Source organism: Adiantum capillus-veneris, chromosome 11 (genome assembly GCF_014529385.1).
Source record: "Adiantum capillus-veneris isolate H3 chromosome 11, ASM1452938v2, whole genome shotgun sequence".
NCBI lineage: Eukaryota > Viridiplantae > Streptophyta > Polypodiopsida > Polypodiales > Pteridaceae > Adiantum > Adiantum capillus-veneris.
In genome coordinates this window covers 152,571,151-152,643,239 of record NC_140941.1, presented here as the reverse complement: position 1 = coordinate 152,643,239, position 72,089 = coordinate 152,571,151, and the positions used below count along the sequence as shown (strand labels likewise).

The window sequence follows — 72,089 nt, the reverse complement described above, 5'->3', positions numbered from 1 at the left end:
AGGCGAGCTTGACAGGCCAATTAAGGCAAAGGGGAAAGCACGGTCATATTCTGTACTATTATCATCGAATTCGACATTATCATCATCAAGTTTACTGAAGTTTGATTTCTTTATTATCAACTGAATTGAGTCAGGTTAAATTGATGTGAGGAGCTTAAACTTATCAATTAGCATTCAATTAAAGCAGTGGTACTGTTAACAATCCGCTTTGAGTAATCAAGCTTCAAAATCTTGTTCAAGCTTTCCATTTTTTAACTTTGTCTACGTTAATATGTCTGCTGCAACTCTCTTTCTCACACCTCTCACAGCCAAAGGCCCCGTGCCTTCCCGGGTCACCTTTCGAACACAAATCCCCTGACACCGTGCAATAGCTTCCATGGTTGCCCAATCTATGTGTGTTATAGTCCCACCTCTTTGCAATCTTGTATCGGAGCTTGTGAGGGAGTGAATTAGGGTTTTCCCTTATCAAAATGGTGCATGGGCTTCACTTTAGAATCTCTTAAATCTCTGTAAAATCAGAAAATGGTCGCCATGAAGTGAAAGCTCGTGTATTGTTTTCAGTTGTTTGATGTTACGACTATGTAATTGGGGGCGAGGCTACATGCTACAATGAAAGAGGTTTGGATTTTGATTGAGATTTGTACTTGTATGAGCATCGAGGTTTCATGGCAGAAACTTTAGCGTTTTTAAACGGTCTTTTTAAGGGAAATTGAATGTGATTTGGTGATCTTGTCATCATAATCCCAACTACAAAAACAAGCAAATTCCAAGCACGATAGGAAAGAGGGTTTGTGGCTTTGCTGTCATGAATGCTCTTAAATTTTCAGTCACCCTTAGAAAGAGGGTTGGTGATTTTACAGAAACGCTTTTTCTTGAAGTGTTTGTGACTCTCATCACACGAACTCTCACAGCCAGAGGTCCTGCACCTTCCCAGCTTGACCGCACACATTTCGACAACGCGGCTGGCGTTTTTTTGCTCCGAGCTATGTGCGGTTTGTATTGAGATGGAAGGTCCCAAAGTTGTGTGCATAAGTAAACCAAAAGCTATTGGAAAAAAACCAATTTGTTTTTGTGATACAATGATATTTCAAATAAATAGAATTTCATTATTTTTTATACTTTAAAAAATTAAAAATTTACATAAAATATAATTTTTTTGCTTAAATTACCACTTAAATAATTAGGTTGAGATATCTTGACTTTTAATTTATTTGTATTATTGAAAAAAAATAAAAAATGACATGGCTATTGAGGTGGCTATGCATGAATGACATGGTCATCCATGTATCAAGCTGATGTGAATGATTGATGACATCAAATACATAGGTGGAAAGATGAGGTGGCAGATGGGATCCCTCATCTGCCATGTCATATGATGACGTGTCAAAATGGTGCATGTAATGATTAGGTGGCAAAAAAGGAGGCGAAGAATTGGTGAGGTGGCGATGTGGCATGCTTGGTGGCGAGTGATGTGGCAAGCCAGACAAGAAATACTTACATGTGGCATGTGAGGTGGTGGATGACATGGCACTTAATGTGAAGTGGCGTGCAAGGTGGCAGTGGAGGGTGGTGGATGAGTTGGCAATTAGAGTGAAATGGCAAGCCAAGTGTTACGGTCAAAGTGTTGACTATGGTGATGTGGAAGGTGAGATGGGGTGATGACATGGACCTTTGGTGACGTGGCAGATTTCTTGTATCAGGTGAACTAGCCAACTAGGATTGGGAGAGTAGATTTAGAAAAAAACTATATCAAGGTCCTCTAAGCAGTCTTTGTTATTTTTTAAGGTAGACCTTTAAAAAATGAACCGTTGAAGTTTAAATTTTTTTGCAGTCACATTCCTTGGGTCATAATGTATCAAATGATCATTGGATCTTGCAAAATAAGCTATACATCATTAGATATCTAGTTAAAAACTTAGGTTTTTGTAAATAGAAATTTTAACAAAGAAAAATGAATATTAATTACGCAAAGATCCAAAAAATTATCAATAAATCAAGTTAAATTTCTTGCCATGAGAATATTTGATGTGCAAAAGGGTAAGTAAAGAAGAAAATGCCATAAAAAACTATAAGTATTTCTTCATCAAGGTCACAATGTTGTGACAAGGTGTGACCGGTTGAACTAGATTATCCTTGCACAATAAAATTGTCATTTAGATGTGAGAAAATGAAGATCAGAGCTTTCCATTGTGTTTGCAACTATGTGCTTTGTGTGGCTACCAAATCTTGCCTCTTTAAAGTAACTGCAAGCAAGTCAAATGTTTGTAGGAGTGGCAAAAAAGAGGTTGTTTGTTTTATGTCTTGGTGGGGGCAATTGCTGAAAGTGGATACACCTTATCATGCATACACTCAGAGAGAGAGAGAGAGAGAGAGAGAGAGAGAGAGAGAGAGAGAGGCCTTATACTAGTCTATTGACAGGACTATCGAAGTGCTAAGAAGATCTATTTCTGCTGGAAGGGACGAGAGAAGGCAAGCTCTACAACCATGAAAGCACTCAATCGGTGTAAGCATTTTGTTTTGCTTGAGGGCATGTGAAAAAGTGACAAATGAAGGAGGGCTCACCTAAATGAGGTCAATGCATTGTACGATATGTCACGGGTCTACAAGTTCAAGGCTGGTGAAAATAAGGGAAACCTCAAAATTCTCTCGGTTTTTAGATCCAAATTGGAATCTTTTTCCAGTAATTACACTAAAACTTGTGTAAATTTTCCGATTTTCTTAATGGAATGCTCAAAATCTAACTAGGATTTTTACAATTTTAGTGGGTTAAAATACATTAGAACTCAGTTTTCTTCTAACATTGCACGTTCACGAGATTGTTTATTAGAGCATTCTTTGTTCAATTAGAACGTTACTACTCTGTTTAGTTCTCTTTAATCATTTCTTTTGACTCCATGAATTTGCACTCCTCTAAAAAAAAGAAGCATCCCACCTACAAATTTTGAAACTTACCTTCAAATTCTACAAAATTGGCAAGTTTAGTGAAAACAAAACTCCAACACATTTTCAATTTACATGATGAATTTTCCATAGGTTTCCAAGTTTCTAGAAAAAAGTTCTTTTTGTGAGGCCGGATTTTGTAATAGCTTTTACTTCCCAGGCTTGGGATCGGCACCATTCTGGTTGCTCCAAGGGGGTCAAATAGTCAAATGTCAGCTATGCTTCTTTCAAGAAGAGAGAGAGAGAGAGAGAGAGGGGGGGGGGGGGGGGGATGGGTTACACACACACACACACACACACACACACACACACACACACACACACACAAGGAAGGAAGGAAGAAAGCAGCAAGAGAGAGAAGGGAAGTGAGAGAGAGGAGATAGAGGGATGCGAGAGGGAGAGAAAAAAAAAATCTCGCTCCGAAAACTCTTTTTGGAGAAAGCTTTTTAGAGTGCGCTACTTTTTAAAGATTTGGTTAGTTGAGAAATATCTAGAACAAGGTCATTCCAAAGCTCATTCAAAAGGTTCGCTCCATTCCGGTCCCTATTATATAGGAGTATATTGAATAGTGACCGATAATCCTAGCCATGGAATTCCCTCCTACCTCTTTCCATGAGGCATTCATGCCTTTATGACCCATGAAGACTTTCTTAAAGTAAGTCAAAAGAATGCATTGAATGTGGTCCATGATCTTTATGCTTTTAGAAGTGGCTATAAAGCCACTATGTATCTTGTTCAAATTTGGTACTAATGCATTGTTGTCTACTATTGCATACACATTGAGTCTACATCTTGTTGGTAATTATTTCCATTATGGTAGTTTCCCATGAATTCCACTAGCACCTATCTGCTTGAACACTAACCCTAACATGTGATATTAGAGCCATTAGGGCTACTAGTCTCATCTCTAGACCCGCTTAGATCCATTAGGAATTATTAAACTTATGATAGATTAAATCGTTTGTTTCTTCTTTTCTTTGGGTGACTTAATTGATTCATAACCATCTTCTCATTTTTAATTAGCACAAAATTTTAGATATTATTATAGTATGTTTTTATTTTTTATTTTTTTCTCAAGTGGAGAGAGAGAGAGAGAGAGAGAGAGAGAGAGAGAGAGAGAGAATGAGCCGAATCTAATCTTGAAAGGGAATACTCAAAGGTCATTATTTAGTTTTTTGGCAAGTAATAGTTCCTCAAATCAAGGCGTGCCTCACCCTCACACCTACCCACATCTACATATACTACTTGAGTCAACGCTCAGCTTTATGGTAGTCGGTGCCAACCTGCTTCCTCTCTCGGCCCATTTTCACATTATCTGTGCACCTACCCACTTGCTATGTATCCGTTGCAAGATTCACCTCTGGAACCCCTTACAGACTTGCAACTCAGTGTGCATTTCTTGTTTGAAATCTACTCAATCATCACTGCTTCCTAATATCTTTTCCCATGGCCCGGTCCTTTTTCTACTCATTGGTAGATACCTAATCTAAGTCTAGCTCGTCAAAGGAGGAAGCACCAAGGCCCCTCTGAACTTCACCTATGCAGCTTTAGTGCCACTCGACATTGCGCCATCCTTTACCCACTGTGCTATCCTAATTCTGCTTACCTGCTGGAATAGCGTTGATCCCGATCTTATTCAACTTTCTCGATGGCGTTTCTTCACACCAGTGAAGTCTCGACCAACACACACCACTTCAATCGATTGTCCTATTGTGTGTATCACTTGATGATTAAGGTTACACCCCCTTGCACGCGACATGTGTTATCAACCTGAAGGTCACCCAAGCACAACCTCAGCCCTCGCATTCACCTAAGGAGTGCAGCTCTTCCATCACGCCATTGTCTATCGTTCTCTCGAGCCTTGGCACTATAGCCTCTTCCGTTGACAGTTATGTGTCAATGGCTCAATCTTAATCAATAAATTGATCCTTTTTTTTTCAATGGAAGCCTTCTTATTCATATCAAGAGGTTATTCACATTAAGAAGCTTAGCTATAATAATTTTTGTTCGAGCACTGTTAAAGGGGGAGCACTATTCACTTCTTCTTTCCGGTCATTTGATTTTTTTTCAGCCCAACCCTGTGATGGGTTAGACATTGCTGAGAGAATATCTCTTTGGTAAGACCTCCCGAGTATCATTGGGAAAATACACTCTCACCGTATTGGATGGGAACGGGTTACACACATGGCAAGCTAGAGTTAAGGGCTACTTAATGCGCAAAAATTTGTGGTCATTTGTTTGCCATTTGGGAGAGAATGAGAGGATAGCTTCAAAAATGCAATTGTATGGTATTAGCATGAAGGCAGGTGAAGATGCAACATCCTTGGTCAGTAGGATGAAATCCACTTGCACTCAACTGACTTACATCAAGTGACCTATTGAAGATGAAGACAAGGTTTCTATTTTACTCAAAGTTGTGCAAGAAGTCACTTTCGATCAAATCGTCACCATCCTCATGGAAAAGGATCCGACACCAAGTTAAAAAGTTTCCATAAATTCACTCCAAGACCATGAGAAGAAGAAGGACCTCAAGGAAGAATCAAGAGGCACTTATGTAGCTTCATCGAGCAAATCAAAGTGCAAGAAGTGTGGTAGGTCAAACCATGATACAAAGGATTGTTACATGAACATTCCATGCAGCATATGCCACAAGATGGGACACCCTTCATAGAGATGCTTCAAGAAGGATCATGGAGGAGAATTAAGACCAAGGAATTCTGAAGACATAAAAAAAGGAAGAGTTCATATGACCGTTGCTCAAGACGACTATGAAGAAGAACACGATGCCCATTCTACTTATATGACCTTAGGATCATGCAGCTACATTTGTCAATATCCTGATGTAGTCTACTATTTTAAAACTAGGTATGATAAGTGAGAACCTCGTGAACCATAGTGATGAATCAATTTGATCCACTATGATGTACCAGTGTATCACAAAATCCTAGATGTATCACTTCTACTAAAGACATCACCATGACTAGGTTTACGGGGGAGTTTGTAGGGATAATCCTAGCCATGGGATTTCTCTCCTACCTCTTTCCATGAGGCATTCATGCCTCCATGACCCAAGAAGACTTTGTTAAAGGAAGTCCAAAGACTGCATCAAATGCGGTCCATGATCTATGCTTTTAGCATTGGGCTATAAAAGGCACTATGTATCTTGTTCAAATTTGGTACTAATGCATTGTTGTCTACCATTTCATACACATTGAGCTTACATCTTATTCGTAATTATTTACATTATGGTAATTTTCCATGAATGTCACTAACACCTACCTGCCTTAACACTAACCCTAACACATTTTTTGGCAAAGACACAAAGGTTTTCTGCTCTCCAAATCTATTTCAAATAGCAATATTTGGTGATTTGGATGCATATCAAAATGGCTTAATTTTGCAATCTAAATCCTCTCAGGATGAGTTTGTTTGTATAAGAGATAATTTTCTTGGTGTTTTTCACCCAATTCTAGATTTTTGCAACTAGACTTTACGTGGTAGGGCAATTTTGGAGCATATATAGCCCATCCTTCGAAGGTGCTCAGCAACGTGAGCACGTTTCTGAGCCCAATCCCTTTAGCACAAATCTTGTTTGTAATTGGGATGGCTCCCCAAATCACCTTCCAAGTAAGTATCTTAATCTCCTAAGACTAGAACACTTTTACCAATGCTCTTCTAGTCGATTTTCCTTCCAAATCTTCACAAGCAGAGTAAACCAATATGTTATATATACTAGCTTCTTATAGGTATATTGGGTTTTGGGGAGTGAAAACATGCTATCCTTTGGCCAGTGCGAGGCTTTTCAATACAGCATTGACCCGACTACTGGCGTAGGATGGGAAGGTGCTTCCAAGATTCTACTAGCCAAGAGACTTTCATAGATACTATGATTATGCTGAATTTCTACTTGCTCCACTTCCTTCCAACATAGGTTTCTATCATCCCAAGGATTTGAGAGGCTTGAAATCCCTTTGGTACTCAGCTTTTGTGCAACGCCCCTCCAAAAAGGGCTCAAAGATTCACTGCCAAGTTCAAACAACTAGGGAGACTAGTGGAGAATGGTGCATCTGAAGTATCTAATAGTTTCACTCCATTCTAGGGCTGAAGATACTTTGTTACACTTTTGTGTAATTTCCCCCCCTGTGCATTCCCCAAGCTTAAGGAAAGTCCAACTAGGCACCAAAATTTTATCAATGCACCTTAGGCTCCTTCCATGGGCTACCTTGAGATACAAGCTCTAATGTGTCGATCATGTTCCAAGCCATGAGTACCCAAGGCTTGCTATTGGAAATTTAATGAGACAACGAGTTTAGCACACATGGCTTCTACATGCAATATAAAATCCAGAATCCCAATGCCTCCTCAATTCTTGGGTCTTGCCATCCATTCCCATTTCCGCCATTGCCAAGGAGTTGTGTCCTTTGTGTTATTCTTCCACAAAGAACCGTTTAATAGGTTTGAAAAATCCTTTCTCATTACATATGACCATTTTTAGAATCGGAGACACAAAAGAGATGTAAGGGATCATGAAGGTGTTAATCACAAAGACTTGATGTGGAAAGCGAGAAGCGCATATTCCCACCCTCTCATTTTACTCTGAATCTCATTGAAGACCTAGTTAAATCTTTGCTTATCCAAAATTTCCACCCGGAGTGGAGCACTGAGGTGCCTGAACACCTCACTATTTTGGGCATTTGGCTTTAGATGCTAAATCTGGTTTTTCCTTATTTTCTCTTATGTTTGATGCGATAATATGAAAAACATGGATGTAATTGGGTGTTTGACTCATCACTGGGATTGCCCTTTGGTGAGCATTAACACTACAGAGGTACTTCACATTAGCGACGCTTGCACTGCGACGCTCAAAAGTGAAAATCCACGGCGTTTCTATGGGCGTTGCTATTTTCTTTGTTGCATAGCGACGCTGATAGGGGTAAAATTTAAACCAAGAGCGCCCAAAACTCAAATCTCAGACATGAGTTTCGGTGCTCAAGCGAAAGAGGTAAACCCGCACTCTTCCTCTCTCTCTCTTTCTTTCCCACACACACACACACACACACGAGGACAGGAAGGAGAGCCATGTATGCTCCTTCCCTCTCCTCTCTCTCATCTTCCCTTCCCCTTTTTCTCTCTCTCTCTCCCCCTCACACACACACACACACACACACTGTGTCTTTGAAAGAGAGAGAGAGAGAGAGAGAGAGAGAGAGAGAGAGAGTACACACATACATAAACAAAAAACACATACACACACATGTATAAACAAAGAATGCATACACACACACATTGAGAGAGGAAAAGAGAGAGAGAGAGAAAGAGATAGAGAGAGAGGAAGGAGAAAACAAAGAGAGATAGAGAGAGAGAGAGAGAGAGAGAGAGATAAAATAGAAAAAATATGAAATGAAATGTTATATTAAGATTTAGGGGTAGGTTAGATCTGAAATTAAATTTAAAATTAGGTTAGATTAAGATCTAAGATTAAGCTAGATTACATTTAACTTATATTTAAAATTTATGCTAAATTTAAAATTAAGTTAGACTTAAGATTAGGTTAAGAATTATAATAAATTTAAGATTAGGTTAGATTTAGATTTATGTTGAGTTTAAGAATAGGTCAGATTTAGATTTACATTAGATTTAAAATTAGGAAAAGATTTAAGATTAGCTAGGTTAGATTTAAGTTAGATTACATTTAGGTTTAGGATTTAAGATTGGATTAGATTTCGGTTTATGTTGATCGAGTTTAAGATTAGATTAGATTTATATTTAAGATTAAGACAAGATTAAATATTAGATTAGATTTATATTTAAGTTAGATTACACTTAGGTTTAAGTTAGATTTAAAATTAGATTAGATACAGGTTTATGTTGAGTTTAAGATTAAATTAGATCTAGATTTATGTTAGATTAGATTATATTAGATTTAAGTTGGACTTTAGGGCATGTCAATGAAGGCTTTGCCCAAAGAACAAACACTAGGTACACAACAATATGTATATTCCCATCAATATCTGATACCTATTAATTCACCCACTAACCATGTTGAATTAGCTTAGAATCACCATATGTTCAATTAGGTTGGATTTAAGATTCGATTTTGGATTTAGATTTTATATTAAACTCTACCTTTGGGATTACGTAAAAAAATTAGAGTTAGGCGAACAGTGATCCCTCTCTTCCTCTCTATGGATACGACCTTAAGTTGGAAAGCTTTCAATGGTATGATACTCGTATTGGAGGCCAAAATGTAATGTGCTAAGTAATCCCTTGAGCAAGGATCTATTGTGAAGAGATGTTAAGATGCTATGAATTGCTATAGCTAGAGAAGAGGCAAAGGGGTTTTTTCCACTACATGAACTATCATGTAGACGTGGATGTGGAGACCCGTGGACCCGGTGGTTCTGATCTTTGTGCACCTCTAGACCGAGGTATGCCGGGATCGGACATGACTAGAGAATGTGAGGTAGTTTACAGTGTGAACAAAGAGAGAGAGAGAGAGAGAGAGAGAGAGAGAGAGAGAGAGAGAGAGAGAGAGAGAGAGAGAACTTTTGCATCACCCACTGGATTGTGAAGCATGAAAAATCAGTTGATTTTAGCCTCTAGATCTTCTGTCATCTTCTTCTCAACACCAACATTTCACATGACAATCCCAGATATGCGCTCATCATCTATGGTTCACCATAGCGTGTCCTGGGCTTTATCAAATCCATCTAGCCACTCTTCAATGTAAACTAGGGACTCTGATATCAGCCAACCTTCTGCCATGCTACCCTCCGGACGTGCCTTGTTACGCACATATCCCTTGAGCGTTTTCATGAAACGTTCTAAAAAGAACATCCATCTGGAATGTACTGTGCCATCTATTTCCACCTCATCAACTATGTGAACAAGAAGATGTACCTGAATGATTAGCATGGTAGTAGGAAAGTGTATCTTAAACATGCACACAATCTCCGCAGCATTTAGTTTGGCGAATGGTATAGAGTCTACATTGATCTCCTTTTGTGAGATCCATTGCACCAACTTCACAAGTTTGTAGATTGTGTTACAGACGTCAGAAGACAAGCATCCCTCAATGGCCACCGGTAAAATAAACTGCAAAACACGTCTAGCAAGGATATGAAAGTCCACACACGAATTTGTTACCCAACCTCCATTATGATATATTCCACTTCAAACATACCTGACACATTTTATGCCAGTCGTGTGACTTCAAACCGGTAAGCTTCCCTTATTTAGTGAAGCACGTTCGAAGCGAGTGCATTATGCCAGTGGAGGTCCGCACAGATCGAATGGTCTCTTTTACTTTGCATTCTTGGGCTCCTGTCAAAATCCATGGCGCTTTAGGGAGTTTTATCGATCCATTGGGTGTTGTCTGCAGCCAATGTTTCTCCATACGATCCACATTTCTAAGGTCAACTTAACCCTGGCTCCCATATCTTTCTTGCCGGTCAGATGGTCCCGCAGCAGATTACCCACATTCTTGAATATGTGCATTGGATCGAGCAAGTGTTTGATCATGAGTCTGGGGCAATATGGTAACTCGTACCATAGAGAGAGTCTCTTCATCCCTGGGGACAAACCATCATCACACATCTCCTTCTGCTCTAACCATGCTTGTGCAAACATCCTCGGTGGCTCTCTTCCCAAAAATCCATCGCGTAACTCATGATTCTTTGGAAGATACACTTGATGACCTTTGTAGATTTGCTTCTTCAATGAGGGCACCCGACGTGCATTAAGTCTAGGTCCACATGTGACACATGCTCTGTATCCGCTTGTTTGAAGCCTTGCATGTATACACATGACTATAGATAAACTTGAGAAAAACCAAGATTTAAAGTGCTTGAGTTTGAGTGTAAATCACCTGAGCATTTTGTTAGTTCGGGATAGTCATGCATGGTCCACATTAGAATGCCTCTAATCAAAGCATTCCATTACCTGTGTGTCGGCTCATATCCACCACTTCTATGCCAATCCACAATTGTTGTAATATTCTTCACTTTATACTGCCCCAGCAGAATCAAGCTTAGAAACAGGTGCCCCTTCTTGATAGTCAACCACGGGAGAATGTTGTAGTTGATGATAACAACCGGCCATACACTATAAGATGTTGATCTCTGACCAAATGGATTTACGTCATATTTCACAATACGAGGATGCAGCAAGAGCAACAAAGGGCACGAATCGAGTGGAGACAGGGAAGACGACCACCGATGCATTATCCGGTGGGTCTGGAGAGCCTACCAACATTTATGAGCTTAATAAGATGGTTGCACAACCGATTGAAAAGCGCACAACAGTGCGGTGAAGAAGTGATTGAGGAGGAGTGGGAGTACTCTCGGGGCTGCACGACTAAGGTAAGTTTGCAATGTATGCCTAGTGACTTTCTGGATGTTTGAACGGCCACTCATAATCTTTATTGGTTATAGTATAAATCATACACAGCAGCATGGTGCAAAGGTCGATATTTTAGGGTGGAACGGATTGACAAAAAGCGTTTTACTCAAGATTGTGGAATCATGAAAAAAGTTTAACAGTCTAGTCGACAACGGTCCTCTGATGCAACTCTTGGGGTGGCAGAACTCACTTACTTCGGCACGCTACATGAGATTTTGAGGATTGATTATAGAGGATTTTTTTTTTAACTTGTTCGACATGCAATGGTTCAAGATAAACATGGAGGGTCACAACGCTACTGTGCGTAGAGGAGAGTCTGGTTTCCTTGAGGTGGATTCAAGTAAAAAATGGACCGACCTAAGAGACACTTTCATACTACCCAAGCATTGTGAACATGTAAGTCTGTAAATAATTAACATTAAATTTTAGAAGTTATGTGCTTGGAATCTCTCATGTAAGTTATGTGGCTCTGGCAGGTGATATTTCATCCTACAAAGTCTGCATCAAACTGGTGGTACATCATAGACGTAGCCCCTCATAGTGCACGGATGTATGAAGGCTACCATGTGCCAACAATTACAGCGACATCAATGGAGGAGATCAAAGAAGATGCTCAGTCACAAGCCGCTGAGGTGGTGCCAGACGAGCATCAAGTTGCTACTCTCTATGGGATGCATGCAAAGGATCCACAAAATGAAATGGAGGACATCTGCCTAAACGGAGAGCTCTATATAGATATAGGGAGTTATGATGAGCTATGCGAAGATGAGAGAGAGACCTCTTAAAGCCATAAACATTGTATTTGAACAATTTTGCTCCATTTTATAATATATATTGTATTCACATGATTTTTTGTCCATTCTTGTCTATATGCTATACTTGAGAATTTAAATTGTGTTTAATCTTCATTGCGTCCACTCCAAGTATGCTCCAGGTATATTCTCACAAGCAGGGACACTCCTCGATGTGTCGTGAAAGTCTGATATGCCAACGCAGCACTGCGCTCTGAGTGCGATGGAGACAGAGGCTGCAATCGCGAAGGAGGTGATCCATCTCTCTCATAGATGTTGCTCATCCCTCCGCCATATCTAGTTGATCGGGTGAAAGAGACACTAAGAAGCACTACTTCTGGGACGAGAGTAGTGCTTCTTAGCGTCTCTTTCACTCGATCAACTAGATCTGATGGAGGGATGAGCAACATCTATGAGCATAGATGGATCACCTCCTTCGCGATTCCAGCCTCAGTCTCCATCGCACTCGGAGCGCAGTGCTTTTACAAGATACGTAGAATGCACATGGGAGACAAATTCACAAGAACTTTACAGGAATCTCTCTACACACGAATCCCTCCCCCTTTATGAGTCCTCTCGCTCTCTCTCTCTCTCTCTCTCTCTCTCTCTCTCTACACGTATTATCTATACTATAGATTTTAACTTGTCCATGTTTTCTTCTCCATTCAGTATTAAGATTAAATGTTCCTATGTTTAATGCAGGTATGGATGATGATGAGTTTCTTTCTTCTTTGTCACCCCAGCAGAGGAGGTGGTACGAGGAGCGTCATCACTCTGGAGCACCATCACGTCGTTCCACTCCTTCAGCGTCTCCCTCTCTTTCGGAGCATTCAACGCGCTCTGAAGCTTCGGTGTCGACGAGACGATCTTCACACTCGTCTATGCACCGACGCTCTAGTGGTGGCGGCGATGGTTGCTGTGGAGATGCCGTCGCTGATGCCTCGACACCGCCTCGTGTTCAACGAGACTCCTTACCTTCCCCTTCATTGCCCGTCCCCACACTAGCCACGACATCGCAATCTACGCCAAGTTTTGCGCGGCTATCGATCGTTCCTAGCTACACACCACTAGCTACTCCTCTGGGAGTCACCCCAGTTGACACTCCTCGCTTTGTGACCCAGACTCCAGTGAAGACACCTGACGTCCATACCCCCATCGAGACGCCGCTAGAAACCGTGCCAAGACAACCAAGTTCACGCGTCAGAGGCGAGAGGGCTTGCCGTACTTGGTTGACATCAGCGGCGGCACATCATGGATGACGAAGGCAAGAAGGTGATCTCGCGTATGCGCGGTCTTTGCTCTCAGAGTGTTTAGACACTACATACTAAACACCTACATTGAAGTGCCAAATGAATTAAAAGATAGAGTCATTAGCATGCTGCATGATGAGTTTCCCGTGTCAAGTCGGGATGAGCGCTTCAATGAAGACCTGATGAAGGTTTGAATGCATGAATACTGCAAGCACAAGTGTTCTGAAGTACAAAAAGCAATAAAGCATGGATGGAACTGACCAGATTAACTGGCCAAAGAAAATTGGAAGAATGCCAAGTGAGCAGTGCGCGAGAATCCTTACAAGTGGAAGCAACAAAAGGAGGCAGCCAAAGCGCGAGTAGAGGCCAGGGAGCTCGCACCACTTGGGGAGCGGTGGGTAGACATCATTTGAGGCCGATTTTGTAAGTGTTTGCATTGCTCTTTAGGTTTGGTAGTTACGTCTATTTATACTTTTACATAATGGATTCTTTGTATGTTTTGAACAGTGGTCGATGAGACAGGACGTGACCCCACACCGTACGAGCGCGAGTACGCAGGCAGAAAGGGCTTAAATGCCCTGATGGACATTCTGAGTTCTCATGGCGGCATGGTTAGTATTTCACTTTACTTTTTCACATTTGTTGTATTTTAATGATAACCTCAGAAAATAAATTGTTTTGTAACTATATATTTATACTTACAGAAAGTACGTCTTATTGCTTTTTTCTGCAGAATCCGACATATATGCTGCTTGGACGCGATGAGATGTCTGATTACACGTCAGTTAGCCGTAGCCAGATAGCTCTAGTTTCCTTTTGTCATAGCATGTATAATGAGATGACGTGTATACGACTTTTTGTAACTATTGGAAAACCATGTATTTTCTTAATAATGATAATTATGTTGTAACTATTACATTTGCAAAGCTTAACAATCAAGTGATTTTGCCTATGGTATGTATAATTGTCATTGATTTACTTTCGTCGAATTACTTTTGTCAGTTATGTATCTTTATTCTACAAACAATACTATGCATGATGGAGTTAATGGTTATATTGTCTTGTGGGTGACTACTTTGGGTCTATACCTTGTACTTTTTTTCAAAGGCGAATCTGGGCTTATCTTGGATTCATTTAGGTTTACTCTATTTTGGAAACATTCAATATGGTTGATGGGTGTGCCCTGCCACCCAAATTTTTCTACTCTCGAGCGTCGCTATAAACATCTCTATATAAGGTTCTGCTACGTCGCTAAGAAGGACTGTAATCGTAGCTATATAACGACGCTTATAGTGCGACGCTGTTAGCGACATTCGGGGAGTATAAAAACCCAATGTGTTCTGTCGTTAAAAACGTTAAAAACGTCACAAGTGCACATAACCTCTTGTAGTGTAAGATCCCCTTACAAGGCTATAGCATCTAGCTAAGTTGTGAAAAACACCTCAATAGCTACCTTGCTTGCAACCATCTCTCTCTGCCCTGCGGCCTGCCTTTAGGCAACATGGTAATCCAAATGTGATCAATGATGCCGAAATTTGCATATTTGGTAATAAGGTTTGTTTAAGTGCGAAGATTGATGGTCAGTATTTCGGAAGTCTATTGAAAAACTCTAGAAAAGAAATCAGGGTTTAAAAACTTGGTGAGTCTTATCCATACACGTTACTTTCGCTTTTGTGCAGCTTGCAGCTAGGCAAACATCATACGCTTGAACAAAAGTAGGATGAATTGCGAAGAGCTAGGTAGAGCACGTGTAGAAATACACATTTGCTCAGCTGCTACTAATTGCGAGACACCATCTAGACAAGCTGGCATAGCTACTAGCTACCTTCTCCTTCAGTCCTTGTCCTTGTCCTTCTCCTTTTGTGTGGATAAGATGGCACGCCCCTTCACCATTGGAAGGATCCTCAGGAGTAGAATCTAAAAAGTTGACATTATTTTTATTAAAAAAATTTCTGGAGTTCCAATTTTTAAATGACCTGGCGCCCAACTAGTTGGAGTCCATCTTAGCATGCATGCATTTAGCTGGAGTCCATCTTAGCCTCTGCCAACTTGCAAGCACCCGCCACAAAGGTCCTTTTGTGAGCCTATATACCTCTCACGTACAATTTATTACGCTCATGAAAACTCTTTATCCTAGTGGGGTCGTATTAACAAGGCACTTAAGAACTAGCCAATCTTCAATGGCAAAGACCAAATGCTAAAAAAGCCTACAGATTGGAAGATCATGGAGGAGATATCGGCTCCAAGCTAGAAGCCACTTTGTTAAGTAGTATGGAATTTGCTAGAATGATGCACGTAAAGTCAATCGCTCTCCCTTTTGCAATAAAGTACACTTCGATTTGTCGCGTGGGGGGCATAGGACATTTTGGGGGATGATAAAAGCACGGTGTGTGTACCTTCCCTTGGTGAAGGATTAATCAAATATGTGGTGAGGATTAAAGGTGGGGGTGGGCTTACAGGGGAGGGGGTAGCTAAGCAAGGAGGAGGGGCCTTGGGTGCCAAGCCTTTATGTCCAATGGCTAGGTAGGCTAGTTGTGGTGGTAAAATGAGCGAAGGGTGCAAAGCCCAGATGTCACCATTGGAAGGTCTCGTGGAGGAGTAGATGCGAATCTTTGAGTTGGAGATGGAATTCACTTCACTAAGTGAAACAACCTAAAAAGTGATGCTTTTTGGGAAAATATTGAATTGACAAATGAAAAGATAATGTCACTTTTCTCATTGAAATTGACCATTCTACTATTTAGCTCGATTACGTGGACCTTTAAAACTTTGGAATATTTTTTTTCTTTATTTTGCATGCTTCAATTTGGAGTCTACTTTTTTCTTTCCAAAGAGAGAAGTTGGCCACGCACGCCTTTAACAAAAAAAAGCAAGAAAATTTACCTTTATTTAATTTAGGCCTTCCTTTTCTCGTACACAAGGAGCATTCTATCCATCACGCCCTAGGCCCATTCGCCCTTTCATCTCAAAACAATTTATTGAAGGAAAAAGCAATGGACCTCTCAAAGAAAGAGATAATTTTGTCAATCTCAATTTCATCATGTTTGGAACATTTCTTTTTCTTTGGCCCATGGAATTATCCAAATTGAGAGAGCTTTTTTTTTAACGTCTGCATGAAGACTTGCTCCAAGTGATAAGAAACAAACGAGTGAAAGAGTGGATTTCATGCACTGTAAAGAATAAGTTCTATAGTGAGCATTCTCGCAACACCAATTGTTCCTATGCTCTTTCACATAATCGAGGATGCTAATATACTTGTAATTATTGGCAAAAAAAGCCCGAGCTTTCAACAAATCATCTCATATATGAAAGGTCAGTAGAATTATAAGGGCATCGGGCATAATGAGCAATATAAGCTATAATGCAATTTTGCACCCTGGCGTGCGAGTGAATCGACTATAATTAGATACATCCCACATGCCGAGAGAAATTGGTGGGATGCATAATTAAGAGGGGAAAGGCTTTAGGGGAGGAATATGCAAGAGGTTTATGTGTTTTCGTGAGGATTACTTTAGGGGGACCCTTAATTAGACAAGGGGAAAACAAGCTTTGCCCTTGTCAACCAACATTATTTAGAAAAGATGCTAAGGTTTGATTCCACCATGTACACCTAAGAAGGGGGAAGGGTGCATCAAAGGCACAGTTGAAAGACACAAGGGGGAGTCTCTCGCTTTGCTTTATGGGGTGGAATAGTAGGGCTAGATTGACATGTGGGTCCGCTTTCTAACAAGTGCTTAAGCCACCAAGATCAAAAAAAATTAGTGGGTGAATGTGAATAATAATAATTGAGAAATTGGGGGCATCTAGATTACCATTTTGGCAAGGGGTAGAGTGGTCCATATTATAATAGTGGAAGTCTTCTAAAGGAGGGGGGGGTAGGGGGACACTAGTCTATTTTAATGGGCGAAAAGTAAGTTCAACATGCTTTAGCATTTTAAGTTTTAAAAGAATTGAGGAACTAAAAAGGAGGGGGGGCTGGGAGGCCCTGGGGGCTTATAAAAAGGGGCCCTCGCCACAACACCTGTTCCAACTATAGTCTATAATCCAATATTTACTTCCTTCACGCGTGCAGTCACGCAGCTTCCGAGAACTTGTACTCCTGAGCAGAGTGTGAGAGAGAGTCTGTGTGCATGCGTTAAGTAGCTAGCTCGCAAGAAGCTGCGTGAAGGGCACAGGCTCACTCATTCTGATCCTATCCTTTATTTTAATTAAGGCGCGTCACTATGGTTCAGCAGCAAGTCATCGCGGTCGAGGGCGGCGTGAGCAAGGAGGAGCTTCTGCAGAGCGCCTCCAAGCAAAGCCTTGTTTACGACGCCAACTACCTTGAGATGGGCGTCTCCTTCAAGGCCGCCTCCGCCGTCGATCAAGCTGGCAAGATCAACGACCCCAGCGCCTTGAAGCATGCACACCTCGTCTGCAAAGGTGCATTTCTATCTCCCCTCCTCAGGGCGCATCCGACATATCACACTCGACTCTTTTAAGATGACCGAGATGTGCCTCGTATTTTTTAACTCGATAAAGTGGAGTCTTGTTATGTTGAGCTCCTCTACTGGTCACGGACTGCTAGGCACGTGTGCTGTTAAATGACGCTCTATATCAATGCATGGCTCTATGGATACATAGCTAAATGCTATATATCTATAGATAGATGGATAGATAGTAAACATAAACACATAGATATTTCATTAAATTACCGAACAATGGCATAGATGAATCGTGTATATCCCCGGACCCCAATCATGATACCATGCATACTCACAGATAACCAATACATGATGATATTTTGTGCTTCAATGTCTTGCCTTCTCTGCTTATAATGTCGTCCTTTCTAAACAAGGACAAGACTGCAAACACAATTGGACTAATTGTTCATCCCTATCAATGTGTAGCTCTCATTTTTCTCAAGTATTCATAGCAAGCACCTATTGAACTAGCTTGACTAGAATGATTTGCATATACATATATCACCACAAGTTACCACAGGGTGATATCCTAGATGAAAGGAATAAGCAAAGAGCCAAAAAGAAGAAGAAGAAGAGAAGATATATAAGAGAAATTATAAAATCGTAGGAACAATCCCAAGAGACCTCATAGATCTATATGACGAGTCTTGAACTCAAGGCCTATAGTGATTGTTCCACCTATGATACCCAAAAAAAACCAAATGACACAAGTTTATACATGCTATTTTAGAAGCCTGAAGTATTCTTCCAAGACATCGGAGCTTAGATATAGAGTTGAGTAATACAAAGCACATTAAAAACAAGGCTTAGAAAGCTATATGATAGATATGAAAATGGAAAAATATGATTGGCTGGCCAAGAAATTTCTATTCGCATCTCGAAAAACCGTGAGAAAAAATGGTTAATTCCACTCATTAATGATGGACCTTGCATATATATTACAGCCTTTATACTAAAATAGTTGCAATTATATGATATTTTCTAAACAGCATAGACACAACCTCAGAGGATTAACTATTACGACATTGGGTGTATTACTGGTGTTCAATGAAATTTTAAAAACCATTCCTACTTACCCATTTGACTAGTTGATGCCATCTTTGCTAATTGCATAGGATGTGACGCACACTTAAGTGAACCTTGCAATCCATCTTGTGCAAGCAAAGGAAAAAAAAAAGGACTACATGATCCCTTTCCTTCAAATTTTTAAAATTTTTAAAAAAATTTAGCACTCTCTCCAAAATTAGAGAGTTAAAAGTTGTATTAACAACAACCTATTATACAAACTAGTGTGGCCGGCCGCCTCTCCCCCTTTCTACGTGCGGTGTCGCTGAGTGCGCAAGGTTGCAAGGCACACCATTGGGAGCTATTGGATAGAGGAGGTGCTGAGGCGTGGCAGGGAGAGGGGGGGAGGGGGGGGGGGCGGAATCCCTCTCTCCCATTATATATGTATAGAAGCTCCATGCCCAATATGAGCCATGCAGGCCAAAAGAAATTACAAGCAATTCCATTCCCTAACAAGGGAGCCACCCCATCAAAACCCAAAATGAAACTACTCCACCAATACAACATAGACATAGCATCGCTATTTTGTGGGGGTGGGGGGGGGGGGCTATGAACTCCATCACCATTCAGTGAACTCCATCAAATTCTTTATCTTTTAGTATGCGACACTTCTAAAGAAAATTTAGTGTACTAGCAAAATGTTTATTAATCTATACAACATATAATGCGCGATTAAATGCAATTGGCAATTTTATCGAGCCACTTTGAAAAACAAGGTGAAAGGCTCACATTGGCATTCTAAAACAATAAAATGAAGGGACCATAGACAAAGTAAAACAAAAGAAGATTTAAAGATTTATGTATGAAAAGGTTCTAATATAAGTATAGAAAATAATAAAACAACTTTAATAAATTGGACCAGCACGAGGCTATTAAATGGAAGGAATCTTTTACAAACTAAAATATTTAAAAATTGTATATATGTATGTATCATACTTCACATCAAGTGTATGCGTAACTTCTTTCTTCGTTGGAGCTTGTTTAAGAGAGCCCAAAAAAAAAAAAAACATAAATTTGTTAAGGAAAAAAGGGACCCCTTTGAATGAACGTCATATGAAATAGTTTTTAAAGGCCTAGCATGTAAACACATTGTACATGTGGGTTTGATTAATCGCAATTTTAAACTACAAATATTACTTTTTGCTTTTGAAAAATATGGGGTCCACCCTTGTGAAAAAACCTTTAATAGCATATATTAATCACGTGCGGGTTTGTTATGATGTAGCTTTTCAAATGAAAAGATGCCTTATTATGCTAAATACTTATTATGCAAATATTTAGCTTGTATTTTTCGAAGAAGGAAAGGTCCCTCTCAGAAACTTACTTAGATTTTGAATTTGGAACACAATTAGGCAATAAGGCTTATCCTTTTCCGCTTAAATTAGAGATAAGTAAATATTGGCTAAATTTAACCCATTAATCCTTCCTAGAAATCATGAGGCACTGGCTAGTATATTAGATTTCCTTGTATGAGATTATTGAATATAATGTCTTTTCAATTAAGAGTTGAGATCTAGACATTAGCACATCTTGATCAACGAGGTCTTGCTTTTAAGAAGACAAGCAAACGCACTTTGTATGTTGAGCTATCCCATTCTAATTAATCCAATTGTACATCCAACAAAACTAGTCGGGTGAAATTGTTAAAAGATAATCAAATCAACATCAACAAAGTTGATCATTTTTTACATGTTTAAAGCACACATCCACTGTTAATTGGACTCCAAATTAAATTAAATCTCTATGAGAGCAACTAGGTAGCTAACGAATTAGAGTATAGCTTTAAAAAAACTCCAATTGAAACTCTAGCATAAACAAATGTTTTGTTAGATTAAAAGTAAGGTGTAAGATCCGTCACATAGTCTCTAATCCGAGGATTGAAAAAGAACAAGTGTTACCCATGATGGGTGAACGTTCTATCAAGGAATCGGACCAGGAGTCAGGGCCATCACTCTCTTTCAATGGTTGAGATCACTCCCATCCTTGCATTTCTAAAGCAAAAACATTGCACGTCAAAGAAAACACATTACATCACTCACAAAGGCAACACATGCAATTGAACAAGAATTAGATAATGATTGGTTGCTTTGAAAGGACAACAGAAAAGATTTGAAAAATTTATCACCAATTTTGATGGATGTACCTACGAAACCTTTCTACCATCTTTTTCTTGTAGTCATTTGGTATGTGTTTGCAATTTAAAATGAGGGTGATGTATGTGGGCAGGAACATGGACACATGCAGCATATCACTTGACCTCAGCGACAGCAGGACCGCCGCTGCTGAGCCTGCCCTTTGCCATGGCGGCATTGGGGTGGGGGCCCGGCATAGTGGCACTCTTTATGGGCGCGATTGTCTCGTACTATGCTTGTTACTCCCTCTCACAAGCCATGCAACACATGGAGCTACAAGGAAAGCGCTCCTTTCGCTTTTGCGACCTCAGTCAACACATCCTCGGTAATACATATCAATGCTCTCTCTCTCTCTCTCTCTCTCTCTCTCTCTCTCTCTCTCTATGGCTGCACACATGCATGCATGCGCACACACACACACACACACACATGTGTGGAATCACCCATGCAAACAATGCTAATTATACCTCTCTCTCTCTCTCTCTCTCTCTCTCTCTCTCTCTCTCTCTCTCTCTATGCATGTGCTAGTCACATCACTAATTGTAGCATCATGGTGCCCACAGACCCTACATGTTTAGAAAAGCAAAGACGGAGTCAAAAGTCACCTAGTATATTTCAGCGCTACATCACGTCTTGCTTGCTCATGTGGCCGGCATTCGCTCTTCTATTGACACCTTTGTGAAAAAAGAGTCTTGCATTTCTTACCTTATCCACTAATCCATGCCTTTGTTAAATAGCTGCTAAAGCTAAACTTTTTCTCCAAAGTGACATGCAAATGATGTCCCCACTGTCCACTCTTGATAGTTTAGGCTTTCTAAATTTGAGAGTGCTAAAGTGTTAATCATAACTGTATATGTGCTTGTTAAATTATGGCCAACAAAAAGTAATTGTGTTCCCACATTTTATGCTAATCTAACGCCAAAAAAGAAAATAGAGGCAAGACAAGGTGCCCATTTAGGAAAAGTGAGTCTAATCCAACATCACTGAAGAACCCTTTTTAGGAAAAGTGAGGCTAATCTAACATCATTGAAGAAAATGGATGCAAGACAAGGTGCTCTTTTAAGAAAAGTCTCTCTCTCTCTCTCTCTCTCACCCAAAAAAAACAAAACAAAACAACTAAAAAAAAAAAGAAGAAAAAGAAGGGATCTTTCTTATTTTGAGCAACCTTAGCTTTCGAAGAGCTACTTAAACTCTCAAATCTCTTACTAGCCTAGAAATTATTTCTAACGTCTAGATATAGTAGATATAGTAGTTAACCCCATTAACAATCAACAAAGACAGTTTATTCTCAGTAGAAAGAAGGTGAAGGACACTAAAGGCTCACTTAGGTTTTTCTTTTTTTTTAATAATAATAAGAACTCGAGTATAGTATATTAGCATAACCAAAAACATTACAAATTCAAGCCATGCTCGTATCTAGAAATGGCGTCTCCATATGCCTCAAAAACATCGGGGCGGCCACCTCAATTTGTAGGCCTTACTCTAATTTCTCCCATATGGCATGTTTAACCATGGCCAAAAAAAATAATCAAAAAATGTTTAATCGTTAAGCAATTAAAAAAATGTATGAATTTTATAATAAAGATGCTTATTAATTACCAGATGTAGAGTGCAAAAATAAAAATGACAAATTAATAGCTTGCTACATTAAGGCAAAGATTTGTTATCTAATTAGTAGGCTTTCTTTAGGCAATTCAATGAACAAAGTATGGTCACAAAACTAAGGAAAAAGGGTTTATTTTAATTTTTTGCAGGTTCTTCTTGGACGACTTATGTTGTAGCTCCACTTCAATTGAGTGTATGCTTCATGGTAGTCATAGGAGGAACTTTGTTGGGTGGCCAAACAATGAAGGTGAGCTTTTCATACCGACGTGCGCGCACGAGAGAGAGAGAGAGAGAGTATTGAGATGTTATCTAATTTTTTATTACTACAGGAAATGTTTTACACCTACAATGAAAATGGAACACTAGAGCTTTTTGAGTTCATTGTTGTATTTGGTATATTGGTGCTTCTTCTCTCTCAAATCCCATCCATGCACTCACTACGGCACTTCAACATGGTTTCGATTCTTCTCTGCTTTGGCTATAGCATATGTGCCTTCATCGGATCTCTCATTGCTGGTGAGTGTGCATTTTTAGTATTTCAGAATCATTCTAGTGGCCTTATGAAGGCCACAAGCACACATATCAATTTCATAATCTGTTGGTTATATTGGCCCTGGCAATTGGGATAAGTAATTAGACTAGAAGCATTCATTACCTTCACTGCCAACATTCCTCCATCAAAGGGCTAATAAATCTTCATTTCGTGAGCAGGATTCTCCAAAACTCCTGAGGCTACAAGAGATTACAAGGTTCTTGGCAGCGAGATGACAAGGACATTTGGTATTTTTACGGCAATTTGTGTGATGGTGACAAGCTATTCAAACCCCTTGGTGGTAGAGATACAAGTATGTGCTGTTTTTGAAATTTTTATTTTGGCCACAATCACAATTGTGAGTGGAGATATTGTTATATAAAACGCGGCAAATGTGCAACAATTTCTTAAAGCGGAAGCTCACTCCCATATTACCATATCGAAATGCATGTAGATCACCTCATTGGATAAAAAAGAGCTCATACCACCTACTATAAAGACAAGCTCATATCATTATAAAAAAGAGTTCTTATCATCCATTTTAAATTAAAGAAAGAGCACATTTTAAGCAATGATTAATGAGTTGGCTAAATTATGTGGATGCAGGCATCACTCGCAGAACCCATTGGGAAAAAGATGGTGAGAGGACTCACTGTCTGCTATGGGGTGGCCATAGCCACATTCTTCCCTGTGGCAGTAGCTGGATATTGGGCTTTTGGCAATAAAGCCAATGGAGTAGTCCTACTCAACTTGTTTGAGCCCAAGCAATTTTGCCTGGTTCCACGCTGGCTCTACTTCTCGGCAAATGCTTGTGCTTGTGTTCAACTTGTTGTATACACTGTGGTTGGTCCCTCTCTCTCTCTCTCTCTCTCTCTCTCTCTCTCTCTCTCTCTCAATGGTTGCATTCTTGGTAAGTGAGTGACTATGGATGGTCCCTGTAGTCCATTTTCTTGATGAAGCATTAAGATACTTTAACTTAAGCATCTAAGCTCAAATCTGCAATAAATTTATTTTTTGTGGAGTGAGGAAAATTTTATCTAGCCAAGCATGTGACTCTTGTTGTGTATTTTCTTACCAGCTCCATCTCCATCCAACATTTGAGAGGTTGGAAGTGATAGCAGTAGATGCCGAGCAAGGAAAGTTCTCCAAAAGAAACTTCACAGCAAGATTGCTCACAAGATCCTTCTTTGTGGTAATGTCCACACTATTGGCAGCGATGCTACCCTTCTTTGTGGAGTTTAGCGCATTCATGGGGGCGGTCGGATTCACGCCAATCTGTCTTTTTCTCCCAATCCTCTTCTACAACATCATCTTCAAGCCTAGTGTCAAGACACTCACCTTTTGGATCAACTACCTTATCATGTCATGTGCATGTGTTATCATGCTTCTTGGTGGCATTTCCTCTATGCGCAATATAATCAGTCAAGCAACAACCTATCGTCTATTTGCAGACGTATGAACAACTCCTACCGGCACACCAACCTTGTTAATCATCTACACAAAGCAATACAAATTCCACTCAGAAGAGAAGACAACCCATTATTATAGCACGTCAATCCTCCACTCAAAACAAGCTTACTTTCCATCCATTAACCCTCTCACTAGTAATGACAATATGGACATTATATCTCCTCCACTCCACCCCTTGCTTTATAGGGTGGACTTACACTCAAAACAAATAGCCTCTCATATATGCAAACTAGACAGGATCTTATACCACACTACTCGCGCATATTCTCCTCTTATCTTTTCTCAGGAGGAGTTTGTATATGTGGCCTTGTCACACAACAATTATATAAGCCAAATGATTGGTTGTAAATACACAGTTTCTACAATATCTTCCTACCAAGTCTTCATTGCTATTCTTCACACAGGCATGAGCAGGTGGGATCAAAGGGTCTGTATCAAATTAGGGCCTTGCCATCATTCGAATGCCGTAGATCTTGCCAAGAAAGTTGAAGTAATCTCGAACTCGATTACTTTTGCCTCACGACACATTCACACGATAAAACCACGCACAAGCATGGTGGTTAGGGCTTGTGTCTCTCAACACCTAGGATGTACCCCGGAGGTGCAAGGGGCATTGCAATTTCAAGTACCCACGGTTACCTCTTTCTTGAGATGACTATATTTAAGATTTACGGTTCTTATTTATCCCATCGTAGATCCTGCCCTCCCATGTTCGTGGCAGATATAACTAAGCCTCCCTCTCCCCTCCTTCCTTCCACTCTCTCACTAACATGTAATACATGGTATGGATTGGCCTCGCTAGCATGCATATGTGAGAGAGAGAGAGAGAGAGAGAGAGAGAGAGAGAGAGAAACCCATGGTAGGAACAAGCCTACCATCCTTGCCATCTATTATGTTCTCTCTTTCTCTCTCATAGTGGGCTTGGGCATGCCATTCCTACATTCTCACGATCTCTAATCCACTTTCTCTCCCTCCTACCCTATCTTCCTCTTGAATCCACTCTCTCTCTCTCTCCCCCCCCCCCCCGCCCCAAATGTAGCCAATTTTGATTTAGTAGATAACATTTCACTCTTTTGATCATAACTCCTTCATCCAAACTCTGTTTTGGTTGATCTATAGCCTTAATTGAAGAGCACAATACCCTCTACACATTGATGTGAAAAAAAAAAAACAAGTAATGAAAGACTTTTTTGCAGTCTGAAGTGAATAGGTTCAAAGAAGGTGACTCTCATCTCTTATAAACTACATACAAGGTCTTTTGGCACTCACAAGGGTTTTTCTTTTTGAACAAGGTCCACAACCCTTGTGTAAAATGATCCAAAATCTCCTAAGTATGGAGATAGCAAAACAACCACCTTACCAATGACATTGAAAAGCATGATTATGGCATGCTTGGTATCATTGCTAGAGACTGTAAACAAGTAAGGTAAAGACTTAGTGGCACTTGAAAAGAAGAATGGCATGCTAAGAGTTCTTGTTTTTTAGAATGAGTATCTTAAAAGGACACTTGAGATGCAAACAAGAGGTTTGATGCAACTTGAAGAGGAAGTCAAAGAATGTAAACACTCTCTTGTAGACTTGAATTCCTTGAAGGAGCACATGACCAAAGCACTTGGAGTAAGACTATGTATTGAAAGAGGAGAAATTTGACATCATGAGCTGTGATGTATGCAACATGAAAAATCTATGCACAAACAAGCCTTGAGCTAATGTATGTGGTAGCAATGTGATTCTCAATTTGTCTCCCATGCAAGCTATGGTCCAAACAAAGAATGTTGAGAATGTAGATGTGGAAGAGTTGGAGGAAGAACAGTGACGTTCCAAGAGTATTGTTATTTGGAATCCCCAAAGAAAAGTTAGAGACACCTTCTTCTCTTACGATTGTTATCAAAGATTTTGCTTTGGCATGTCAAGAGTTATGGATTACATAGAAAATAGAGTGGGTAAGCAAGGAGTTTCTCATTTGAGAGATACACTATGTCAAATTAGACCAAACAAAAGATTATCCTTGATAGTAGTTGGATTTATTTAAGGGGTAGAAGATGTTTTGTATGTGAAAATCGCACTACTAAGCAACAAAATGTGTGTCACAAGACATATGAGGAAAGGAAAGGAGATCTCTCGTGAAGAAAACATGTCTAAGGAGGAGGCAAATCTCCCGAGAAAATAGGAAAACGCGACCTATGGGGCCAAGTTACAATTGAAAGTATGATTTTGGAATTACAATGGATACCCATGGAATGTGGGGGTTGGCATAGATGCATTAACAAGCAAAGACGATGTTGTACTTCTTATTGAAATTTCGGAGCATGATACACAAAGGATTAATGAGTTGCAGGATTACAATGTACATTCATTGATATGGTCAAAGAATTTCAAGCAACAAAGAGGGCAAGAAGAATAAGCATATATGATTAAGAAAGGAGTGAAAGATTTCGTATCAATTGTGAAAGATGACAAGCACAAACATTATGTATGGCTAGAAATTATGACACCAAAAAGAGCACCCATTTTTGTAGCCGATTGTTACATTCCTCATCACGATTCCCCTTTTATGCTTGTATGGATAGAGATCAATCATTTGTTGATTTAGAGGAGGCGTTGCTTATTTTAAAGGAAAATGTGATGTTATTGTCTTTGGGGATATGAATGCTTGCATAAAAACATTGCAACATGATACTCAATTACACTTTGATATGCCATACATACCAAGGGAGTTGGAGTAAGTTCACTTGTATGATTGTACTTTAATGGATGAGAAAGAGATGGAGCATTGTGGAAGATTACTTTTACACATGTGCAACAACAATGGTCTTCTCATTGCCAATCGTGTAGCTTTATGGAGTGGAACTAATGGATTTACATGTAGAAACACAATGGGAATAGTGTGGTTAACTATATGCTACTCTCTGAAGCCATCATGTATCACATAAACAGTTTTACGCTTGGCCACAATGTACCCCATAATTAGATCATCGAACCTTATGTACTGACCTTACATGTGAAGAAACAACTGAGCATGATAATCACTTGTGACATTGGTACAACTAAAGTTGGTCGAAGCTAGGAGGTGGTCTATGCCAAGCAGAGGGAGCAGGCAAGTGCAGTGCAGAAGCATTAGGAAATTTTGGAGGTCATTTGGAGAGCCTTCAAAGAAAAATAGAATTTTGGATTTCTCTCTCTAGAAAATAGTTGTAGTAAAAGCAAATGTAAAGTTGGAATAACCATTCGAAAAGTGTACTTACAAGTAGATTCTTGCCACAGTGTCATAACGGCCGTGATGATTGAAGAATAAATCGTTTTCAGTTGCATTTAGTGAACGTCCTAGAATTGGAGAGAGTTTCCTGTACATGGAATGTATGAGTAAAGGAAATATCCTTCCAAACCTGCTCTCTCCTTACTCTCGCACTGTTTGTGCGCTGACCTTAAAGAAATCCTCCCTTTCTTGCCCTGTTGAACACATGGCTTCTTCTTCCACCCCGAAAAATGTCCTCCTTAAGAGACCCTTCTATCATCTACACATTGACCTGGATCACCAATATACGCCACTGTGTAAACGAGGCAAAACTAACATCAAAGTGACACCGATCATGACAGAGAGACTCAGAGCAGAGGAGTAAAACACTTGGATATTTGGACAAAAGGCTCACTCTTTCCATTGAATCCCATGACAAATGATTTCCCAACATTTTCAAATCCCACTAACTTAGTGAGCTTTGCAGGTAATGGAGAGATTGGATTGCTTGGCTACCGTAAAGCTCTAAACAACAAATCAAAAACTTATAAAGACATGGTGAAGCACCAAGCAAATGAGATTCAAAGACTTTCAAACTTGCATCATGAGGACCAAAAGACTGTAATGCAACGTACACAAGAATCAAAGGTCTTGTGAAAAAAGGTACTGTCATTACAAAACAAAGAGACAATGTTAGGCACTCGTGTGCGAAAGAAGAAACTACGGAATCTTGAAACGTTGAAGGTAGGCTCTGGCGGCCTTAAGAAAGGAATCCAAGCATTGAGGTGAGCATTGTAAACTATCTAATTAATTTAAATTAATCTAATGTTTGTTTATGTTAGTTATTCTTTCTTTGTAGAGATTCCATCTATCCAGACAAAGAAAACATAGACCCGAAGGCCAATGTAGGAAAGCACTTAAAGCCATTGATAACTAGTGGTCTTGCAAAGGATATCATGCATGACAAAAATTTTAAGGTTTTGCAACGAGATGTCATTGACAGATTCATTTCAAAGAATGCAGTGCCTGCCAAGCATATACAGGGTTGATTGGACTCCCTTGGAGTTAGTAAAAGAGGTTACTCAGCTATTCAACAGTCTATCTCTTCCATGTTTGTGAAGGAGGAAATAAAATCTAAGCTTTTACCAACAACTGCAAGTGTTTGTAAGGAAAGACTACAACTCAATAATGAATAAACAGACTTCATTGGATGTCCATTTCATATTCAAGATATTTATAGCTCACAGGGAACTATTGTCACTTATGATTGAGTACAACAATATCTTCATGGACATCACGTTGCTGCAAACTAGAATGGTAGAGTTCTACAATATCACATTTGAAGAGATAGGTGGAATTCTACATTTTGTTTTGAAGCTAGATGAGTGTGAGATTCTTAAAGAGAAGAAGCTAGAGCGAGTTACAATCACATTAATGAATAGGGCCCTTTCCAAATGTCCCACTGATGACCCTTCATACTTCAATGTTCAATCAGAAACAAACATATGGTGGCTTGGTACATTTTAGGTAATTCAGTTATCTCCAATTTTGCAGCTCTAGCAAGCCCTCTATTGTACCTAAATTTTAGATTTAATTTTTGTATCTCATAAGGATTGATCTTGCATGTAAAGAAAGAAGACCACGGCATTTTATTTTGGATGTTCCATCAAAACTCTATTCCAGATATCATTGATAGGCAAATGAATCGAGGGGAGGTATTCACTGTAGATGGGAGAGGAGACTTTCAAGTTCAATGGCATCTTGCAGGTGACCTCAAAACACTGAAGTGTATGTATAATTGTGGAATGGGTGCCATGGAAAAGTCTCCATGCTTGTATTGCATGGAACCTGCAAAAGTGATGGACCCAAAGTGGTGGCAAAAGGCTCCTACTCGTCACAATCAAGACTCTAATTTCCGACCAGTTCTGAATATACCACTTGTTAATGTCCATATTTGTACAATGCATGCTCTCTGCCGAATTGTAGAGAAGTTGATATATATGTACATTGGGTTTTCTTGGAAAATCAAAAAGTCATCTGAACGACAAGTCGCTTTAGAGGCTTTGGAACTAGCTTTGTCAGATATTGGTCTACATGGGGGCAATGTGAAAATACAGCAGAACGAAAAAAGGTCAACCAATGAGAAACATGTACCCTGCAAACCATCCATAGGTGGGGTCAAGGCATGCCGTTTTCTATCTAAACCTCAAGGTATGAAAGATGTGAAGCTAACAAAGCGAGGGAGAGTATATCACTCTACCTACATTAGCAAAGTTGAGTATATGCACTGGAAAAAACCTCATTTAGCAATGAAAGACCAAGATCCAACAACTCGCTATGTAAAGGGTGATGTGTGGCGTTCCATTGGCATATTATTTCAAATGTGTGAGAATGATGATTGGTCGCTAGATAATCTCAACAAGTTTAAACAGAACCTACTGAAAAAATCCTTCAAGACAGCATGGACTGACACTCAAATCACTCATTACATGGTAAATTCAAAGCACCTCATATAGTCTTAGTACTAAGTCTGTGTTTAAAAAAATAAATTTCTTCTTTTGCAGCACATTATTTTTAATCATTTGCCATACTTCATCCAAAAGTATGGGAATCTAGGTATATGGAACACACAGGGCCTGGAGAAGTCTCATTACATGGCTAGAAATGCCTACTTCAGACACACACAACATGGAGGCTCTCGAAATAAGGCAAACAGTCTAAAGTAATTATTTTAGTGGTTTTATCGCGGAATCATTCATCGCATGCAACAAAAGCAAGTATTGGCCTCTTCTGCAATCGTACAGGCAATCAGACATTTGCAAATTCAGAAAAGAAAGCGAGTAGACGTTGTAACATTTAATGGCCTAGTAACTTGTGTGTAGCGGAAAATAGCATGAACATAGTGAGCGTTTCATTAGAATAGATTCCTAATGAGATTAACAAGAGTGCTTGGGTGGAGAGAGCAACAAAAGCGTAACACCTAGTTAGATAGCATGAACAATACTTAAAAAGAGAGAGAAATTAAGAAATTGACAGCAGTTGAGGACCAGATTTTCATGGAGCCGGTCCCCCTCCAAAAGGCTTTGTATTATGGTTTCTCCCATCAAGAGAGACATTTTACAATACAATTTCTTGTGTTCCTTCAATACTAGCTAGTGCAATGAAGATGGAAACTTCATGCACTACGCAAAACACTCATCAAACACAACATCAATTCCCTCACGGTCTCAGACCCAAGTCCTCACACACCTTCGAAGATGGTGAGAGCTAGCGGGGTATGAGAGTAGATTGAGAGGAAGAAGGAGTATTCTTATGAGAAAGATGTACATCTCCTCACATAATCACTCATATTAGCATAGCTTAGCTTAGTAATTAGCATGGTAGAGGAGATGAGCATGAATTGAAGCTTGGCTCTTGGTTGGATTTTCATCACAAAGCCAAGATTTATTGGTTTAGGCCTTGCTTCTCACAAGCTTGGAGTAGGTGATAAGCTTTCCATTAAAGCTTGAGAAGGAGAGAGAGTCTTCTTCACTTCACACAGGAGATAGTGTGAGTGTGTGTGTCAATAATGCCTTGCAAAAATCAGCCCCCTCTCTCTCTTGGTCGACCCCCCTTGCTAATTACTCATGCTAGCATCCTATTGCACCTCCCCAGGCTTAGCCAATGACAATTAAGCAGCATAAGTGATAGACTTTTGACATGTGTCCCCCTTTCCCCTTTTGTGAGAGATTTAGGTAATTCAATAATTCAACTAAACTCTCATTGGACCCCTTTGCCTCGTGGCCAATAGGAATCAGCAAGCCATTGGGTTGCTGAATGATCATTGGTCCCCTTGGGAGACTGTCCAATAGTCTTCTAGAGAGCTTAATGTTAAGTATGGGGCCCGATTTATCCTTGTAATTTTCTGTGGTAAAAGCGCACATTTGTAAGGCCCCCATTATGAGGAGAAGCCATCGTGCGTGAAGGAAAATCACTCGCCAGAAACCAAAATTTTCATGGCCAAAAATCAGGGGCAACTTTATAGGCCTCGGGGGCGGAAGCCCCCGAGACTTTTTTTTCCCTCGCCGGAATATCCCTTTTCGCCGGAATATTATGGCCGGACGGCGGCCGGAAAGTGGTCGGAAAACAACCGTCGGTTGGCCGGTGGCCGGTAGTCAATGGCCGGTGGTCGAAAGTCAATGGCCGGTGGCCGGTGGCCGAATTCAAAAGCGGACTTGTCTTCTCAAGGGCGGCCCCACATGGGCAGATTGGAGGGTCCGATTTGGACTTATTCGCACAAGGGCGGCTACACATGGCTGCCTCTCATAAGAGAGGGCAGCCCTTTTGGCCTATAAAAGGAGGCCATTTCTACACACATTTCAGAGTGTGAAGTTGATGCAACAAGGTGAGTGTGAGGTGGTGAGAGTGAAGCAAGGCGGGAGCTCCATTAAGGGTATAATCCCTTTGTAAACTACTACTTGTTTTGAAGTACTAAAGCCATTGAGTGGCTGCTTTCCCGTGGACGTAGCCCACATTGGGTGAACCACGTATATCGTGTGTACTCTCTCTCTCTCTCTCTCTCTCTCTCTCTACTCTATAATCTCTTGTGTGTGAAATCTATCTCTCTCCATTAAGTAATCTACTCAAATAGATAAGGATTCCTTGAATTGAGTGGGAGTTATGGCGGAGGAAGGGAATCTCAAGATTGAGAAGTTCAACGGCAAAAACTACCAACATTGGAAGATGCAGATTGAAGACTATCTCTACCAGAAGGATCTCTATTTGCCACTAGGTGGTCTTGCGAAGACACACATACGATATGTGCCGTCTTTCTTTTGCACTAATAGCACCGAAGAGAAGTTTAGCCTTGTCCCTAAATTCTCAAAGAGACCCTTCTAGAAATTACTGGTCATTCTAGGATCTCTATTCGACACTATGGACATTGGCAAGACATGGTACTTGAAAATTTGTGAAATAAAGAGGGTTGCCATTTGATGGGCTTTGATAGTCTTTTTGACAGGTATAAAATGAGCTTGTTTACTGAACCTATCTACTATCGTCCATATTCCCGTATTCCCATGGATAGACTTAGGCAATCCAAAGATAAAATCCATGGATATGCTCTCCCATGGTGAATTAGGAATTGGCAAGGGTTGAAGCAATCCAAGTTGCTTCCCTCTATCAAATTTTGTCATTGGCATACCACACATTTAGAAACATACTCTTGTGTGTTCACTTTCCTGGTAGGCCAATAGAGATATGTTTCAAGTCCCTTTAAGGTAGACTGAATCCCTCTATGCCCCGCATGAGGTGGAGCATTAGATTCATACATTACTTTCTCACGTAGTGAGTTAGTAACACATTGTCTATTTCCATAGAGAAGATAACCATCTTGTAAAGTAAATGGTTCTTCTTTCTTCCCTAATGCAAGGGCTGAAATCACATCTCTAAAATCGGGATCAGTAGCATACTCATCTATCATTGAGGATAGATCATTGTGAGTTGCTATGGAAACCTCATTCACTCTCGGCCGTCTTGAGAGTGCATCTGCTACTTGATTATGCTTGCCAGCAATGTGAGCAATATGAAAATGAAATTGCGAAACAAAATTTTCCCACCTCATTTGTTTGTTGGAGAGCTTGGTCTGCGTCATGAAGTACTTAAGACTTTGGTGATCCGTTCGCATAATGAAAGGAGTCCCCAATAAATAGTGCTTCCATGAGTCTAAGGCATGTAGAATTGCAAGGAGTTACTTTTCATATATGCCTAGAGCTTGCTCAACAGGGTCGAGCCTTCGACTTTCATAGCCTATGGCGTGCCCTTCTTGGAGCAAAACAGCTCCAAGGAAATCACCACAAGCATCACATTGGACGTCAAATGGTTTTGAGAGATCCGGTAGTGTAAGCACATGTAGAGAGATAAGCTTTTCGAAAGCATTGTTCTCCTTAGCAGACCATGTATACCTAACTCTTTTCTTTGTTAGGTCATGTAATGGTCCTGCAATTTGTGAGAACTTTTCTATGAAGCGTCTATAGTATGCACACATACCTATAAAGCTTCTTAGTTCAAGAAGATTCCTTGGTTTAGGCCATCCTTTTATTACCTCTAACTTTGATGGATCCATTTGGATGCCATCTTGAGAGATAATGTGACCTAAATACTGAATCTCTTGCAAGAAAAATTCACTTTTCTTTCGATTAACATAAAGTGTATTCTCTCTTAAAACTTGAAATATTACCTGGAGGTGTTGCTTGTGTTCGTCTAATGAATTAGAGTAGATGATAATATCATCAAAGAACACTCCAGTGAAGGTTCGATGAGGCCTGAACAGCTTCTCCATCAAGCGATTGAATGTGGCTGGTGCATTGGTCAAGCCAAAAGGCATGACAATGTATTCGTAAAGACCAAATGTGGTGCAAAATGCGGTCTTTACAATGTCTTGATCAACTATCCTTATTTGATGATAGCCACTTTTTAGGTCAATCCTACTGAAGTAGGTCGATCCTTGTAGCTTATCAAATAGGTCTTCTACCCATGGAACGGGAAACCTATTCTTGATAGTGATCCTATTTAGTGCTCTATAGTAGACACACATATGATATGTGCCGTCTTTCTTTTGCACTAATAGCACATGTGAGCAAAATGGAGATGAGCTAGGCCTAACCATGCCCTTCTCAACTAACTCATGCACTTGCCGCATAATCTCCTCTTGTTGAGCTTGAGAAACTCTATAAGGAGGTTTGTTAGGTGGTGAACTTCTTGGAAGGAGTTCAATTGCATGGTCATCATTGCCTTGTTTAGGAGGTAGCTCACAAGGGATGTCATCAATAAAGACATCTTGAAACCCCTTGAGAAAATTGGATAACTCTAATTCCTTTTGATTGTGTATATTTTCTTTTGTTAAAACATTAGGTTCATTTTTTACAAAAATCTTGTACACGGAAATAGAGCTCTTTATTGACTTCTTGAAAGTTTGTGTATGTACAATGGGTATAGTGTTACCCATTTCCTTAGCATCTATATACATATATTTTTCCCTGAACTTAAAGGAGATTCTCCTTTCAGGGAATTTAACATTGGCAGCCATGCAATCAAACCATGGTGCCCCTAGGATTACATCCTCATGCTTGAGAGGAGCGATAAAGAATTCCTCTTTGTCCACATAGCTTTGGACATGGAGCCTCAATTTCCCTATTAAGGGAGTGATTGAAGCTTCTTGCCCCTTGAATGCACCCTCTGCGGGTAGGACATCTCCCATCTTGTAGGCTTGTATGCCTAGCTTGGTGGCCAACTCTATAGATATAAAATTATGAGTAGAACCGGGGTCAAAGAGAATAAAAGCATCATGTTCTCTTACCTTTACCCAAGCATGACATAGAAGAGATCCTTTATGGTGAGTTTCCTCCTCTTGGATTTTGACCAAGGTAGCTCTAGGAGGATCATGGCAGTTGTTCTTTTGGGGACAAGCGCGGTACGCATGCCCTTGTTCGCCGCACTTGAAACACTGATTATCCTTGCGATAACGCTCAAGCTCTTCAAGAGAGAGTTTATTTTTGCCTTTATAAACTCCCTTCTCTTTAGCTTTGTTGGAGTTGCCCTTAGGAGACTTTTGGACATTTTCCTTCACCTTAGGCTCATTGGAACCCTTGTTTTCAGGGGGCTTAGAATTCCTCTTAGCCCCTGTTCGAAAATTTATTCGAGAGGCCACCATAGTATGATGTATTACCACTGATATGGTGCGTGGCCTTTGGGAGTTGACATACTCCGCCATTTCTTCGGTTAAGCCCGCACAAAATTACTGCTTTTGCTCTCCAAAATCCACCTTTTTGAAGATAGTAGCTTTGAGTTGTAGGTTCCAAAACTTGTCTACATATTTGTGGATGAATTCATAGGGAGAGAGCTTCAAGCTTCGCCATTCGGTTAGTACTTTCTTTGGCATCGGTGACCAAAAATTGCTTCATAATGTAAGCTCTTAAAGCTTTCGATGTTCATGGAGCTTCACCGTTGGCCCATAGGCTAGACCACCATTGTCTGGCGGACTTTTGAAAGTGCATAGCTACATGGTGTAGCTTAGAGGACTCAATGAATCCCTCATCTATGAACGCCGCATCAAATTGTTGGATAAAGGCCAAGACTTTGTCCGTAGCACCAAAAGTGCCATCATACGTAAGGAAAGAGATGCTCTTCCTTCCCTGTTTGAATTTCCTGAGCTTAGACGACCTCTTCCACGTGGCATAGGATTTCCTATGGCCTCTTCTTTTTGATGGTTCAAAGGTTGCACCATGACTGTCTTCAAAAGATGAAGAATTTGAGGAAGATGGAGAAGAGGGTGACCTCTTTCTCGCCTTTTTATTTTCTTGATCTTCTATGTCTTCACCATCACTTTCATAAGAGGAAGAGGATGAAGAATATGGAGAAGAGAGTGTCCTCTTTCTCGCCTTTTTCTTCTCTTGCTTTTTGTCATCCCTCTTTGAAGTATGGTGTGGAGAAGTATGCGATGGTCTTCTCCGTTTTGGAGGTGATGGAGAGAGTTTAGCCCGCCGCCCTCATGGAGCCATCTCCACCGAGGTGGCGGGAGATTCACTTCTTTCTCATTCCTTCGGTGGAAGCTCTTGAATTCTCCTTTGAGAAGGAGATGCGTCATCAAGGAGCAAATTTTTGAGACCTTCATAGGGATCCTCTTCTTCTTCCCGAATCGGAGAGAGACCTCTTTTGGAAGTCTCACAAGGAGGCTTTCTAGGTGTTCTCTTGTCATGGTAGGGAGCTTGAAGAATCCCATGAGCATGAAGTTGCCGTTGCACTTCACTTTGGAGGGATGGATTGCCCATGGCTTGTTGAAGCCTAGAAACAAGATAGTTAACAAGCATCGGGGCATGATTAGTAGCTTGCTCATTAGCAAAATCAAAGTTATCAACATTAATTTCACTCTCTTTACTATTGTCAGCCATTCTAACAACTTTTAGGTGTAAAAGTTTTAGGTGTACTTTGGCACTTCAAGCCCTAGTTGCTACTCCTCTTTACCCCTTTAGAAAAAGCACTCAAGCTATTGTACCCGTGGCTCGAATACCATTAATTGCAAGGAATAGAAGAGAGGGTCATTCAACACCAAAACAGCACCGGCTCCTGTCAAGATTCTAATAGCTCAATAGTGGTTAAGCCGTAGGCACTCCCCGTAGGACTCCACTATTAAGACCATAGCTCTCGATGGTGATGCTCCGTTAGCTGCACAAAGGCAGGCACACTGCAAGGCTGAAAAATCCCTATTCTACTTACTCACATGCAATTAATAGTACCAACCATTTATAGCTAGCTTGAGGACCTCCCTTCTTGAGCAAGAAAAGAGAAACCTTGTGCTCTGATACCAATGTAACATTTAATGGCCTAGTAACTTGTGTGGAGCGGAAAATAGCATGAACATAGTGAGCATTTCATTAGAATAGATTGCTAATGAGATTAACAAGAGTGCTTGGGTGGAGAGAGCAACAAAAGCGTAACACCTAGTTAGATAGCATGAACAATACTTAAAAAGAGAGAGAAATTAAGAAATTGACAGCAGTTGAGGACCAGATTTTCATGGAGCCGGTCCCCCTCCAAAAGGCTTTGTATTATGGTTTCTCCCATCAAGAGAGACATTTTACAATACAATTTCTTGTGTTCCTTCAATACTAGCTAGTGCAATGAAGATGGAAACTTCATGCACTACGCAAAACACTCATCAAACACAACATCAATTCCCTCACGGTCTCAGACCCAAGTCCTCACACACCTTCGAAGATGGTGAGAGCTAGCGGGGTATGAGAGTAGATTGAGAGGAAGAAGGAGTATTCTTATGAGAAAGATGTACATCTCCTCACATAATCACTCATATTAGCATAGCTTAGCTTAGTAATTAGCATGGTAGAGGAGATGAGCATGAATTGAAGCTTGGCTCTTGGTTGGATTTTCATCACAAAGCCAAGATTTATTGGTTTAGGCCTTGCTTCTCACAAGCTTGGAGTAGGTGATAAGCTTTCCATTAAAGCTTGAGAAGGAGAGAGAGTCTTCTTCACTTCACACAGGAGATAGTGTGAGTGTGTGTGTCAATAATGCCTTGCAAAAATCAGCCCCCTCTCTCTCTTGGTCGACCCCCCTTGCTAATTACTCATGCTAGCATCCTATTGCACCTCCCCAGGCTTAGCCAATGACAATTAAGCAGCATAAGTGATAGACTTTTGACATGTGTCCCCCTTTCCCCTTTTGTGAGAGATTTAGGTAATTCAATAATTCAACTAAACTCTCATTGGACCCCTTTGCCTCCTGGCCAATAGGAATCAGGCAAGCCATTGGGCTGCTGAAAGCTCATTGGTCTCCTTGGGAGACTATCCAATAGTCTTCTAGAGAGATTAATTATTATTGGTTCTTTTATTAAGTTTTTAAAAATTAATTAAACTATATTTACTCTAGCCTAATTCTCATTGGTCCACCTCCAAGGCCATCCAATAGGATTTGAGTACACCTTGTGGGCATCTGGGCTAGGGAGATGACATGTGTCCCTCTTTCCCCTTGTGTACAAAGGGAGCTTGTGTGTGTGTGTGTATGAGTTTTCCTCTCATCGCCTACTTCTTGGGCTCGCCCCCTCCTATACAAAGACTTTTGGGACACACACAAAGCATCCAATTTTCTCTAAAGTTGACCTTTGGACACAACCTTTGAATTTTGGAACCTTAACATTTTGGAAGTCTTAATAGGCTAAACCTTAAGGTCTTTTAAGCCCATTGTTACACATGGCTGTTTTATAGATGGCCCCCCCTTTGGATCCCTATTTTCCCTCCTTTGGATCCCTACTGTGGCCGGTCTGCTAGCTTAACCAATATTCTAGCTTATCTCCCCTCGCACTTCCCCATATTAAATGATCACTTTAACATGAGAAAATCATTTAGGAGAATTAGATATTGATTATTATGACATACGCATTCAACAACTCAAGTGCTCTTGAAAGTCAAATCAGGTGGAGAGAGACAATACAATATGCCAATCATCGGTGGAAAGAGAGTTAGAGTTTAGACGATCGATGTACCCCAAATCCCTGTAGAATTAAATTCAATATGTACCACAACTATTTCAACATTTTATTGATTTGCAAATATCATTTGGAACCTCCCCTTGTATTTGATCATTAAATGTTAGCCATACTCTAAGAGTTCAGTAGGGTTTTCTTTCCCTAAAGATAATGCCATTGCTGTGTATGTGTAGTAATATGTTGCACGACCCCCAGTATATCCTGGCGAGTAACCAAAACATTCTCTCCCAAAAACCTTGTCGACGAGGATTACTTTGTCAGTATTTTGTGGCAGAATTGGACCACCTAAGAAGCAAGATAATGTCTTGAAAGCATAGGTTGCAGTATTCCCTTCTTGTGACATTCCGTTGTGGAAGATTAGGATGGGTGCCTCGCATAAACTAGGAAGTAATTGTCCTAGAGTTGCATCCCTACCATGAAACTGTCTTCTTCGACGACGAAGAAAGTCGTCCTTTTCAACAATCCATGACTGTAAACAAAAGAAGTGTTTGTGTATGTGTGTGTGTGTGTGTGTGTGTGTGAGAGAGAGAGAGAGAGAGAGAGAGAGAGAGAGAGAGAGAGAGAGAGAGAGAGAGAGAGAGAGAGAGAGAGAGAGAGAGAGAGAGAGAGAGGAGAGAGAGAGAGAGAGATGGGGGGGGGGGGGGGGGGGGGGGGGGGGGGGGGGGGGGCAGGAATTTATATTATGAAACTCTCATCTTGCAAAAAAAGCTCATCCTTCCATAGGTTAAGTGATCCGATTGACTCCTACGCTGGTCGCTTAAACCAATCCTCCATATCCTGTTTACTAGTTGATGGCTTAAGATTATTTGAATAGCTTGAAATGTGGCTTCATCAGGAAGGGTTTCTTTATACTTTTCTGCCTTTTCAAAGAAGAGTTTAAGGCAATCCAATAGGTTACTGGAGATCTCCATTGCCTTGTCATCGTTACTGTCCTCTGAAACAAATCCATTCCTCTCCTCCTAATACTTGGAGATAGTGGCCAGTGCAAAGTCCTCCCGCATACAAAAAATACTTTGTATATCATGGAGGAAAATGTACGATCTATCTCCAAATTTAAACTGTGGCACTCCTGGTAGCATTAAGGTGGCTTGCAAACCTGACACATCTAGAGGTAGCTTGATATCTGAGGTTTTCGCTGAGAGAATATTGCTTCGTTTCACCTCTTTTGCTTCTTCTTCAAGATCAATGGATGAAGGAGTACGAGCGGAAGTGCGACGCGAGAGAGAGTGCGAGAAGAAGAGCACGACGATATGGTGAATTCGCTCTACTGTAATGTGTAGAGCATAGTGAGTTCTTATTAGGTTTTTACAAAAGAATATGTGTACATACCTGGCGGCCCGCCCACTTACCTAGGCGACCACATTGGGCTTTATACCCCAACAACCTCCCACTTAAAGTCCAATGTGGTACTTAAAATGTGAGAGAAGCTACTATACAAGATAATATACAAGAGATGTACAGAAGTGATGTACTACCCTACACCTAACTGCTTGCGAAAATGCGCAAAGCTCTCTGAGGGAAGTCCTTTTGTAAGTAGATCAGCAGGATTTTATGTGGTGTGAACTTTGACAAGCTGAAGTTGCTTATCCTCGAGCAATTCCCTGATGCAATGATACTTCACATCCACATGCTTTGTCTTTGAGTGATAGACTGGATTGCGAGCCAATTGTATAGCACTTTGACTATCACAATATAACACAGGCATCTCTTCTTTGATTCCCAAATCTGTTACTAGTCGATTAAGCCAAATTGATTCTTTGCATGCGTCTGATGCTGCAACATATTCAGCCTCTATAGTAGACTGAGTAACACAATCTTGTAATCTAGAACGCCATGATACTGCTCCACCAGCCAATGTAAAGACATACCCTGACGTAGACCTTCGGTTGTCTAAGTCACCTGCATAATTTGAGTCTGTAAAACCCTTTACACTTAGCTCTTGACTCCCATAGCATATACGCATACTCTTTGTAGCTTTCAGGTATCTCAATATTCCTTTCACTGCCTCCCAATGTTTCTTGCCTGGGTTTGACATGTATTGACTTACTACTCCCACTGCAAATGCAATGTCTGGGCGAGTAGCAATCATTACATACATCAAACTACCCACTGCAGACGCATATGGAATCTTATGCATTTCAGCCTGTTCTTCCTCAGACACAAGACAATCTTGTTTGCTAAGTTTCACATGTGGTGGCAATGGAACACTCAGTGCCTTTCCCTTCTCCATATTGAAACGTTGCAAAACCTTGTCAATATACTCTGTTTGAGATAACCAAATCAACTTCTTTGATCTGTCTCTCTCAATGCGCATACCAAGTATATGACTTGCCTCACCCATGTCTTTCATGTCAAACGATTTTGCCATCTTTGACTTCAAAGCTGAAATTTCTTCCAAGTGCTTGCCAGCAATCAACATGTCATCCACATACAAAATAAGGATCAGCCAACTGCCATCCTTAGCCTTCTTTGTATATAGACATTGATCGAACTCACTACGTTTGTAGCCTTGAGAAAGCATAAACTTGTGGAATTTATGGTACCATGCCCTCGGTGATTGTTTTAAGCCATAAAGACTATTTAACAACTGGCATACCCAATCTTCCTTGCCTTTCTCAACAAACCCTTCTGGCTGCTGCATGTAAATTTCCACATCTAAATCACCATGCAAGAACCTTGTCTTGACATCCATTTGGTGCAACACCAAATCTAATATAGCAACCAATGCAAGAAAGCATCTCAATGTAGTCATCTTGACCACCGGAGAGAAGACTTCCTCAAAGTCAATGCCTTGTTCTTGCTTAAAGCCCTTGGAAACAAGCCTTGCTTTGTACTTTGACTGACTATCATGAGCGGTGATCTTATACCTGTAAACCCATTTATAGGGTAGAGCCTTTTTGCCCCGTGGTAATTTAACTAGCTTCCATGTTTGGTTTTTATGCAGAGCTGTCATCTCTGACTGCATGGCCAATTGCCAATTCCCGGAGTCCTTCATTTGCACTGCTTCCTTGTAACATGAAGGCTCATTGCAATCAGTCAACATGACATAGTTCATAGATGGAACAAACCTATCAGGAGGTCGCGTGACACGTCCAGATCTACGCACAATAGGTGGCTCAGGCTCAGCCACAACCTGTGGTTCCACTCTATCCTGTCCTGGCTCCTCTTGAGCCCTGACATTTTGTCTTGCACGTGCAGGTCCATCTTCTTGGAAGACAACTCTTCTAATCTCCTCAACCCTCTCTGGTTTAGAATGATATTTGGATTCATTAAAGTGAACATCATTGCTGCGGACAACCTTTCTGGATTCGGGATCCCAAAGTCTGTACCCCATCTCACCAGAATTACCATAGCCTAAAAAGATGCACTTTCTACTCTTTGGCTCAAGTTTGTTCCTAAATTCCTTTGGAACGTGAGTATATGCCTCACAGCCAAAGACTATGAGATGCTTGTATGAGGGCATTTTGCCTGACCATACCATCTCTGGCACTGAATCCTTCTGCAAAACCTTGCTAGGAGATGTATTTACAAGATGAACAACTGTTGATACAGCTTCAGCCCAAAACCCATTTGGCAGTTGTGCATTAGACAACATACTTCTGACCTTCTCTTGTATGGTCCTATTCATCCTCTCAGCAACACCATTTTGAGGAGGATTGTAAGGAGCAGTAAGTTCACGTTTTATACCTTTTGACTCACAAAAGTCCTGAAAGGCCTTTGAAACATACTCTCCACCATTGTCAGTGCGTAAGCATTTAAGCTTCTTGCCACTCTGATTCTCCACAAGTGTCACAAACATTTTGAAAACACTAAACGCTTCATCCTTGTGCTTGAGAAAGTAAACCCATACTTTCCTCGAGTAATCATCTATAAATGTCATAAAGTAAGAAGCTCCCCCTAGAGATAGGTTAGGCATAGGTCCACACAAATCACTATGAACAAGTGCCAACTGTGTATCTCTTCTACTGCTTCTATGCTTATGTGGCTGCTGTGTTTGCTTACCATACAGACAATGTTCACAGAATTCAAAATCATTTAATAAAAAGCCAGGCAAATAACCAGAACAAGACAAGATTTCCATTCCCTTCTTGGACATATGTCCTAACCGGCTATGCCACAAAGAAACGTTCGGCTGCTCGGTTACATTGATTACATTTTTAGAGACATTTGATACATAAATCATGTAAAGTCCTCCAGACTTTGCTCCATGTGCTACTGTCATAGAACCCTTGGATATCTTCCACATGTTCTGTCCAAAAGTGGTGATGTAGCCAGCATCATCAAGTAAACCTGTGCTGATCAAGCTCTTTGTAATTGCGGGAACATGTCTCACATTCTTCAGCGTGAAAGAAGAGCCATTCTGAAACTTCAATTGAACATCTCCAACACCTAAGATCTCACATGTCTGCCCATTGCCTAGCCGAACATGATCTTTAGTGGTCACATTAGAGGTAAACCACTCCTTGTTTGGAGACACATGAAGTGATGCCCCTGAGTCTATAATCCAGTCACTCAGTGCATTTCCATCAGATGCTGTAAGAAGAGCTGAGTCCATTGTATTCTTCAAAAAGCAGATGTCTCCTGACACTAGACTGTCATCCTCTGCAACAGTGTTTGTCACATTTATTTCTTGAATCTTCACTGAGGACTTGTTCTTCTCACCATGGACTTCAGCTTTCTCTTTGCCTTTTTCTGCTTTCCATTCTCTGCAGTCTCTTTTCATGTGACCCTTCTTGCCGCAATGGTAGCATTCTATGTCACTCTTGCCTTTAGCACTGCGGGACTTGCTACGAGACTCATTCCTCTTTCCACCTTGTACTTTTCTTTGGTCCTTCCCCTGACAACTAAGGCTGTTCCTTTGCCTTTGTCCATTGTCTTTCTATTGGTTTCTTCAGTAAGCAGACTTCCTTCTACACCTGCTATGTTCAAACCATCTGGAGGTGCAGAATTACTCAAAGCTGTGCGAAAAGTGTCCCAACTTTCCGGCAATGTGATCAACAGGAACATAGCTCTAACAGGTTCATCAAACTTGACACCTTGAGCTGACAACTGACTATAGATTGTGTTGAATTCATTCAGATGACTGGACATAGGTGTCCCTTCTTTCATCTTCACGTCAACAAGCTTCTTAAGCCAGTATACCTGTGAAGCTGCACTCTGCTTCTCATAAAGATCACTCAGCTTTAACCATGCTTGATAAGCCGACATCTCGTCTGCTACATTGAAGTAAACGCTTTCTGCCAAAGTCAGCATAATGGTAGAAAGTGCCAATTCATCCATTTCGCTCCATTCATCTTCGTCCATATCTTCTGGTTTTTATCCCCTTGAGCTTTATAGGTTTTATCTACTTCTTTTGTACCAACACGTGCCAAATCTGCTTCTTCCACAATGGGAAATTGGTTCCATCCAGCTTCTTGATATTGTAAAGAGCAGTGTCCTGTGATCCAGCCATAGCTACGCTTCACAGTAGTTTACTTTTCTGGGAAAAATTCGGCAGAGTTTCCCCTGTAAACTGACCTCTGAACCAATATCAACCTGTGAAATGAACCAAGAAAGCTTCAGATTCTGCAGAAATTTTGGCAGAGTCTCCTTTGTAAAATGGCTCTGGTGTATTAAAAACAGACCAAAAAACAGCTCAAAAAACATTGTCTCTCTGACACTGTAAGCTGTGGGTAAATCTGTCCTGCACATGTACTGTCTTTGACTGTCCTGTCACTCTCCTGTAAGCATAAACTGAGACAATGCCTCAACGGCAGTAAAGCAAAGATGCAATCCCAACTGTCTAACTCACAGTCAATACATCCTAGCTGCCTATCTAAGGGTGATCGAGGGATCGCTCCAAGACCTGTATCACCGAAAGGATCTCAACATTCGAGAATCCCCCAGCTCAATAAAACCTCACTCGACCCTCAACAAAGGCTACAGTAAATCTGACAGTACATAGACTTCCCACAAAGTCATACATCCACAAATTTCCCACTGTATGTTGTAACCGCTGCGGCGGTTGTTTGCTGCGTGACTCACAGCCAGCAAACCCTCAACAGACATACATCATCTTTGACAATACATCCCATGTGGAAGTACCTGCAATGTCAGGATGAAATCTGGAATATCAAGCAGCAAACACAAGCTACCTGATGAACTAGTGGATGTCGCCTACAGTCTGTGTGTAGATACGCCCGTGTCGTATGTGACACGCCTCCAAGAACTGTGAGCCGTCCTTCGATGTGTAGACAGCCGCAAATCAACACTCTGGGAGTTTCGATATCCTCAGCACCTGTAGTCGTAGGCCAAAAACCCCAAATTTGCAGAGTCGGATCTACACCCGCCGAGACCACGTAGTCGAAAATGGCCTGCGCAGACCTTTGTCGAAGCCGAACGGTGGCCGAGATGACCTCAGAATGAAATTCTGACAACACCAAGCCCTTCGGGCTTGCCCACGAGATTTGGGGCCGTGTCTTCACCTGTCGAATTTCACTCCAATCTGAGCTGGTGACTCTAGCCTCCTGCAGTGCTGCCACGAGCCTCGATCTGAGCTCTGATACCAGTTGAAGGAGTACGAGCGAAAGTGCGACGCGAGAGAGAGTGCGAGAAGAAGAGCACGACGATATGGTGAACTCGCTCTACTGTAATGTGTAGAGCATAGTGAGTTCTTATTAGGTTTTTACAAAAGAATATGTGTACATACTTGGCGGCCCGCCCACTTACCTTGGCGACCACATTGGGCTTTATACCGCAACAATGGACTCCCCTATCTCTGTCACTTCAATATACTCCTCATTCTTTTCCTCTTTTTCATCTGCTGGTAAATCTTGTTCCTCCATGACCTCCTTAGGATCATTCATAAGACTTGTAAATAATCCATTTAAAAATATTAGAAATCCAAAGGACGCTTGAGTCAGCTTGCACTCTTGATCATGTAAGCTGCACCAATGGGGCCTGTACATAAGAGGCAACTGATTATACTTCTTGTAAAACTGTCTTTTAGGATCACAGTCTTTTAAATGGACTACCACCATTTCACCAACAATAACCTTGCCCTCTTGAGTGTGAAGATCAAACTTCTCTCGTTCCAGCTTCAAGTGTTTACTCTGTTCAGCTATAAACACATCAATATTAACTGGAGCATTAAACATGCAGGAGACCAAATCAAACTTATCACCAGCTCCAAAAGTAACTGCAAAATCTAAAAGCCTTTCATCAATCACTGTAGGGTCTTCATAAATAACTGTCTCTTTTTTCTTTTGGATTGTTGCAATACATTGGGCACTCTGCAAAGTAGGTTTTGAAAAATCCACTTCTCTCTTAAGTGAGTTGGATACAATAAATTTTGGAGTAGAAGGGGACTCCATTTCTACAGGTGGGTCAGTATCAGGCTCCTCCAAACCTAGAGTTGGCTCCTCCAAACTACTGGGCAAGATTTTCACCTCTTTTGCTTCTTCTTCAAGATCAATTGAAATACCTACAATATTATTATACAAAAAATACCTTTGTAAATATTAGAAGAGAATAACAGCGCGCAGGATATGTAAACAAATCTTCATAATGTAACTGGTGCACCGTGATCCAATTATGGAATTTGAAAGGTGAAATGATCTTTTACATTTTGAAGCACACTCCCAGAACACAATTAAACTAAGGACATAGTAAAACTGAAGGAAATGGCTTTACCTGCACTACAAGAGGTTGTGTGCTCTTGTGACGCTGTTAGCGACGGAAATACATTGGGTTTTTATAACCCCCGGCGTCGCTAAAACCGTCGCTAATAGCGTCGCTACGAGAGCGTCACTATATGCGTCGCTATATAGAGACGCTCATAGCGACGTTTACACAGAAGTCTATAGCGACGCTCATAGCGACGCTACAGAGCCATAAATAGCGACGGTTAGAGCGACGCCCGAGAGAAATTTTTTTTTGGTGACAGGGCATTGAATGCCCTGCCACCCATTAACCATATTGTACTTGATTCACTTTTTAAAAAAAGTGCAAGGGTAGCTAATAGACCCAAAATAGTCACCCACAAGACGCATTGTTTGCAAAACTGACAATTGTACACATCATAGGCAAAATGAATTGATTGGCAAATGTAATAATGACAATTGTACAACATCATAGGCATAAAGAATTGATTGGCAAAATGAACTGCGGTGACAAATGTAATAATATACATGGTTCAAAAAGACGTATAAAATCCGTCTCATGATACATAAGCTATGAGAAACCCTAAACTAATGCTATCTAGCTACGGCTAAACTGACGTCGTCTAGTCAGACGTCTCATCGCGTCCAAGCGGCGTATCTGTCGGATTCTGCAAAAAAAGACAATAAGACAGCTTTCAGTAAGTATAAACATATAACGACATTTATAAAGCAATACAAAAAATAGAAAAGAGTAAACCCTAATACTAACCATGCCGCCGCGAGAACTCAGAATCTCCATCAGGGCGTTTAAGCCCTTCCTGCCTGCGTACTCGCGCTCGTACGGTGTGGGATCACGTCCTGTCATCGACCACTGTCAAAACATACAAAGAATTCATTATGTTAGAATTAAAAAACTCATAAACCCTAAACTATCGAACATAAAGAGCAATGCGAAAACACTTACAAAATCGGCCTCAAATGATGCCCATCCACTGCTCCCCAAGTGGTGCGAGGTCCCTGCCTCTACTCGCGCTCTGGCTGCATCCTTTTGTTGCTTCCACTTGTCGGGATTCTCGCGCGCTGCTTTCTTCGCATTCTTCCAATCTTCTTTGGCCAGCCAATCTGGCCTGTTCCACCCATGCTTGATTGCTTTTTGCACTTCGGAACGCTTGTGTTTGCAGTATTCGCGCATTCGAATCTTTATCAGGTCTTCATTGAAGCGCTGATCCCGTGTTGGAACGGGAAACTCATCATGAAGTATGCTGATGACTCTGTTTTTTAAATCACTTGGTACTTCACTCCATTTGTTTAGTATGTAGTGTCTAAACAGCTGAGAGCAAAGACCACGCATGCGCGAGATCACCTTCTTGCCGTCATCATCCATGATGATGCCGCCGCTGAAATCGACGGAGTAAGGCAAGCCCTCTGGCCGGTGACGCGTGAACCTGGGTGTCCCGACAGGGGTCTCTAGCGGCGTGTCGATGGGGGTACGGACGTCAGGTGTCTCCACCGGCGTCTGGGCCCCGAAGCGAGGAGTGTCGAGTGGGGTGGCCCCTGGCGGAGTAGGTAGAGGTGTGTAGCTGCTAGGAACAGTCAGCCGTGCAAAACCTGGCGTAGATGGCAATGCTGTGGCTGGTGTGGGGGCGGGCAAAGAAGGGGAGGGTAAAGAGCCTCGTCGAACACGAGGCGGTGTGGAGGCATCGGTGGCGGAATCCCCACAACAACCACCATCGTCACCACTAGAGCGCCGGTGTCTAGACGAGTGTGAAGCTCGTCTCGTCGACGCCGAAGCTTCGGAGCGCGCCGAATGCTCCGAAATAGAGGGAGATGCGGATGGAGTAGGAACGCACGATGATGCGCCAGAGCAATGACGCTCCACGTACCACTGTCTCTGCTGCGGTGACAAAGAAGAAAGAAACTCCTCATCATCCATACCTACATTAAACACACGAATATTTAAACTTAATATTGAATGAATAGAGTAGACAATGACGGAAAGACCATTAAATACAATGACGTAATGACGCATATAAATACAATGACGCAATGAATTGAGTGATAGAAGAGGCAAGTTGAAAACTCAGAATTTTCAATCAAAAGATGTGAGCGCCATGGAAGGTACTTAGAGAGCCAGAGCTTTTACAACCCGGAGCAAAATTGTTCAAATACAATATTTGTGGCTTTAAGAGATCTCTCTCTCATCCTCGCATAAATCAGCATAACTTCCTATATCTATATAGAGCTCTCCGTTTAAACACATATCCTCTGTTTCATTTTGTAGCTCCTCTGCATGCACCCCATATAGAGTAGTAGCATCTTGATGCTCGTCTGGCACCACCGCAGCGGCTTCTGATTGAGCATCTTCTCTGATCTCCTCCATTGATGCCGTTGTGATTGGCACATGGTAGCCTTCATACGTCCTTGCACTACAAGGGGCTACCTCTATGACGTACCACCAGTTTGATGTAGACTTTGTAGGATGAAATATTACCTGCCAGAGCCACATAACTTACATGAGAGCTTTCAAGCACATAACTTGTAAAAGGGGGATGTTAACTATTTACATACTTACTTGTTCACAATGCTCTGGTAGTACGAAAGTGTCTCTTAGGTCAGTCCATTTCTTAGTAGAATCCACCTCAAGAAAACCAGACTCTCCTCTACGCACAGTAGCGTTGCGACCCTCCATGATTATCTTGAACCATTGCACATCGAACAAGTCGACAAAAAATCCTATGTAATCGATCCTCAAAATCTCTTGTAGCGTGCCGAAGTAAGTGAGTTCCGCCACCACAGGATCTGCATCAGAGGAACGTCGTCGACTAGACTGTTCAAATTTTGCCATGATTCCACAATCTTGAGTAAAACGCTTTTTGTCGATTCGTTCCACCCTAAAATGTCGACCTTTACACCATGCTGCTGTGTATGACTTATACTACAACGGACAAAGATTATGAGTGGCCGTTCAAACGTTTAGAAATAAAGTCACTAGCATGTCGTACATTGCAAACTTACCTTGGTCGCGCAACCCCAAGAGTACTCCCACTCTTCCTCAGTCACTTCGTCACCGCATTGTTGTGCGCTTTTCAATTGGTTGTGCAACCATCTTAAGCTCATGAAGGTTGGTAGGCTCTCCAGAACCGTCGGATAGTGCATCGGTGGTCGTCTTCCCCGTCTCCACTCGATTCGTGCCCTTTGTCGCTCTTGCTTTGCATCCTCATATTGTGAAATCCACTTTTGCATCACTGGATTGTGAAGCATGCAAAATCGGTTGATTTTAGCCTCTAGATCTTCCGTCATCTTCTTCTCAACACCGAGATTGCACATGACAATCCCAGATATGCGCTCATCATCTATGGTTCGCCATAGCGTGTCCCGGGCTTTATCAAATCCGTCTAGCCACTCTCCAATGTACACTACGGACTCTGATACCAACCAACCTTCTGCCATGCTACCCTCCGGACGTGCCTTTTGACGCATATATCCCTTAAGCGTTTTCATGAAACGTTCTAAGAAGAACATCCATCTGGAATGAACTGTGCCAGCTATTTCCACCTCATCAACTATGTGAACAAGAAGATGCACCTGAATGGTTAGCATGGTAGTAGGAAAATGTTTCTCAAACATGCACACAAGCTCCGTAGCATTTAGTTTGGCAAATGGTATGGAGTCTACGTTGATCTCCTTTTGTGAGATCCATTGCACCAGCTTTGCAAGTTTGTAGATTGTGTTACGGATGTCGAGAGACAAACATCTCTCAATGGCAACCGGTAAAATAAACTGTAAAGTATGTGCAACAATGATATTAAAGTCCACATTTTATGCAATGATATTAAAGTCCACTATGAACGTAACTGACACATTTTATGCCAATCGTGTGACTTCAAACCGGTAAGCTTTCCTTCTTTAGTAAAACACGTTCGGAGCGAGTGCATTACGCCAGTGGGGGTCCGCAAAGATCGAATGGTCTCTCTTACTTTGCGTTCTTGGGCTCCTGTGAAAATCCATGGTGCTTTAGGGAGTTTTATCGATCCATCAAACGCTGTTTGCGGCCAATATTGCTCCATACGATCCACATTTCTAAGGTCAACTCTGGCTCCCAAAGTATCTTTCTTACCGGTCAGATGGTCCCATAGTAGATTACCCACATTCTTGAATATGTGCATTGGATTGAGCAAGTGATTGATCATGAGTCGGGGCCAGTATGGTAACTCGTACCATAGAGATAGTCTCTTCATCCCTGGAGGCAATCCGTCATCGCACATCTCCTTCTGCTCTAACCATGCTTGTGCAGACATCCTTGGTGGCTCTCTTCCCAAAAAGCCGTCGCGTAACACATGATTCTCTGGAAGATACGCTTGATGACCTTCGTAGATTTGCTTCTTCAGTGAGGACGCCCTACGTGCATTCAGTCTAGGTCCACATTTGACACATGCTCTGTATCCGCTTGTTTGAAGCCCTGCATGTATACACATGATAATAGATCAACTATGGGAAAAAACAAGATTTACAGTGTCTGAGTGAGGAGTGTCAATAGATCACCTGAGCGTTCTGTTAGCCCGGGATAGTCATGCATGGTCCACATTAGAATGCCTCTGATCAAAGCATTCCGTCGTCCTGTGTGTCGGCTCATATCCACCACCTCTATGCCAATCCACAATTGTTGTAGCTCTTCCAATAGTGGACGAAGATACACATCCATATTCCCTACTTTATATCGCCCTGGCACAATCAAGCTTAGCCATAGGTGCCCCTTCTTCGTAGTCAACCACAGGGGAATGTTGTAGTTGACGATGACAACGGGCCATACACTGTAAGATGTTGATCTTTGACCAAATGGATTTACGCCATCCATAGCCAAGCCTAAGCGCAAATTTTGAGCTTCCCTGGCAAAATCCGACCATGTTCCATCTATATGTTTCCATGCTGCGCAATCTGCAGGAATTCGTAGCACACCATCCGAAGATTTATTCTCCTCATGCCATGATGCTAGAGCGGCCATGGCCTTACATTCGAAGAAATGCTTGATGCGAGGAAGCAGATGAAAATGTCGCAAAACCTTTTGTGGAATTTTTGTCCCGTGGAGATCTACTCGATATCTTTCGGAATCACATTTTGGACACTTCTCCATGTCTATGTATTCCCCTCTGAAAAGAATGCAGTCATTAGGACAAGCGTGGATAGAATTGTAATCCATCCCCAAGTTTCGCAAAATCTTTCTTGCTTCATCTCAGGAATCTGGCATCACATTGTCAGCTGGTAGTATGTGCTCTTTAAGCAATCTACACAACATAAAAATATGATACAGTCGTGTAAAAATCTATCAGATCATTATACATTTAGAGTTTTATTAAAGTAAACTAATTGTAATAGATCACCTGAAAAGCGCTGTGACGCTAGTGTCACTCCATCAAAACTTTGCCTGCATGTTGAGAAGAACCAGGAGTGCTTTCAATCTAGACATACGTGCTCCATTATACAATGGCGTATCGGCTTCACTTTTCATATCATCATAGATAAGCCTTTCTGAATCCATGATCGTCTCGATCATTTCATCAATCTCGGGCTCAAACATTGCCTCGTTGGGAATGTGCTCTGCATGATCATCCCCCGAGCTGTCAGAGGCTACATCTTGTGGCCTCACATATGCTGCTTGACCAAAGCGCCTGCGAACACGTCTATTGGGTTGCAAGATTGCTGCTTGTTGGCCAGTGTCAGAGTCCGACGAGTTATAATTGGCAACAACTCGATCTATAATAGATGGATCGAACTCGCCAAATTCGCGAACGTGCTGCAAAGAAACACGTCTTGTCCGTCGCACAGCATGCTTGCATTGATTACAAGGACATAAGACCCTTGTTGAGAGATAGGTGTTTCGGTTGGACGGTCCCACATCCTCGTCACTACTCATAATGAGGATAAAAATCTTATAACCTGGACAACAAATTTAATATTCTATTGGCATTCTTTGTCTTATCTCTCTCTCTCTCTCTCTCTCTCTCTCTCTCTCTCTCTCTCTCTCTCTTTACCTCTCATTCTCTAGTCATGTCCAATCCCCGCACACCTCGGTCTAGAGGTGCACGGAGATCAGAACCACCGGGTTATAATCTCGTCTTTATTGGTCAATACCTATATTTGTGGGTACAAGAAATCTACAGACCCACGTCTACATGATACTGCATGTAGTGGACAAAACCCCTTTGCCTCTTCTCTAGCTGCTACAGCACTTCACAGCATCTTAACATCTTTTCACAGTAGATCTTTTCACTGTTCGTCTAACTCTAAACCCTAAACCGTAAGTAATTCTTGCGTGGACTCGATCTAACGTAAATAAGCGTAAATCTAACTAAAAATAAACCTAAATCTAATTTAACGTAAGTCTACATCTAACCTAATCTTTAACGTCTTTCGAGATAGTTTCCTACGACGTTAAAACTCTCTTCTTCTTGTGTGTGTGTGTGTGTGTGTGTGTGTGTGTGTGTGTGTGGGTAAACCTAAATAGACCTAAGTCTAATCTAATATAACATAAATCTAAATCTAACGTAAATTATGTTATATTAAAAACAAAGAACTAAACTGACGGGGATTATAAGAACCTTAAAACTGATTTAACACATAATTTTTCACATAACTCGGCAAGAGTTGGCATTCTCATCACTAAAGATGTGAGAGTTAACTTCCGGCGGTGACGCTGCCTCATCTCCATCCACATCTGACGACAGCAATTGGCCCTTTAGACCGTTCTTGCTCTTGTTACTAACTTTAAAGTTGCTGTTGAATGACTAGAGGTTGTCTAGATGGTCATTGTGTCGGGGATGTAGTGACTCTTTCCGTCCTGAAGATCCACCTTCTTCCCTATCTTCTGAAGACATTTCACCATTACTTTTGGATCGACGGAGCCCACCATGAGTGAAGGCAATAATACCCTATATTCCATTGAGGGCTTTCTTCACCCGCTTCATGCAGGCATCGCAATCTATGGAGACCTAAATCTAATCTAATATAACGTAAATCTAAATCTAGTGTAAATAAACGTAAATCTAATTAAAAATAAACCTAAATATAATCTAATTTAACTTAAATAAACCTAAATCTAATTTAACATAAGTCTACATCTAACCTAATCTTTAACGTCTTTTAGGATAGTTTCCTACAACGTTATAACTCTCTTCTTCTTGTGTGTGTGTGTGCGTGTGTGGATGTGTGTGCCAATAAAAAGAGATAAATGGTATAACCTTTCTATCACCCATGCCAAGTATGATAGATTGGTTATGCCATTTCCCTCTTGAATAATAGGTCTTGAGTTCAACTCCTCGTCGGCTAGATCTTTAGGTCTTTTAATTTTAATTAGTTTCCTACGATGTTAAATTAGTTTCTCTCTCTTTCTCTCTCAATGTGTGTGCGTTTTTTTGGATCGTATGCATGTTTTCTCTCTCTTTTCCTCTCTCAATGTGTGCGTTTTTTGTTTATGCATGTTCTCTCTCTCTTTTCCTCTCTCAATGCGTGCGTTTTTTGTTTATGCATGCTCTCTCTCTCTTTTCCTCTCTCAATGTGTGTGTGCATTCTTTGTTTATGTATGTGTGTGTGCGTTTTTGTTTATGTTTGTACTCTCTCTCTCTCTCTCTCTCTCTCAAAAACACTATGTGTGTGTGTGTATGTGTGTGTGTGAGAGAGAGAGAGAGGGAGAGAGAAAGAGGGGAAGGGAACATGAGAGTGAGGAGAGGGAAGGAGCATACCTGGCTCTCCTTCCTCTCCTCGTGTGTGTGTGTGTGTGTGTGTGTGTGGAGAAGAAAAAGAGAGAGAGAGCGAGAGAGAGAGAGAGAGGGAGAGCGTTACCTGCTCCTTGCTTGAGGGCGCCGAAAAACTCAGATCTGAGATCTGAGTTTTTGGGCGCGCTCTATTATTTTTTTAGCCCAGTCGGCATCGCTATGAGCGTCGCAAATTTACAAAGAAATTTGCGACGCTCATAGCGACGCCGGGAATTTTTTTTTGAGCGTCGCTGGGTGAGTGTCGCTAATATGAATAGCCTCTTGTAGTGCTTTGCCAGGACTAGACATTGTTGTTTGAGTAGAGGTTTGGACTGGGAATGTAGTTTTGAGTCTTCAAGCTTCTCATTTCTGCACCTTGAAGGAGGTAGAGGCCTTCTTAGGTGTCTCTTTTCCACTTCCTCACTTTCTCTCTCTATCTCTCAAGGCTTTATCTCCGTCTCTTTCGAGGTCTGTAATTAGCTTGACCACACCAGTTAGTCTCTCTTTCTCTCCCTCCTTCTCTCTCTCTCTCTCTCTCTCTCGTTATTCTCTCTCTCTCCTCTCCCCTTTTCATGCAATAATAGATATTACCGTTGGCGTTTTTAACGATGCGAGCCCCATATATTGAATGCGTGTTACAAGGACTTGCATTTAATGGGCGGCAAAAATACGTGTACGTTTATAGTAACAAATGCACACTTGATTGAGAGAGAGAGAGAGAGAGAGAGAGAGAGAGAGAGAGAGAGAGAGAGAGAGAGAGAGAGAGAGAGAGAGAGAGAGAGAGAGAGAAATACAAAGAGAGAGAGGGAGAGAGAGAAAAAGCCTGCATAGATGACCTCTGCGAGAAGGAGAAGGAGATAGCCATGCTCAAAGATACATGGTAAACCTAGGGGACTAACTCCACAATATATCACAAAAGTATAGATGCCAAAGAAGTTGATTGCAGCCCGAGGTAATCAAGAAGAACTCTGGATTCCAAAGAGACAGAGCAACAAACTCCCTTCAATAAAAACACCTAAGATCGAACCAAAACAAAATCCAAGACAACTAAAACAATACAAACTCTACAACTTCTAGGATTTCCACCTAGGACTAGTTTGATTCTCAAGTCTTTTTAATATGTCCCTCGTTTGTTTTAGCGCCTCATCTAGGGTTGTCTGTTCATGTTCCTTCTTATCTTTCATGCGTGATTTCCTAGCCTTCCAAGTGTTTAGTTGAATTTTTTGTTCAAGACTAAACGCATCTGCTCTAGGTTCCTCAACTATTGGTTCTTCAATTGCTTTTTGATATTGTGCTCCAGGGACACCTGTATAGGTATCATCGTTTCATTTTCAGAATCACTACTTGACGGGACTGCCTCTAATATGTTCAACGTTGTTTTTACCATTTTATTGGGGGTTTTTGAGCAATCATTAATCAGATGAGTCTTTCATAAGGTGGTCACCACCACACGTGTAGCAAGGTCATAATCATTGTTGAGGTGCTCCTAGAGCCGTTCTCTGTTGATAGGCAGATCTTTGTCCTGCTAAGCCACCATTGTTAAGGTGCTCCTAAAGACGTTCTCTGTTGATAGGCAGACCTTTGTCCTGCTAAGCCACCATTGTTGAGGCTCTCCTAGAGCAGTTCTGTGTTGATAGACAGACCTTTGTCCTACTAAGCCACCATTGGCTATGAACATTAATGTTCTGTCATCTAAGTTGTATATTCCTTCTCTTGCGGCATCATGAGCTGCTGTTGGTGGTCCAATATCCCAATCATGCTACAAGGTTCTGGCGCTTTCGACTCTTTGGGTGGACTATATGCTAAACTAGCCATATTTCCACTTGTCTCTTCATAATATGTGGGTATAGTCACTAAGGCTTGTTCCTCTGGTTCTTCTACAATGGGTGCATACCTAATTCCTCCTGGTCTTGCCCTTGGCCTTGTCAAATTTTTTGTTGTATACCTAAGAATTGGTGGTACTTGAGGAGGTGCTACTTAGCTTGGTGGAACATAATGTCGCTCTCTCGCATATCCCTTGTTGTACTAACACTCTTCCGTCACATGATTCATCCATTTTTGTTTGATGGCACTCCACTTAGGTTGCTTAGCCTATGGACTAGGAAATGGGCTTACCCTTTTGAGCACTTCTTCAATAAGTTACTCTTGACTTACAGTTGCCTCGCTCTTTTGTGATGATTTTTTGGGACTTAGTTCCACTATGATGTGATAAAGAATCAACATCTAAGTCTTTATAGTCACCTTCCTTGTAGGCAACACAATTATCTACTAGTTATAGGGCTTCTCTGCTCAACTTGTTTAAAGTTGAGCTCCTTTTTATATGTAGATCCTTTTGAAGGTCCACATTCCTCCCTCCTTAAAAAAATATCAACATGAGTCTGGACTTCTTGTATGGTCTCAAAATCCCTTCTCTCGACTGAACCAAACTAGGTGGTTGCATCTTCCTCTAAGGTGAGTCCAAATCCAATAAACTGCGTATCAAACTGTGTAACTTCTTCTACACGGATTACTCTTACGAATGCCACCACGTGATCTCTAGTTTCTTTTTCCCCGGAATACTTCCTATTAACCCATTTTTTAACTTGATAAGGTCTAGCACGTCTGTTGTCTACAAGTCTTATCGTAGACTCTCCTCTTCCTTCTCTCACTATCATTCCTCACTCGTATATTGGCATAGCGTCTACTCCATATCCTCGTGAGGTCCTTACAATAGGTGGTTCCTCTATGAATCTTCTTTCTCTCTTAATTTTTTCCATATATGGGAATCTTGTTGTGGTTGGTATTGCAGTTGGTCCTCTGCTCTCAATAGGATAATAATATGTCGGCATTATTGACACTATTCGAATTTTGGGGGATGGTGGTGGTACGTATGGTCCTGATGTGACCGGAATTCCACCTCTATGGGATTCATGTTCTATCGTTGCTTCTGGATGCAACCATGACTGCAATGTAGCTGGGTTTGGATTAAAATGCATTAGGTGAAATTTGGGCTCACAAAGGGGCCCTTTAAGGAGTTTTGACTTTACCTCTCTCTACCAAAATGGGCGCATGGATAAATTTTTGCAAACAAACTCCAAAGTTGGCGGAGGTTTGACAGTTAGAATGTCCTCTTCAAGCTCTATCTACTGTATATAGCACGCCATGAGATTCCTCATATTTTACAAGATTCTTTTTTTGATTCACTTAGATTTGGACAGAGTTGTCACATCATAGGTGAATCAAAAAAAGAATCTTCTAAAATATGAGGAATCTCATGGGGTGCTATATATCAGTAGATAGAGCTTGAAGAGGAAATTCTAACTGTCAAATCTCTGCCAACTCTGGAGTTTGTTTGCAAAAATTTATCCATGCGCCCATTTTGGTAGAGAGAGGTAAAAAACTCCTTAAAGGGTCCCTTTGTGAGTCCAAATTTCACCTAATGGAAAAAAATTGCATTATGGGGGATGGTGTGGTACGTATGGTCTTGATGTGACCAGAATTCCATCTCTATTATATAAGTCTTGTTCTACTGTTGCTTTTGGATGCAACCGGTAGTGCGATATAGCTGGGTTTGGGTTAAAATGTGAAGAAAAAATTGGTGTTTCAATCCTTCTAGCTTGACTTGATGAATACCTTACACTATCTTCCATTTCTTCAAAGGGATTTGTGGATTTACTAGGAGTAGGCTTTGTCTCTTGACTATTGGAACTTTCTGGATTACTCATGAGCTTATCATTCTAGCTACTCTCACTTGTTCTATAGGTATGTATTCTCGTCCATACTTGCCAGCATACATTATGTGAGTCCCTTCGCTTGATTTGAAGAAACAAGTACAAAATCGTTTTCGTGCTTAGTTCAAATGCATAGGGTGCTAGACATCTAAAATATGATTTGTCCCTACCATCTGTATACTCGTAGACTCCTACTAATCCTACAACTTTCACTACCTTTTTGTCAAATACCCTGATGGCATTAGGAAGATCTACTCAAGGTGGCATTTTTGTCATCTCAAAAATCATCTTCCCTTTTGCAACATTGTCCACATATTTGTTATAGTTTTTCGGATCCCTGATAATGAGGTAATGAGTTCCCTCATTATCACGGAATCTACCTCCATCTTCATATGCTAGAATGATTTTTTCTCCCTCATCTATTTTTTCCTCAATACAGATGCTTTTGTGTCCCCTTGCATCAGAATACACCAAGTATCCATGGGAATTTTCTCCTTGTAGTATTCATGAGTTTTATTCATGGAGGTGCTACCTCCCCCTACTTGGGTCTGTTGGTGAGCCATGGTATTTTGGTAAGCCATGAGGTAAACAGATTGTTCTGAAGAGATATGGGTCTTACTACCATCTTCTGTGATTGGTGCTAACGGCTTTCTTGGCTCACACTCTCTTCTGTTGACACTAAGCTAACATGATCTCCTACCAATCTCTAGTCTCTTTGAAGACATCTACTAGATCTCAAATTCATCAAATCTTTCACACAAACATCTATCAACCCAAACCTCTTACCTTATAAGTTTTCTTGCAGCTTCCCTTTGCTCTGACTTGCTTTCGAATCGCTTTCCTAACTTGTAAAATGTTTTTCACTCCAAAATGGTCACCAACTCGCACGATCCTTGGTTCTAGCTATCTATACAAAACTTTTGACTCTGTAATTCTTTGTCAAAATAATGATTTTCTCTTTAGTACTCTACAATGTTGATTGGTAAAACTAGAGGGTTAATCCCAACCAAACAATTGTATATAAGGACTTGATTCCCTATGTGGGTTATGTGCATTGATCTAAAAAGAAGATGGGATCCTAGGATCAATCTTTGGTGTTCAATCTTTACCGACCAAACACGCTATGAATTGTTCTTTGGAATTGTAATTTTGTGCTAACCATAATATATATATTTTGTCTAGTGATTGGGATTAGTTGTGTGTGCAAATCCTCTTGGTTCATAGCAAGATAACTCAAAAGAAAAGCTATACTCTATAAGGGCTAGTATAATGGGATCCAGTGAAAGAAGTATTTCATTGAGCCTTTCCGAGCCAAAGAGAAACACTATACATTGTTGAAAGTGTATTTTATGGCTAATCCATACGTTAATTGTAATAGATTGCACAGAGTGGAATCATAACCCTAGTATGTACAAAATGTACATATGAGAGAAGTGAAGAAAATAGAATTTCCCTCCCAAACCCTATTCTTGCCCGTAGGCAATGAGGATACTATGGGGAGAGATGTACCTCTAGATGGAGAACCTAGAATTTGTAGAGAGAATGACTTTCTAAGAGAAAGAGAGATAGATTTGGTTGGAGAGAGAAATGAAATTAGAGATATATGTTGGATTAGAGATAAAAAAGAAAAAAAAAACCAACAAAATATCAAAGTAAAACACATCTTACTTGACAAACCCTTCACCATTTTGATGGAGAGAGAAGAATATAGAAGACTTCCAGCCTTGATTGATGCACCAAGTTCAAGTCCTTCTTTGATTGAAGTTTACCTTCCAAGGATAGCTTACAAGATTGACTAGTCTTCCTCTATGAGTAAATGTAGGCTTAGGCTTATGTTTATGGCTAAGTACAATTAGGCATTAAAGTTTATCTTTGATTAAATTTTATCTTCTAAGGATAGCTTACAAGATTGGCTAGTCTTCCTCTAGGAGTAAGTATAGTCTTATGATTATGTTTATGGCTAAGTACAATTAGGCATTACTACTCTCACTCCCCCATGAATGGATTTCAAGGAAGAGGAGGTCCCCTTTTATAGGTGAAGGGAACCCCCAAGGGTTACACAAGAAAGAGAAAAGCCAGTGTGAACAAGAACTGGCAAGGTTTTAAATGAGTTGTCCCTACATGATGTGGGCACACTGGGATCCACCATTTTGATTATATCTCCTCAATCGTGGCTCTAAAAAGAAAAGAAAAAATTGGGGCAAAAAATTCAGCTAATAAGCTACGGCCCCCATTTTATATACTTTTTCCAATTGGGATTGGAACCTTGTGCAAAAGAATCATCAAAAGAGGATACATTTGTGGCAGCAAAAGTCTTCTTGTGGTCCCCTTATCCTAAACTTTCATTTCATTCCAATGGACACCTCATGCAATATGAAAGCATTACATTGCTCCTTGACAAAGTTTTGTAATCATCCTTGCAGTAATTCATTAAAATGAGTGCATCTTTGAAAATTGTTCAAACGGGCACCCAATTGGTTGGACACATAGTCGGACACCACATTTGTACTCTATTAGTTTTTCAAGCTAGTGTAGTAAGACTCTGTGTAAATCCTAATTCCAGAGTAGCCATCAATTCCTTGAGTTGTAATGTTGTAATGATATTTGTAAAGGTCTGTGTAAGCCGGCCACTGGCCATTTAGAAAGCCCTAGATATAAAGGTCAATAAGTTTAATGTGAAAGGAGGCATATTTTTAGAAGAAGGAGGGAGCTCAAAAAACATACGCTCAAGCTACTAGCTGCTCCAAACTTGTAATCGACTTTTCTAATGATTGACTAATCCGTTTTCAAATCCAAAACTTGCATTGTGTTGCTCTCTCTTTGCTCTTTAAGTCAATTGTAAGCATTGCTAGTTTTGTTGAGGTTTGTGACTACGTGTTTGTGAGCTATAAATGCAGATTTGAGTACTTAAATCATTTTTTATTGTCATTTTGACCATAGGAGAGTGTTCTTAGACCATAGGACAACATTTTTGGCATGTTCTGTTACAGCTTTCATGACCTTTTTCATGATGGATCATGATTTTGGTACCTTGTTGGATTGTGACCAGACTTGCTAGGATAGTGCCCCTAGGTGTCCTAGACCTCCTCTTAAAGTTTCGTTGCATTTAGAGCTCGTTCGAGTGCCAAAATGGCGTGATGACCTAGAGCTGTGAGAAAGGACATAGGTAGATTTCCTTGATCATTGAGTGTTGGTTTGCTTGTTGAGCTAGTATGTTTGCTTGTTAAGGTTCACTTCATGAGATTGACGATCTCATAGAGTCTCTGTGCCCCATCCGAGTCACATTCCCTGAGTATTGACATTATGTTAGTGCTAGAAATCTATGTTGCAGATGTCCGTCGCGGCGACCCGCTAATAAAAATCATGCAAGCTAGTGTCCCACTAGGATATGATTCCTTCCTAGTATCTATTAGAAAGAAATATAAGACAAATATGAAAAATACATAGAATATATATATATATTGAAAGCTACCCTAGATATAGAATCTAGCTAGGGTGTGATATAGTAATAAGACAGTAGAAAGAAAGAACCAATGCTTTTTGCCCCAAGTTAAAGAGACGGAGCTATTGATGCTTTTTCCCATAATACTTTTTAACGGTAAAGTAAGAATATGCTACACTTGAGATAAATATCAGGATGAGATAAAAAGCTTATTATTGTTCTTAGATGTGTACGTGTACATTATAGGAAATATACTTATGTATCCAACATGTTGAAAGATAGATCTTGTAGCATTTGTTCCCACTATGTACATGTCACAGCAGGATACCATGTGAGATAGTGAGGAGGGTAGGAGAAGACATATACAACATAGATGAGAGAACATTATTGCTCATAGCCAATGGTGGCTTAGTAGGACAAAGGCCTACCTATCAACTAAGAGCGGCTCAAGGAGCACCTCGGCAACCATTAGGATTGTGCTACAAGTGTGGTGATGACCGCCTAATGCACGCCTAGCCAGCAAAGACTGTACACATATAATGATATGTTTGCTAAGCGCATCAAGGATGAGATTGATAAATTGAAGAAAGTTGAGTTCATCTACAAGATAGAATACATGGACTCGACATCTCCAATTGTGGTAGTGCCTAAGAAGAATGTTGAACTTTGAGTGTGTCCCAAAGAAGGTTAATACAGTCAGAATAAGGGACGATTATCCCCTACCTATCACTGACCATGTTCTAAAACGAGTGGCAAGCAAGCGGGCATATTCCTTATTAGATGGATTCTCTGGCTACAACCAACTTACAGCATATAAAATGGTATTTTCTAGAGAGTGGGGTATACATGCGTATAGAGTCGTGCCGTTTGGAGTGACCAATTCCCTGGCAACATTCTAGAGATTAATGGCACATGATTTTAAAAAACTACTCTTGGAAATTTATATAGATGATCTATGTGTACACTCTCACTTGAGAGATGAACATATGAAACACCTCAAAAATTTATTGGAGAAGTGCACGACATTTATGATCTACCTTAAACCCAAAAAGTGTGTATTCATGGTTAGACAAGGCAGAATCTTGGGACATACTGTCTCAATTTGGATAAGATAAAAGTGATTGTAGAAATGCCTAGACCAGACAACACAAAGCAGGTATAATGCTTATGCTACACTATGGTTTTTACTTAAGTTTTATACACATGTATGCAGTCATTGCTCAACCCCTGTATAGACTTATAGTAGTCTTTGCATGGACGGATGAGTGTGAGGAGTCATTTAAAAAGTTGAAGATAGCACTCATATCTGTTCTACTATTAAATGCACCGGATTGGGAAAAGATCTTTCATGATCATATTGATGCTTTGGCATTTGCTATATGATGGATCTTGGCTCACCTGGGAGAAGGAAATATGAATCTTCCAATCTATCATGCAATCAGATAGCTTGATAGTGTTGAAAAGAACTACACTACCACTGAGAGAGAAGGCTACCAATGATATATGTTGTTAACACTAGTTCTGTAATTGGACACTTAAGTGTCCTGAGACACTAAAGTGTCCTGTTTTTCTACCAAGTTTTGGCAATTTATTTGTCAAGCTAGAAAGACGTTTTTTACTCCTTGATTCTACCATAGATTGGTTATGAGGGAAAGAAAACACTGGATTTTTCTCCATATCAAAATACAATCTATATGGAGAGAATTCAAGTAAGTTCTAAGACATAAATTTTAGAAAATTTCAAGCTGTTTTTTCAAAAAATTCAAAAAATCATTTTATCTTTTTGTAGAGATGGCCTTTTTTATGTTTATAAAAGCCAAGTGTTAGTGCTTAGTGTTGCAAAATAATGGAATGCACTTCAAAGATAAGTTTTCAAGTCACATGCAAGCTATAGACATAATTTCATACTTGAGCACGTGTTGAATACGAGCATAATTTTGGTCTTCCAAAGGTCCCCTCATGAAATTGGTACTATTCTAGTGCAATTTGACAACTACAAATGATTTAATATGTTTAAACCAAGAAACTGCGTATTTTTTTGGCTCCCTAACTCAATTAAATCTCGTTGCTTGTACTCTATCTTGAATTTTTTATCGTGCAAAAACTCTTGAAAATCTTGAGTTCTCCATAATAACATTGAAACCAAGGTTTTAGGCACCCCAACTGTGTATGTACCACATACTTTGATACATTTAGTTGATCTACATGGAAAGTTTGATATTATTTGAAGTTTTGAATGCTTATGTCTCAAGAGTGAAAATATGAAAGTTTTCTCTTATGCAGTTTTGAATATTTAAAATGATCCAATAATTTCTGCATACCAAAGCCCTTCTACTTGCCACCTTGAGTGCTCAATGGAAAGGGCAAGCAATGTATCAATTTATAAAACTCACAAAAACATTAAAAACATATTTTTCTTTGTATATAACGATGTGCTTGAAATGAACTTATCAAACACATGGAGCTTTCCATTATTTTATATACTCCAAAGTCAATTTTTTTGCACATGAAACTTTCAGTTATCTATAGCAAAATTGAGGAAGAGTCACCTAAAATTTTCTACAAGGTTGCTTCATTTTTACTTAAGCTTATAAAGGCAATTTCTTCAAATCGTCAATCGTAGTCTTACGAGGGTCAACTTGATGAGTATAGTTCTTGATCATGATACATTCTAAAATGCAAGGTTATATTTTTAAGAGACCCTCTAGCTAACATATTTAAGCATATCAAGAGGGTTTTCTTAATAACCCGTCTAATGCAAATAGCATTTAATTTAAATTTGTTAGAAAAGGGCACTTAAAGTGTCCTGTTTTGGTACCAAACTAGTGTTAAGAAATTTTGGCATTATCTCCTTGCAAACAAGTTTGTGTTTTTCACTAATCATCAAGCCCTCTTATACCTTGTAAACAAACCATGCAATATCAAAAGAATTGTACGATGGTTTATCATATTGCTGAAGTTTGATTTTATAGTAGTGGTTAAAAAGGAAAAGATGCATCTTCGAGTGGATCATCTTTCCAAATTGCCAAATAAAGAAGCTCCAAAAGGGGTAGAAAATGACATCCTTGATGCATATATTTTCAATGTTGAAATGGTACCTAAGTGGTCTAAGGGAGATAGTCAGTTTACTATCTTATGGGGGAGAATTTGATAATTTTAAACGGCAGACGGTTTGGCAATCCAAGAATTTTTAATGTATTGACAGACGTTGGTATCATTTAGGCTCAAAAAACATTTTACAATTATGCATAAGCCCATAACAGTATGACTTCTATCTTTTAGAAGCACATGTTCAAGACTTGGCATTTTATTGCTCGCAAACAAAAACATATCAGCGCTTGAAACAAGCAAGATTTTATTGGCCAAGTATGCACAATGATGTTCATGAGTATGTTACTAACTCTGCTACATGCATATCTAAACCACTAGTAGAACATGTAGCATTATTTCCGGTAACAATTGCACCAGAATGGAGTGAATATGTAATTGACTACCTAACTATGAGAATGTTTTCTAAAAATACCTCTAGAGTGCATCAAAGGGCCATAGAAATAGAGGCTCAAGACTTCACATTGACTAAAAATCAGCTCTATAAGAGAGGAAAGGATAATCAGCTCAAGATATCTGCAACAAAAAGCATGTATTTGCTAATCTTAGAGCATGCACATAGAGCAATAGGCGGAGTCCGTTTCTCAGGGGATAAGATGGAAAAAATTGTCTTAACCTCTTGAATATGGTAGCCTACATTACATATGGACGCTAAAGAATATGTTAAAAGATGTGATTCTTTCCAGCATACCAAAGTGCCAATACAGAGGGATGAGATGTCTTTAAGGCCAATGGTGGGATCCATGACATTTGTTAAGTGGGGTATAGACTTTGTAGGACCAATTTCACCTCTCTTACAGGACTAAGATTTAATATATCATTGTTGGCACGGACTATCTCACTGAATGTACTGAAGCTAAAGCTACACAGAAAGCTGATGCAAGGACCACTACATAGTTTCTATATGAAGATGTCTTTGTTAGATATGATCAAGGATTTCGTTGACGTGGTCACGATCGTGTGATTATGTTAATAACATCCATAATTACACAAGAGAAAGAGTTGATCTTGTTAATTGTTAACGTGATCCTAATGATGATCTACAAAAAACAATAGAGTCAATTAGCCCGCTAGGTATAAACATATTCCCTAAGGGCCCATCGAGTTTTGTATTTTCTTGAAGAGCCCGTCGAGAAAATGAAAAACCCCAACGAACGTAATTATATATAGTAAAATCCGTGCTTATTGTGGTGATTTGACCTAAGGTTACAGAGTCACAAGTCCTTTTTTTGGGCCGAGTGTGATTCTTAATTTGATAACCACTTCTAAAAATATTTAAATCCTTCACCAAACATAAACGTACAAAACCAAAACAATCAAGAATTTGGAGATGCTCATTGCGACATTGGTACATATGAGGGCTGAAGTTGGTTTTAGAAGATGAGCATATGTAAATGACGAGTTGATAACCAAGGATCAGATGCCTTGTACTAGTGTACTGGGTATATAAAGATCCTAAAAGTCTTGCATTTTTCACCATCATAGATTTGAGTTGATATACATTGTCACTGCACAATATAAGAGCTATAATCCTTAATTGGATAAAAATAGCTTTTATATATTGAATTGGATTCATAAGGGGGACTACAATCCTTGACTAGGTTCAAGTAGTCCTTAATTGTGTAATTGTATTGAAGATTTCTTTGCTTTGTTTCATGCATTGGTTATATAGGGAGTGCATTATGTATTATGAAAGATTATTAGTGCATGACATGACCAATCATAGATATTATTACTTTCATGTGTGTTTTGCAAATAATTGACATCGTTTCAATGTAGAAGTTGATTATTATTTGTAGCATTTGAAAATAGATGTCTCTTATTGTTTGGAAATCAAAGAGGATGTATAAATGATCATCATAATAATGGTTTCGTTGAGAAATTCATAGCATTGTTGTATTTATAATGTCGTTTAGAGAGTGATTTGCAATGTGTATATTTGCTCACAATTTATGTGATCGATATGTGGATTGACTAGAGTGCATTGCAAATCTCATAATGTGCAGATTTGTTAACTGTCTTAGTGAATGGTTTTCTAATATATATTTAAAAGAAGAAAAATGTTTTAAAAATTGAACATCTAGTTCTTATGTCTTTAGTTTTAAATCTCCCTTGGTGCGTGAGTTGTATTCATGGAGGTGATACCTCCCCCTACTTGGGTCTGTTGGTGAGCCATGGTATTTTGGTCAGCCATGACGTAAACAGATTATTCTGAAGAGATACATGTCTCACTATCCTCTCTCTCTCTCTCTCTCTCTCTCTCTCTCTCTCTCTCTCTCTCTCTCTCTCTCTCTCTCTAGATGGCTCAAGGAATACACCCAACGGGCCCAATTATCTCAGTGGGCCCGCATATAAAATTTTTATATGCGGTTTCCCGAGGAGCTCGTAGGGAAAATTTATAATCTTGGTGGTCCCGCATATAAAACTGCATAGCTCATCGGTCTTTTTGTGGGTTTCCAAGTTGCTCTTAACCGGCTTGTTTGTGATCATGCTAAGTGTGATTATGTAGATGTGTCAATAAGACCTTGTGATCACACAAATTTTTTGGTAAATATGTATATATTAAATCCGTGGATATGGTCTACCAATAGAACTTGTCATTGATAGTGGCAACCATTTCATTAATGAAGTTATTGAAAATATTTTAGATTAATTCACTACAACAAAAAAGGTGTCATCGACGCAGATATCGATGCACTGCATCGATATCTACGTCGATATATGCGTCCCTGTGAAACTGTCGCTATTTGCGTGGAAAGACTTTATTTGCGACGCAGATATGGACGCAGTTATAGACGCTGATAGCAACGCAGATATGGACGCAGATAGAGACGCAGATATGGACGCAGTTATAGACGTTGATAGCGAAGCAGATATGGACGCAGTTATAGACACAGATAGCGACGCAGATATGGACAAAAATATAGACGCATATATCCACGACCATAACAGAAAAAAAAATTCTTGGGCAGAGGGCAGGTAGCCTGGCCTGTGCCCAGTGAAAAGATGGACACAACCACAGCGAGACTTCCTGCCCTCTGCCCAAGAAAGCGAGTAGCACCAAAATCAACCGTGCTCCCGCGCACAATTTTTTTGGCAGAGTTCCCTTTGTTTTTACATAAAATTTTAAAAAAAAACCATATCATGTATACGCCTCCTACATGCTATCCATGTAGGATCTCACATGAGATTTAAGGCCAATGAAAGAAATGAAATGAACTTTGTGCAAAACCATAACCGTACCAACTTAAAACCATAACCATAATGAACTTAATTTGTGCAAAACCATAACCAAATTAAAACCATAACCGGCCATGACCATATTGATCAAAACCATAATGCAGATAACCATAACCACAAACAAAACAATAACCATAAGCATAACCAAAAAGTTAAACATAACCATAAACAAGCCATCCTTCAGCCATGCACAACGTCTACGGATGGTTTCAGTAAGCATAGAAGTCGTTTCCGAAATCCGTTTGCATTTTTCCGTAGAAAAACGCAACCGGATTTGATCTACGGCTTGTGTATTTGGAGTTAATTCAAACCCATTGACCTACGGCTTGCCATACACGCTCTTGACATTTCTTTAAGACTACTTAATGGACTACGGATGGTTTTAGTAGGCATAGAAGCCATTTCCGAAGTCCGTTTGCGTTTTTCCATAGAAAAATGTAACTGGATTTGACCCACGGCTTGTGTATTTGGTGTTTCTTCTATCCGTTTGACCTACGGCTTGCCATACACGCTCTTGACATTGCCTTAAGACTACCTAATGGACTACGGATGGTTTCGGTAGGCATAGAAGCCATTTCCGAAGTCAGTTTGCGTTTTTCCGTAAAAAAACGCAACCGGATTTGACCTACGGCTTGTGTATTTGGTGTTTCTTCTATCCGTTTGACCTATGGCTTGCCATATGCGCTCTTGACATTGCCTAAAGACTATCTAATTGTCTATGGATGGTTTCAGTAGGCATAGAAGTCATTTCCGAAATTCGTTTGCATTTTTCCGTAGAAAAACGCAACCGGATTTGACCTACGGCTTGTGTATTTGGCGTTAATTCAAACCCATTGACCTACGGCTTGCCATACAAGATCTTGACATTGCTTTAACACTACTTAATGGACTACGGATGGTTTCGGCAGGCATAGAAGCCATTTCCGAAGTCCGTCTGCGTTTTTTCATAAAAAAAACGCAATCGGATTTGACCTACGGCTTGTGTATTTGGCGTTTCTTCTATCCGTTTGACCTACGGCTTGCCATACGCGCTCTTGACATTGCCTAAAGACTACCTAATGGACTAGGCATAGAATCAATTTCCGAAGACCGTCTGCGTTTTTTCGTAGAAAAACGAACCGGATTTGACCTACAGCTTGTGTATTTGACGTTTCTTCTGTCCGTTTGACCTACGGCTTGCCACACACGCTCTTGACATTGCTTTAAGACTACCTAATGGACTACGGATGGTTTCGATAGGCATAGAAGCCATTTCCGAAGTCCGTTTGCGTTTTTCTGTAGAAAAACGCAACCGGATTTGACCTACGACTTGTGTATTTGGCGTTTCTTCTATCCGTTTGACCTACGGCTTGCCATACGCGCTTTCGACATTGCCTAAAGACTATCTAATCATCTACGGATGGTTTCTGCCATAAAATCTAATATCTAACCAACCCAAATGATTTTGTCATATTAAATTGATCACTTAATGTGGGAGAATAAACGGGAACAAGTGTTAAGATATAGATATGTGCTTATAGATCTATCTCAACACGGGGCCAATGGTAAAGGGGCCCAAATGAGAGATGGTCTATCAAAGAGCAAGGCTAACCAATGGAGCATAAGACCTTAGGGTTAGCTTCATTGAAGACCTCCAATACTGTGTGTAAAAGTCCTTTGACCTTAGGTAAGCTAGGGCTGAGCTTGAGGCGGGAACCCGGCCCAAGCTCGAGGTGCTTGTCGTGCTTGAGGTTCTTGTCATGCTTGAGGTTCTTGTCATGCTTGAGGTTCTTGATTAAGGTGCTTGAGGTGCTTGACCTGCTACATGCTTGAGGTGCTTGACTTGCTACTTGATTAAGGTGATCGATGTGCTTTGACATGCTTGCCTGAGATGCTTGTGGGCACACTACTAGTTCAAGTGCATTCTCATGCTTGATGACTAAGGTGCTTGAGCACAAAAATTCAAAAGTATCCCTACAAGAGGGGGGGCGAGCCCTTTTCCTAGGGGATAGAGAGAGAACACACACTCACACACACAAGGAAGGCCCAAGCTTGAAGAGGTAGCAGGGACACATGTCAGGCCCCTACCTATGTTACCTTCATGAGATGCTTGATCCTATTGGCTAAGCTTCAAAGGGGTCCAATGATAAATTACTGGAATGAGGGGGGTTGCTTAGGGGGTATACTCACCCACACACACTCACAAACACTCTCATTGTGTGCTATGCAAAGTGCAACAGCTCCCTCTCCTTCTCCAAGCAAGTAGAGGTTGAGAGCCTACACCAACACTCTTGGATATGGAAAATCATACACTAAGTACATACATAAATTTTGTTAACATGACTGACAATAATCAAGAGAGTAGAATGAACATCAATAGCTTTGATTTTGCACATGAAGGTGCTAATGATGATGCTCCCATGTTTGTGAATTATCTCGTTACTAGGTTGCAGCAAGCTATGGGCAACCCTGCTTTGCAAGCCAAAGTTATTCAACAACTTCGTGTTTATGGAATTTCCCTTCCTCTAGAAGAGGAGAGAGAGATTAGGAGGCCTCTTAAAGAGACCCCCAAAAGAAGACTCTCTCCCATTCGAGAGGAGGAATCTAAAGAGCAAGAGAGCAATGGAAGTTTAAGTTCCTCTGAAGATGTGGCTCCACGAAGACCGCGGTCTAGACGATCGCCTACTCCTCCCAACAGGAAAAGATCAACACATAGTCCTTCTCCTCATCACTCTGAAAGTCAAGAGAGGAGACAAAGGAAGAAAAGGGCTAGGAAGAGGTCACCCTCTTCTCCTTCTTCTTCACCTTCCTCCTCTTCCGACGAAAGTTATGGCTATTCTCCTAGAGAATACAAGAGGGCAGGCATCGCAAATCATTTCCTGCATGGCGAAGGTCACAAAAGCTAAAGAAGTTCAAGGAGGGAGGTAAGAGTATCTCTTTTCTCACCTATGATGGCACCGACAAAATGTTGGCCTTCATCCACCCAGCAATTTGATGCGGCCTTTGGAGACGAGGGCTTCACAGAGTCCTCCAAGCTACGCCATGTAGCTATGCACTTCCAAAAATCAGCTCGTCAATGGTGGGCTAGCCTTCGTGGCAATGGTGAAGCCCCAAAGACATGGAAAACTCTACGAGTTTCCATCATGAAGCAGTTCCTTGCAAGCGATGCAAAGGACAAAGTGCTTACCGAATGGCGCAGCTTGAAGCTCCTCTCCCATGAGTCTATCCACAAATATGTAGACAAGTTTTGGGATTTACATCTCAAGGCTACTGTCTTTCAAAAGATAGACTTTGCCAAGCAAAGGCAGAAATTCTGTGCGGGATTACCTGAAGAGATGGCCGAATACATCAACTCTCAACGGCGTGGTACTATTAGCGAAGTAATCCATCACACCATGGTTGCTTCACGCATCAATTTCCATCAAGGGGCTAGACGTAATGTCAAGCCCATGGAAAACAAAGACAAAAAAGATGCAAAGGGGAAAACCAATGTTCAAAATACTTCCCAAGTCAATTCCAATAACAACAACAATCGGTCCAAGGAGAAGGGACTTTACGAAGGTAAAAACAAACTCTCTCTTGAAGAGCTTGAAGCTTTTTGCAAGGACCATAAGTGTTTCAAGTGTGGGGAGCAAGGACATGGCTATCGTTCTTGCCCCAAGAAGAATACTCGCAATGAGACTCCTAGGGCTTCCACCATGGAAGCTCCAAAAGAGGATGCTCATTGCAAAGGATCATCACTTTCCTATGCTTGGGGAAAGGTAAGAGAGCATGATGCCTTCATCTTGTTTTACCCTGGCTCTACTCTTAACTTCATATCAATGGAGTTGGCCACCAAGTTGGGCATTCAAGCTTTTGAGATGGGAGATATAGTAGTGGCTGATGCAGCTTTCAAGGGACAACAAGCCTCCGTTACCTCCTTGATTGGGAAGTTGAGGCTTGATGTCTAAAGCTATGTCGACAAGGAAGACTTCTTCATCTCTCCTCTCCAACATGAGGATGTTATCCTAGGGGCACCATGGTTTGATCGCATGGCTGCCAACATGAAGTTCCCTGAAAGGAGAATCTACTTCACCTACAGGGGAAAGAACATGTATATAGATGTTAGTGAGCGTGGTCGCACTATTCCACTTGTAAATCCTCTTGCTTTTGATAAGTCAATGAAGAGTTCAGTTTCTGCGCACATGATTTTTGTCAAAGAGTCTCTAAAAGATACTAATGTTTCATCAAATGTAAATGAAGGAATCAAGAAGAGTTAGAATTGTCTAATTTTCTAAAAGGATTCCAAGATGTGTTTATTG

General features: G+C 40.6%; 1 protein-coding gene across 1 annotated transcript; it reads left to right on the top strand.

The window, feature by feature from the left end:
* Nucleotides 1–17,408: 17,408 nt before the first annotated feature.
* On the top strand, nucleotides 17,409–25,846 carry LOC147448254 (GABA transporter 1-like). The gene is made up of 7 exons (XM_086524112.1): nucleotides 17,409–17,803; nucleotides 21,136–21,366; nucleotides 22,796–22,893; nucleotides 22,976–23,162; nucleotides 23,358–23,491; nucleotides 23,785–24,021; nucleotides 24,257–25,846. Exons 1-7 carry the CDS (start codon nucleotides 17,605–17,607, stop codon nucleotides 24,635–24,637), a joined length of 1,467 nt encoding a protein of 488 aa, XP_086380238.1. The 5' UTR covers nucleotides 17,409–17,604; the 3' UTR covers nucleotides 24,638–25,846.
* The last annotated feature ends 46,243 nt before the right edge of the window (nucleotides 25,847–72,089 follow it).

Excerpts from the sequence above, each read along its gene's own strand:
- LOC147448254 (XM_086524112.1), top strand. The coding sequence starts at position 17,605 with ATGGTTCAGCAGCAAGTCATCGCGGTCGAGGGCGGCGTGAGCAAGGAG. Across the intron at positions 17,804-21,135 it reads TGCACACCTCGTCTGCAAAG|GAACATGGACACATGCAGCA; the intron begins GTGCATTTCTAT and ends GTATGTGGGCAG. Across the intron at positions 24,022-24,256 it reads AACTTGTTGTATACACTGTG|CTCCATCTCCATCCAACATT; the intron begins GTTGGTCCCTCT and ends TTTTCTTACCAG.